We start from the raw sequence: 72,089 nt of genomic DNA, 5'->3' as shown, positions 1-72,089 counted from the left end.
GGCATTTCTCCCAATTAAGAACTAGATTTGATTGTTCGCATCTAATAAGCATTCGTTCAAGATTAACTAGACATGTTTCAAATGTATCACCGAAGACTGAAAAGTCATCCATGAAAACTTCCATGCATTCTTCTATCATGTCGTGAAAAATCGCCATCATGCACCTTTGAAAGGTTGCAGGGGCGTTGCAAAGTCCAAATGGCATGCGTTTGTAAGCAAAAGTACCATAAGGGCACGTGAAGGTGGTTTTCTCTTGGTCTTCGGGTGCTATTGGAATTTGAAAATATCCGGAAAAACCATCAAGAAAACAATAGTAACTATTTCCGGCTAATCTTTCCAACATTTGATCAATGAAAGGTAAGGGAAAGTGATCTTTTCTGGTGGCGTCATTTAATTTTCTATAATCAATACAAACACGCCATCCTGTTACAGTCCTAGTCGGAATAAGCTCATTTTTCTCATTTGTGATGACAGTCATGCCACCCTTCTTATGCACGCATTGAACTGGGCTTACCCATGGACTATCAGAGATTGGATAAATTAAACCTGCATTAAGCAGTTCAATAATTTCTTTTTTAATAACATCTTGCATATTAGGATTTAGTCTTCGTTGGCGTTGCACATACGTTTTATGACCTTCTTCCATAAGGATTTTATGTGTGCAATACGAAGGACTTATTCCTTTAATATCATGAATCTTCCATGCAATAGCTGGTTTATGAGCTTTTAGCGCAGAAATGAGTTGAGATTTTTCATTTTTAGTAAGAGAAGACGATATTATTACAGGTAATTCAGATTCACCATGTAAATAAGCGTATTCCAAATGGTTTGGAAGTCGCTTTAACTCTAATGTCGGTGGTTCTTCTATCGATGATTTATATCGATATCTGTCTTCTTCTTTTAGCATTTGAATTTCTTCTGTTGTTGGTTCGTATCCATTAGCCATAAGTGTAGCTAACATTTCAGTTTCATCAATTGGTTCAGTACCTTCTCCTAAAGAACATTCTCCTGTTCCTTGTAATTCTGGAAATTCTTCTAACAATTCTGCATGTGATTCTATAGTTTAAATATAATAACATGTATCATCTGCAGATTGCGGTTGTTGCATTGCTCTATCAACTGAAAAGGTAACACTCTCGTCCTCTATACTTAGGGTCAGTTTCTTACCAAACACGTCTATCATTGCTTTAGCCGTGTTTAAGAATGGTCTTCCTAATATGAGAGGAACTTGAGAATCTTCTTCCATGTCTAGAACAATAAAATCTACTGGAAATACTAAAGTACCAACTTTAACTAGCATGTTCTCCATTATTCCTCTAGGATATTTTACTGATCTATCGGCTAGTTGTATGCTTATTCTTGTTGGTTTCAATTCTCCAAGGTCTAGTTTAGCGTATAGTGAATACGGCATTAGATTTATACTAGCACCTAAGTCTGCCAATGCTTCTATTGAACTAAGACTACCCAGAAAACATGGAATTGTGAAACTTCCTGGATCTGATAATTTTTCTGGTATCTTATTCAATAACACTGCTGAACAATTAGCATTCATAGTAACAGCCGAGAGTTCTTCCATTTTCTTTCTATTCGAGATTAGATCTTTCAGAAATTTAGCATATCTAGGCATTCCTGAAATTACATCAATGAAAGGAAGATTTACATTTATCTGTTTAAACATATCCAAGAATTTGGATTGCTCGGCTTCAAGTCTCTCTTTTCTCATTTTACTCGGGTAAGGAAGTGGTGGTTGGTATGGTTTAACATAAGGTTTAGCCTTAACTGTGTTATCTTCATTAACCTTTTCAGCTACCGGTTCTTTTTCCTTATCTTATTCAGGTTGTGGTTCTTGTGGAGTAGGAATAGCTTCATCAGAAATTACAGGTATTTCAGGTGGTTTAAGTGTAATACCACTTCTTGTGGTAATGGCTTTAGCTGTTTCATTTCGGGGGTTAGCATTTGTATCACTAGGTAGACTTCCCGATTTTCTTTCACCTATTAACCTTGCTATGTTACTTACTTCTTGTTCCAGATTTTGAATAGAAGCTTGTTGATTTCTAAATGCTTGAGCATTTTGTTCATTGGTTTGTTTCTGAGATGTGAAAAACTGAGTTTGAGATTCAACTAGCTTCGTCATCATATCTTCTAAATTCGGCTTTTTATCATCGGTTTGTAGTGGTTTGTTTTGAAAATTAGGTCTTTGCTGATTGTAAGTATTATTGGATACTTGTTGATTGTTAGGACCTTGTTGGTTGTTGTATGGAACATTGCGGTTATAATTCTGGTTTTGATTATAGATTGGTCTTGGCGGTTGATAATTATTCTGATAATTATTTCCAGGCCTTTGGTTTAGATATGAAACATTCTCTCTTTGTTCCATTGTTAGTTCAATACTGAGACAATCTTTTGTCAAATGTGGTCCTCCACACTACTCACAACTAATTCGTATCGAGTGAATATCCTTAGTCATCTTTTCCATTCGTCTCTCGACAGCATCTATCTTTGCGGAAATGAAATCTAAGTCATGGCTAGAATCGGCTCTAGCTGCTTTAGATGATCTAACGATATCTTTTTCTTGGTGCCACTCATGTGAGTGGGAAGCAGTGTTATCAATAATTTTGTAAGCATCAGTTTCGGTTTTCTTCATAATAGAACCACCAGCTGCTATATCTATGTCTTTCCTTGTAGTGATGTCGCATCCTTGGTAGAATATTTGTACTATTTGACAAGTGTCTAAACCATGTTGTGGACATCCTCTCAATAACTTTCCAAATCTTGTCCATGCCTCATATAGAGTTTCATTTGGCTTCTGTGTGAACGTAACAATTTCTCCTTGAGGCTTTGGATGCCTGGAAGAATTGTTTAAGAAATTTTTCAACTAAAACGTCCCATGTATCAATCGCCCCTTCAGGTAATGATTCCAACCAATCTTTGGCTTCTCCCTTTAAAGTCCAGGGAAATAACATGAGATATATATGTTCATCTTCAACTTCTCTTATTTTAAATAGAGTGCAGATTCTATTAAATGTACGAAGATGTTCATTTGGATCTTCCTTCGACGCACCACTAAATTGGCATTGATTAGCCACATGTGTAGGATTTTGTCCTTTGATTTCATAATCTGGCGCATTAATGTCTGGATGAGTAATTGCGTGACCTTGGCCAGTGCGTTTAGCTCTCATTCGGTCTTCCATACTTAGAGGTTCCAGATTTTCCATAATTGAATTTGTTGAATCTGAATCACTAGAGGATTCTGATTTAATGGTTCGTTTCACAACAATCTCTGTTTGAATGATTGGTGGTTCCGGAGGAAAGATTAGTGGTTCAGGATCTATGAATTGTCCCTGAATATTCTCCGGATTCTCAATTGTGAGGTCGGGTTCAAAAAATGGATTATCGGAAATTTGAATTGGAGTACTTGGTCGACTGGATGTCGATTCTAAAGAAAAATCAACGGCGACAATATTTGCTAGATGTCTTGATCGAGTTACAGGTGGTGAGCGTACAAAAGGTGGTGAACGTTTTGCTCGGTGCATTCACTGAATATCCTATTAGTTTTTAAAAAGGAAGAAAAATTATATAAGTTATCCAATTAATAGACTTTTCTGATTTTGCCCACGTTTCGAATAGCCAAAAGATGCAGCAGAGGGGCAGGATTCGTTTGGTCTCAATATAATTGAGTACTGTTTGGCTCTAATAACCCGGTCCACGTACAAATCCAACTATTACTACGAACCAGAAAATTTTGATGTCTATCAATTTAACCGCTTAAAATAATTTTTCGTAATTTAAAGAAATTTAGATAAGAAATAGAGAAAATTCTAAGTCCTAAAAACTAGAATGGCGAGAAATAAGAAAGAAAAAGAGCGCGTTGGTATTAAAATTAAAATTGGAGAAATAAGAAAGAAAAAGAGTGACTTATAAAACTTTAAAACACTCGACTAACCCAACCTTATTATTATCACTAACATAAAATTAAAATTGCAAATTGAGATTACTAATTGGAGTGATAATTGATACATAGGTAAAAGGCGTCGAAAAATAAAAATAAGAAAGTAGCTCGTTGAAACTTAAAAAGGAACTAAAAACTAAGAATTAAAAGTTGCGTCTAAAAATATTAAAGCTTACAAGTAAAACTATATCCCAAATGGCAATAACTTAAAAAGGTACTAAAACTTAAAAAGGCGTCGCAAAATTTTAAAGCACCTAAATCTTAGTCTAAAGAAAAAGCACTTAAGGGATTTTATAGCAAAGCTTAAAAATCTAGAAGTAAAAATAACTATGGCAAAAACTATACTTAAAACTAAAAACGAGCGAAAAATACAAAAATTACGCTAAAATAATTAAAAAGAGACAAAATATAAAAATATACTAAAAGTTGTAAAAAGTACAATTTTTATAAAAATATTATTTTTATATTTTTTATTTTATAAAACTATTAATTTAAAACTAATTAAACTAAAATAAAACAAATTAAAAACTAAAATTAATTAATATTAAAAGTATAACCCTAATTAGGGTTAAAGTATAATAATAATAAATAATACCCCGTAATTAATGCAGTACGATGTCAACTGTGGCGTGTCAGCAGGGCTCATGCGATCGCATGAGTCCTAAGTTACCCGGCCATGCGATCGCATGGGCTAGGGTTTCGGGCCAGTGACTGGGCTGCTACAGTACTGGACTCGAATTTATTTATATTTTTTTTCTGTTTTGCTAAAAAATATATATATATATAATATATTTATATAAATTAAATAAAACTTATATTTTTACAAACTAAAAATAGAAATAAAGAAACTTTATAAAACTTAAATATTTAACAAACTCTTAAAAATATTTATATTTATATTTTTGTTTTTCTTTTTATATTTTAGAATATTTAAAACGTATTTTTACAAAAGCGAATTTTTTTTTTATAAAAGTAAACTAAAAATTAAATTTTTTTTTTTATATAGCGTTGCGCTTTCGGCGTTTGAGCAGAATTGTTCTCCGGCAGCGGCGCCAAAAATACTTGATGTTATGCGAGGCGTATATGAAATAGTGTATATTTTACTAGGAAAAACTATTAAATACGATACAATTTTACACAAGATATTTATTTATTTATAGAATGGATATACCTAAACCTTGCTACAACACTTATAGGCAGTGTACCTAATCGTACAGTAGTGTAGTTTTTAGTAAGTCTGATTCGTTCCACAGGGAAATCTTTAAACAAAGCTTAACGCTATATTAGTTTTAAATTTATAAAAATACAAATATATATAAGTAATATTATTATTATAAAAAGGGGGGTTTTATCGTTTAATGACCGGTTTGTCGATTTTTAAAACTTTAGTCGCAGTTAAAACCTAATGTAAAATATTAAATAAATAAAAGACTTAATTTAAAGCGTAAAGTAAATAACGATAATGAAATTGCAATAAATAAAAGTGCGATAAAATAAACTTGCGATAATTAAAGAGTACGATAAATAAAAGTGCAATTAAATACAATAACAATAAATAAAAATGCAATAATTAGAAGTGCAATTAAATATGAAAATAAAGAAATTATGCTTATTTAAACTTCCGTAATCATGATGTTTGACGTGTTGATTTTTAGTTTATTCCCATGGGTTAATTGTCCTTTGTCCTGGATTATTTAATATGTCCGTCTGGTTTTTGTCCATAACAGTCCATCAGTCATAAATATAAAGTGCGAGTGTCCTCGTTAAATTATCCTTATACCCGAAGTCAAATATTCCAACTAATTGGGGACTTAAACTGTAACAAGGTCTTAATACTTTGTTTAATAATTACACCAGGTTATCGACTGCGTGTAACCCAAGGTTTTAATACTTTGTTATCAATTATGCCAAGTGTCCATGTACATAATTTCACCCCTATTTTAATAATTCCATAGACTATTAATCCATTCTCGTGTCCGGTTAAATGAACGAATATTCGTACATATAAATATCCCGCCCATCGTGTCCGATTGAGTGTATATGTTTATTTATAGGGACGTCCAATTGTAAATCTTTATATTAAAATTAACAAACTATCATTTAGTTAAACAAGTATAAAGCCCATTAATAGCCCATAGTCTAATTTCCACAAGTGTCGTTCTTTTGTCCAAACCCCAATTATGGTACAAAGCCCAATTACCCAAATTTAATATTTAGTCAAACATCACGATTACTTCAGCATTAAATAAGCATAATAATAACTTAGCTACGAGACATTAAATTAAAAAGGTTGAACATAACTTACAATGATTAAAAATAGCGTAGCGTTACACGGACAGATTTTCGACTTACACCCTTACAATATTCTCTAACATACCCTTATTATTAGGATTTAAAATTAAAATTAAAATTAAAATATAAATATACATATATATTTTAAGTACGATGAATGAGAAAAAGATGTGTCTTTTTTGATGCACCAAACTGCGACTTTTATAGGCATGTGGGCTGGAAAAGGGCCTCATGCGATCGCATGGGCTTTGCCCTTCAAGGCCATGCGATCACATGGCCAGCTGGGGAGGCTCAAAAGTCTTTAAAAACGTGGGCTGCTTATTTATTTATTATATAATATAATATATATAATTAAATTTAATTATATATATATATATTATATTATATTCTTGTACTCCGTTGACTTGTAATTTTTAGTCCATTGCGTCGAGCGTTGTGAGTTGACTCTGGTCCCGGTTCCCGATTTTCGAACGTCCCTGCGTACAATTTAATATCTTGTACTTTACATTTTGAATCTTGTACTCTTGTAATTCTGAGACGTTTCTTATCAATAATTGGAACCTCTTTGATTGTACTTTGTACTTTTGAGCTTTTTGGTCGTTTGCGTCTTCAATTCATCGAATCTGTCTTTTGTCTTCACCTTTTATTATTTAAACGAATATCACTTGTAAATAGAACAATTGCAACTAAAAGCTTGTCTTTCTTGAGGGATAATGCTATGAAATATTTGTTTGTTTTTAGCATTATCAGTGTCAGACAAGGTTTAATGTGATGGGATATGAATTTGTCTGTACACCATCTATGCAATAATTGCAATAAGATGCATCGAGACAGAAAATGATAGGTAGATATTTTTCTACATGGAATGATATGCAAAACTTTTGACATGCAGACCAGGTTCAAGTCCAGACTCATTATTATAACCTAACAACTACTAGGTCGAAGTCTAGACTTCACTAATACATCCTAACAACTACCTGTTAGACACACTAATGCAGACTTGGTTCGCTAAGACCACCGCTCTGATACCACATGTCATACCCCGTCCAAAATCTTCCAAACGAATACAATAACATATGGTACCATCGCGATGAACGGACCTCTATATGCCTTGAACGACTCCATGTAATGTCTCTAAAATGAGTAAATGCACAGCGGAAGATTTCTTTCATACCTGAGAATAAACATGCTTTAAAGTGTCAACCAAAAGGTTGGTGAGTTCATAAGTTTATTTTAAAATAATAAAATTCATCATTTTGATAGACCACAATATTTAAATCCTGCATGGTACAAATGGGCCCGAATCCTATACCCACCTGTAATGTACATGCGATATCTTTTAAATACAGTACACCTTTCTCGTGTACGCAACCATTTTTCATAAATCTTAGTAACCGTACACATATCTCGTGTACAAAATATAATACACATAACCTGTGTATAAAAATCATTCTCTCGATATATAACATTCATATCAATTAGTGGCAATTATCATGTCCACATAATTCAATGGTGGCAATTATCATGTCCACATAATTCAATGGTGGCAATTATCATGTTCACATAATTCAATAATAATCCGCAGAACTTCTGTCTGCATAATAATTCATTCGAGGAATGTTTTGCTTGTGTCTATCTCGTCAAACATTTATAAAAGCATTTCATGTATTCGTAGTTCAAAATGTATTTCGAAAGCATTTAATAAAGCAGTTGTAAAAATAGCGCATGTATTCTTAGTTCCAAAAATGTAAAGAGTAAAAGGGAGCAAATGAAACTCACGCATATAAATATTGTAAAACAGTTATTAAAACAGTGCATGTATTCTCAGCCCAAAAATGTAAAGAGTAAAAGGGAGCAAATGAAACTCACAATACGATATTTTGTAGTAAAAATATGCATACGACGGAACTAAACAATGCAAGGTTGGCCTCGGATTCACGAACCTATATCAGTTATATATATTAAAACATATAATCACATAATTCCATTTATTAATCATATGATATTTATTTAAGCATTTTAATTATATAATAATCATACTCAATTCTATTTAAGATATATATATATATATATATATATATATATATATATATATATATATATATATATATATATATATATATATATATACTTTACTCATATATTATATCTTCAATTATGTGTTACATATATTTATTTTGTAAAATAATTAATATTTATACATATATTTATATTAATATATGTTTATAAGTAGTTAGTAGTTTATCAAAAATCAGTAATTTGTTATAGGTAATATTTATATAATTAATGTCAATATGTTCTTTTTAATATCTTATGTAATATTAATATAATCATATTATGTATCAAATATATTTTTATGTATCTAATGTTTATTTGATAAAAAAATAATAATAATAATAATAATAATATAATAATAATAATAATAATAATAATAATAATAATAATAATAATAATAATAATAATAATAATAATAATAATAATAATAATAATAATAATAATACTAATACTAATAATCTTAATGATTTAATCTGACGAGGAAAATAACTCAGAAGCTTTGCGGGAAAATCTTAATCTGCTTGAAGAACGCAGACTCTCTGCGGCGGTAAACGAAGCCAATAATAAGCAGAAAATTGCAAAGTACTACAATCAGCGTGTGCGTTCGCGCTCCTATAAGTGCGGGGACTTAGTTTGGTGTCAGAATGACGCAAGTCATGCGGAGGATACTGGTAAATTGGGTCCCCGTTGGGAAGGTCCATACAAGGTAGCAAAAGTAAGCAACACACGGCCATACCATCTCGAGACATTAGATGGAAAACCTGTGAAACGCACTTGGCACGCGACGTTGTTAAAAAAGTGTTATATGTAGCTGGATGGACCTGATCACTCCATTTTATTTTAGCACATTATTTTTTCTATGTATTTTCCGTCTGTTTGGATGTGTCGCGATTGTAATCATGATTAATGCCAATTAAAATATTTACTCGCGCATACTTTTGATGTGTATTTCTCTCTTTTTTGTATGCGTTGAAGCCTATTTGGTTACAAGGCTAGATATTAACGGCAGGTGATGAAAGGACCCGTTCATATACATTATAAACGATTCACAATAGTTGATTACATAGCGAGGTATTTGACCTCTATATGATACATTTTACAAACATTGCATTCGTTTTTAAAAGACAAACTTTCTTTACATCGAAAATTGACAGGCATGCATACCATTTCATAATATCCACTATCCAACTATAACTAACTTAATAATAATCTTTGATGAACTCAATGACTCGAATGCAACGTTCATCGAAATTATGCCATGAAAGACTCCAAGTAATATCTTTAAAATGAGCAAATGCACAGCGGAAGATTTCTTTAATACCTGAGAATAAACATGCTTTAAAGTGTCAACCAAAAGGTTGGTGAGTTCATTAGTTTATTATAGTCATTCATTTTTGTCATTTTAATAGACCACAAGAATTTCATTTCCAGTTCTCATAAATATACGTCCCATGCATAGAGACAAAAATCATTCATATGGATTGAACACCTGGTAACCGACATTAAAAAGATGCATATAAGAATATCCCCTATCATTCCGGGAAATCATTCGGACATGATAAAAATGAATTCGAAGTACTAAAGCATCCGGTACTTTGGATGGGGTTCGTTAGGCCCAATAGATCTATCTTTAGGATTCGCATCAATTAGTAGACTGGTTTACTAATTCTTAGGTTACCAAGTAAAAGGGGCATATTCGGCTTCGATCATTCAACCATATAATGTAGTTTCAATTACTTGTGTCTATTTCGTAAAACATTTATAAAAGCAGCGCATGTATTCTCAGTCCCAAAAATATATATTGCAAAAGCATTTAAAAAGGGAGCAAATGAAACTCACAATACTGTATTTTGTAGTAAAAATACATATGACGATATTAAACAAAGCAGGGTTGGCCTCGGATTCACGAACCTATAACATGTATATATATATATATATATATATATTAACACATATTATGGTAATCGAACAAATTTATGTATTATTAATGATATATTTGTTATTTTAATGTTTCATTAATAACTTAATTAGGTATATTTATTTTTATATACTTTAACGAGATAGTTAATATTTATTACTAAAATATTATTATAGTCATGATTTATGTCATAAATATATTTTTATATTGAAAAATCTTTATTTGATATATTAGTAATACTAATAATTATAATGATAAAAATAATACTAAAAAAAATCATGGTAAATCTAATAATAATAATACAATTAATATAAAGGATATAACAAGTTACATGTATTTAATTTTCATATATATATATATATATATATATATATATATATATACAAACAACTGTCCGTGAATCGTCGGGAATAGTCAAAGGTTAACCGAATCATAAAAATAATTCAAAAATTTTGTATCTCATTATTATAGACTTTGTTTATCGTGTCGAAATCATATAAAGATTAAGTTTAAATTTGGTCAGAAATTCTCGGGTCGTCACAGTACCTACCCGTTAAATAAATTTCGTCCAGAAATTTGAGTGAGGTCGTCATAGCTAATAATTAAAATGTTTTCATGACGAATATGAGTTGATAAATAGAGTTTTATTACCATGGAGTAATATGGATAGAACAATTCGATTACACACAAAGTATAAGTGAAGCTATCACAAAAGGGTGAAATGAGTAAATGAAGATTCATCTTGACATTTGATGTAGTCACTGTTGAATTCCGGAATTCAAGGAATTTAAAGAAAATCTTCGAATCTATAAAAGATCTAATTCTTTGGTAATTCAGGAAATTAGGATTCTCTTTAATTTAATGTGATCATCTGCCTCGATCGTTACGTCTGATATTTCTCTATAAATTCAACCTCTTTGTTTCCTTTATATTTTGGAGTTCCATCCTTTTTGTTTTCTCTTCCCGACTTTAAGTCAAGCGAAAAATGGTCCAGAATTCATAGGTATGAAGTTTGGAATGAACATAACTAATGTTCTGAGAGAGGGATTGCAATAGCACGATCTTAATTGGTCAAATTACCAGAATTCAAGAAAAAAGATTATACTATCAAGAAAATATGTTCTTGATATGTTTGGAGATTAGATAGAATATAAGAGTACTGTAACATGGTACATGATGACGTTATAGTTGAAATGTCCCGTTCTTATTGATTAAAAACGTTCCATATTAATTGATTTCGTTGCGAGGTTTTGACCTCTATATGAGACGTTTTTCAAAGACTGCATTCATTTTTAAATCAAACCATAACCTTTATTTCATAAATAAAGGTTTAAAAAGCTTTACGTAGATTATTAAATAATGATAATCTAAAATATCCTGTTTACACACGACCATTACATAATGGTTTACAATATAAATATGTTACATCGAAATCAGTTTCTTGAATGCAGTTTTTACACAATATCATACAAACATGGACTCCAAATCTTGTCCTTATTTTAGTATGCAACATCGGAAGCTCTTAGTATTCACCTGAGAATAAACATGCTTTAAACGTCAACAAAAATGTTGGTGAGTTATAGGTTTAACCTATATATATCAAATCGTAACAATAGACCACAAGATTTCATATTTCAATACACATCCCATACATAGAGATAAAAATCATTCATATGGTGAACACCTGGTAACCGACATTAACAAGATGCATATATAAGAATATCCCCATCATTCCGGGACACCCTTCGGATATGATATAAATTTCGAAGTACTAAAGCATCCGGTACTTTGGATGGGGTTTGTTAGGCCCAATAGATCTATCTTTAGGATTCGCTTCAATTAGGGTGTCTGTTCCCTAATTCTTAGATTACCAGACTTAATAAAAAAAAAGGGCATATTCGATTTCGATAATTCAACCATAGAATGTAGTTTCACGTACTTGTGTCTATTTTGTAAATCATGTATAAAACCTGCATGTATTCTCATCCCAAAAATATTAGATTTTAAAAGTGGGACTATAACTCACTTTCACAGATTTTTACTTCGTCGGGAAGTAAGACTTGGCCACTGGTTGATTCACGAACCTATAACAATATATACATATATATAAAAGTATGTTCAAAATATATTTATAACACTTTTAATATATTTTGATGTTTTAAGTTTATTAAGTCAGCTGTCCTCGTTAGTAACCTACAACTAGTTGTCCACAGTTAGATGTACAGAAATAAATCGATAAATATTATCTTGAATCAATCCACGACCCAGTGTATACGTATCTCAGTATTGATCACAACTCAAACTATATATATTTTGGAATCAACCTCAACCCTGTATAGCTAACTCCAACATTCACATATAGAGTGTCTATGGTTGTTCCGAAATATATATAGATGTGTCGACATGATAGGTCGAAACATTGTATACGTGTCTATGGTATCTCAAGATTATATAATATACAATACAAGTTGATTAAGTTATGGTTGGAATAGATTTGTTACCAATTTTCACGTAGCTAAAATGAGAAAAATTATCCAATCTTGTTTTACCCATAACTTCTTCATTTTAAATCCGTTTTGAGTGAATCAAATTGCTATGGTTTCATATTGAACTCTATTTTATGAATCTAAACAGAAAAAGTATAGGTTTATAGTCGGAAAAATAAGTTACAAGTCATTTTTTTAAAGGTAGTCATTTCAGTCGAAAGAACGACGTCTAGATGACCATTTTAGAAAACATACTTCCACTTTGAGTTTAACCATAATTTTTGGATATAGTTTCATGTTCATAATAAAAATCATTTTTCCAGAATAACAACTTTTAAATCAAAGTTTATCATAGTTTTTAATTAACTAACCCAAAACAGCCCGCGGTGTTACTACGACGGCGTAAATCCGGTTTTACGGTGTTTTTCGTGTTTCCAGGTTTTAAATCATTAAGTTAGCATATCATATAGATATAGAACATGTGTTTAGTTGATTTTAAAAGTCAAGTTAGAAGGATTAACTTTTATTTGCGAACAAGTTTAGAATTAACTAAACTATGTTCTAGTGATTACAAGTTTAAACCTTCGAATAAGATAGCTTTATATGTATGAATCGAATGATGTTATGAACATCATTACTACCTCAAGTTCCTTGGATAAACCTACTGGAAATGAGAAAAATGGATCTAGCTTCAAAGGATCCTTAGATGGCTTGAAAGTTCTTGAAGCAGAATCATGACACGAAAACAATTTCAAGTAAGATTTCCACTCGAAATAAGATTGTTATAGTTATAGAAATTGAATTAAAGTTTGAATATGATTATTACCTTGTATTAGAAAGATAACCTACTGTAAGTAACAAAGGTTTCTTGATCTTGGATGATTACTTGGAATGGATTTAGAAAACTTGGAAGTAAACTTGCAATCTTGGAAGTATTCTTGATTTTATGAAACTAGAACTTTTGGAATGTATGAAGAACACTTAGAACTTGAAGATATAACTTGAGAGAGATCAATTAGATGAAGAAAATTGAAGAATGAAAGTGTTTGTAGGTGTTTTTGGTCATTGGTGTATGGATTAGATATAAAGGATATGTAATTTTGTTTTCATGTAAATAAGTCATGAATGATTACTAATATTTTTGTAATTTTATGAGATATTTCATGCTAGTTGCCAAATGATGGTTCCCACATGTGTTAGGTGACTCACATGGGCTGCTAAGAGCTGATCATTGGAGTGTATATACCAATAGTACATACATCTAAAAGCTGTATATTGTACGAGTACGAATACGGGTGCATACGAGTAGAATTGTTGATGAAACTGAACGAGGATGTAATTGTAAGCATTTTTGTTAAGTAGAAGTATTTTGATAAGTGTCTTGAAGTCTTTCAAAAGTGTATGAATACATATTAAAACACTACATGTATATACATTTTAACTGAGTCGTTAAGTCATCGTTAGTCGTTACATGTAAATGTTGTTTTGAAACCTTTAGGTTAACGATCTTGTTGAATGTTGTTAACCCATTGTTTATTATAACAAATGAGATGTTAAATTGTTATATTATCATGATATTATGATATATAATATATCTTAGTATGATATATATACAGTTAAATGTCGTTACAACGATAATCGTTACATATATGTCTCGTTTCGAAATCATTAAGTTAGTATTCTTATTTTTACATATGTATTTCATTGTTAATACACTTAATAATATATTTACTTATCATTTAACATAATTAACCAAGTGTATCAATATCTTAATATGATTCATATGTACCTAGTAAGACGTTGTTATAACGATAATCGTTATATATATCGTTTTCGAGTTTCTTAAATTAATAGTCTCATTTTTATGTATATAACTCATTGTTAAAATACTTAATGAGATACATACTTATAATAAAATCATGTTAACTATATATATAACCATATATATGTCATCGTATAGTTTTTACAAGTTTTAACGTTCGTGAATCACCGGCCAACTTGGGTGGTCAATTGTCTATATGAAACCTATTTCAATTAATCAAGTCTTAACAAGTTTGATTGCTTAACATGTTGGAAACACTTAATCATGTAAATAGCAATTTCATTTAATATATATATATAAACATGGAAAAGTTCGGGTCACTACAGTACCTACCCGTTAAATAAATTTCGTCCCGAAATTTTAAGCAGTTGGAGGTGTTGACGTATCTTCTGGAAATAAATGCGGGTATTTCTTCTTCATCTGATCTTCACGCTCTCAGGTGAACTCGAGTCCTCTACGAGCATTCCATCGAACCTTAGCAATCGGTATCTTGTTTTTTTTAAGTCTCTTAACCTCACGATCCATTATTTCGACGGGTTCTTCAAGGAATTGAAGTTTTTCATTGATTTGGATTTCGTCCAACGGAATAGTGAGATCTTCTTTAGCAAAACATTTCTTCAAATTTGAGACGTGGAAAGTGTTATGTACAGCCGTGAGTTGTTGAGGTAGCTCCAGTTGGTAAGCTACTGGTCCGACACGATCTATAATCTTGAATGGTCCAATGTACCTTGGATTTAGTTTCCCCCGTCTACCAAATCGAACAACGCCTTTCCAAGGTGAAACCTTAAGCATGACCATTTCTCCAATTTCAAACTCTATATCTTTTCTTTTACTGTCCGCGTAGCTCTTTTGTCGACTCTGGGCGGTTTTCAATCTTTGTTGAATTTGGATGATTTTCTCCGTAGTTTCTTGTATTATCTCTGGACCCGTAATCTGTCTATCCCCCACTTCACTCCAACAAATTGGAGACCTGCACTTTCTACCATAAAGTGCTTCAAACGGCGCCATCTCAATGCTTGAATGGTAGCTGTTGTTGTAGGAAAATTCTGCTAACGGTAGATGTCGATCCCAACTGTTTCCGAAATCAATAACACAAGCTCGTAGCATGTCTTCAAGCGTTTGTATCGTCCTTTCGCTCTGCCCATCAGTTTGTGGATGATAGGCAGTACTCATATCTAGACGAGTTCCCAATGCTTGCTGTAATGTATGCCAGAATCTTGAAATAAATCTGCCATCCCTATCAGAGATAATAGAGATTGGTATTCCATGTCTGGAGACGACTTCCTTCAAATACAGTCGTGCTAACTTCTCCATCTTGTCATCTTCTCTTATTGGCAGGAAGTGTGCTGACTTGGTGAGACGATCAACTATTACCCAAATAGTATCATAACCACTTGCAGTCCTTGGCAATTTAGTAATGAAATCCATGGTAATGTTTTCCCATTTCCATTCTGGGATTTCAGGTTGTTGTAGTAGACCTGATGGTTTCTGATGTTCAGCTTTGACCTTAGAACACGTCAAACATTCTCCTACATATTTAGCAATATCGGCTTTCATACCTTGCCACCAAAAATGTTTCTTAAGATCCATGTACATCTTCTCTGTTCCAGGATGTATTGAGTATCTGGTTTTATGAGCTTCTCTAAGTACCATTTCTCTCATATCTCCAAATTTTGGTACCCAAATTCTTTCAGCCCTATACCGGGTTCCGTCTTCCCGAATATTAAGATGCTTCTCCGATCCTTTAGGTATTTCATCCTTTAAATTTCCCTCTTTTAAAACTCCTTGTTGCGCCTCCTTTATTTGAGTAGTAAGGTTAGTGTGAATCATTATATTCATAGATTTTACTCGAATGGGTTCTCTGTCCTTTCTGCTCAAGGCGTCGGCTACCACATTTGCCTTCCCCGGGTGGTAACGAATCTCAAAACAATTCAATCCACCTACGCTGCCTCATATTCAGTTGTTTCTGATTAAATATGTGTTGAAGACTTTTGTGGTCGGTATATATAATACTTTTGACCCCATATAAGTAGTGCCTCCAAGTCTTTAATGCAAAAACAACCGCGCCTAATTCCAAATCATGCATCGTATAATTTTGCTCGTGAATCTTCAATTGTCTAGACGCATAAGCAATCACCTTCGTCTGTTGCATTAATACACAACCGAGACCTTGCTTTGATGCGTCACAATAAATCACAAAATCATCATTCCCTTCAGGCAATGACACTATAGGTGCCGTAGTTAGCTTTTTCTTCAATAATTGAAACGCCTTCTCTTGTTCATCCTTCCATTCAAATTTCTTCCCTTTATGCATTAATGCAGTCAAGGGTTTTGCTATTTTGGAGAAATCTTGGATGAATCTTCTGTAGTAACCAGCCAATCCTAAAAATTGACGTATATGCTTCGGAGTTTTTGGGGTTTCCCACTTTTCAACGGTTTCGATCTTTGCCGGGTCCACCTGGATACCTTCTTTGTTCACTATGTGACCGAGGAATTGAACTTCTCCCAACCAAAATGCACACTTTGAAAACTTAGCGTACAGTTTTTCTTTCCTCAATACTTCTAGCAGTTTTCTCAAATGTTCTTCGTGCTCTTGATCATTCTTTGAGTAAATAAGTATGTCATCGATGAAAACAATGATAAACTTGTCAAGATATGGCCCACACACTCGGTTCATAAGGTCCATGAACACAGCTGGTGCGTTAGTCAATCCAAACGGCATAACCATAAACTCGTAATGACCATAACGCGTCCTAAAAGCAGTTTTTGGAATATCATCCTCCTTTACTCGCATTTGATGATATCCAGAACGTAAATCGATCTTCGAATAAACCGACGAGCCTTGAAGTTGATCAAATAAGTCGTCAATTCTCGGTAGTGGATAACGGTTTTTGATGGTAAGTTTGTTCAACTCTCTGTAGTCAATACACAACCTAAATGTACCATCCTTCTTCTTGACAAACAAAACAGGAGCTCCCCATGGTGATGTGCTTGGTCAAATGAAACCACGTTCTAATAGTTCTTGCAGTTGGCTTTGCAGTTCTTTCATCTCGCTGGGTGCGAGTCTATAAGGAGCACGAGCTATTGGTGCAGCTCCTGGTACAAGATCTATTTGAAATTCAACAGATCGATGTGTAGGTAGTCCCGGTAATTCTTTCGGAAATACATCGGGAAATTCTTTTGCGACGGGAACATCATTGATGCTCTTTTCTTCAGTTTGTACTTTCTCGACGTGTGCTAGAACAGCATAGCAACCTTTTCTTATTAGTTTTTGTGCCTTCAAATTACTAATAAGATGTAGCTTCATGTTGCCCTTTTCTCCGTACACCATTAAGGGTTCTCCTTCTTCTAGTACAATGAGAATTTCATTTTTATAACATACGATCTCTGCTTTCACCTTCTTCAGTCAGTCCATGCCAACTATTACATCAAAACTCCCTAACTCTACTGGTATCAAATCAATCTTAAATATTTCGCTACCCAGTTTAATTTCTTGATTCCGGCATATATTATCTGCTGAAATTAATTTACCGTTTGCTAATTCGAGTAAAAATTTACTATCCAACGGCGTCAATGGACAACTTAATTTAGCACAAATCTCTACTCATATAGCTTCTATCCGCACCCGAATCAAATAAAACGTAAGCAGATTTATTGTCAATAAGAAACGTACCCATAACAAGCTCCGGGTCTTCCTGTGCCTCTGCCGCATTAATATTGAAAACTCTTCCGCGGCCTTGTCCATTCGTGTTCTCCTGGTTCGGGTAATTTCTAATAATGTGGCCCGGTTTTCCACATTTATAACAAACTACATTGGCATAACTTGCTCCGACACTACTTGCTCCGCCATTACTCGTTCTGACACCATTTGTTCCTTTCGTTCTGTTAACTCCTGGTCCGTAGACCTCATACTTCGCCGTGCTATGACCATTTCTTTTACACTTGTTGCAAAATTTGGTGCAGAACCCCGAGTGATACTTTTCACACCTTTGGCATAGCTGCTTCTAATTGTTGTTGTTGTTGCGGTTGTTATTGTTGTTGGGATGATTGTTGTAGTTGCTGTTGTTGTTGTTGTTGTTGGGCCGTTTGTTGTAGTTGCGATTGATGTTGCGATTGTTGGGATAGTTGTTGCGATTATTGTTGTAATTGCTGTTGTTGTTGTATTGGTGATTCTTATCACCGTTTTCCTCCCACTTTCTTTTGACTTGCTTCACATTGGCCTCTTCAGCAGTCTGTTCTTTAATTCATTCTTCAATCTGGTTCACTAGTTTGTGAGCCATTCTACATGCCTGTTGTATGGAGGCGGGCTCGTGTGAACTTATATCTTCTTGGATTCTTTCCGGTAATCCTTTCACAAACGCGTCGATCTTCTCTTCCTCATCTTCGAACGCTCCCGGACACAATAGGCACAATTCTGTGAATCGTCTTTCGTACGTGGTAATATCAAATCCTTGGGTTCATAACCCTCTAAGTTCTGTTTTGAGCTTATTAACCTCGGTTCTGGGACGGTACTTCTCGTTCATCAAGTGCTTGAATGCGGACCACGGTAGTGCGTACGCATCATCTTGTCCCACTTGCTCTAGATAGGTATTCCACCATGTTAACACAGAACCTGTGAAGGTATGCATAGCGTACTTCACTTTGTCCTCTTCAGTACACTTACTTATGGCAAACACCGATTCGACCTTCTCGATCCACCGTTTCAATCCGATCGGTCCTTTGGTTCCATCAAATTCCAAAGGTTTGCAGGCAGTGAATTCTTTGTAGGTGCATCCTACATGATTTCCTGTACTGCTAGATCCAAGGTTATTGTTGGTATGTAGCGCAGCCTGTACTGCGGCTATGTTTGAAGCTAGAAAAGTACGGAATTCCTCTTCATTCATATTCACGGTGTGTCGAGTAGTCGGTGCCATTTCCTTCAAAATAGTCAAATGGAACAAGTTAATCATACAGAATATTAAGAGTAGTTAATAGTATTTCGTAGCATAATATGAACTCATTTATAAAAGCTTTTTCTTCATATTAGCATTTTATAAGTTTAAATTAGGGTAGTACCTACCCGTTAAGTTCATACTTAGTAGCTAATATACAATTCAACTACTACAATTCTATATAAAAAACTGATTATAATAATATTTTGCGTTCAAATTTTTATACAATATTTTACAAACTTACAATACCGCTTATTTTACATAAAGCATGAAATATAGCACACAATAACTTTGATACAAGATAGTTGTGAAGATAATTCTAGCTAGTACACAAGTCGTTCAGCAAAGGCAATAAAGACACGTAATTCATACGTCCAGAAACAAGTCATGCATTCTGGTTTTACTAGGACTACTTCCCATCCTTGGTCTTGTGGAACATAACCGTTATGGCCGTTGATAAGACAACGTGTTGTAACGTCGTCAAAGGGACGAGGGTTACGTAATGACCAACAGTCTCGTAATAACCTAAAAACCTCATTTCTTACCCCAATTACCGACTCCGTCACTTGTGGGAACGTTTTTTTTAATAGTTGTAGCCCGATGTTCTTTTTCTCACTTTGGTGAGAAGCGAACATTACTAACCCGTAAGCATAGCATGCTTCTTTATGTTGCATGTTAGCCGCTTTTTCTAAATCATGAAGTCCTATATTCGGATACATTGAGTCAAAATAATTTCTTAACCCGTTGCGTAAAATAGCATTTGGGTTCCCCGCAATATATGCGTCAAAGTAAACACATCGTAACTTATGGGTTTCTCAATGTGATATCCCCCATCTTTCAAACGAAAGTCTCTTATAAACCAAGGCATTCTAAGAACGTTCTTCGAATGTCTTACAAACTGATTTCGCCGTAAATAGTTGTGCCGAAGAATTCTGACCGACTCTAGACAAGATTTCATCAATCATGTCTCCGGGTAGGTCTCTTAAAATATTGGGTTGTCTATCCATTTTGTGTTTTTATACTGTAAAATAGACAAGAGTTAGATTCATAAAAAAAAATACTTATTAATACAAGCAATTTTTACATATATCATAAAGCATAAGCACACTATATTACATATATTACACCACACGAATACAACTATCTTATTCCGACTCGCTCGTTTCTTCTTCTTCAATTTTGGTTCGTTTTGCCAAGTTTCTAGGGATATATGATGTTCCCCTAATACGAGCTGTCGTTTTCCACAACGGTTTAGAAAAACCTGGTGGTTTAGAGGTTCCCGGGTCATTGTTACAACTTAAGGGCTTCGGGGGTTGACGATACATATAAAGTTCATCGGGGTTGGAATTAGATTTCTCTATTTTTATGCCCTTTCCCTTATTATTTTCTTTTGCCTTTTTAAATTCAGTTGGGGTAATTTCTATAACATCATTGGAATTCTCGTCGGAATCCGATTCATCGGAGAATTGGTAATCCTCCCAATATTTTGCTTCCTTGGCGGAAACACCATTGACCATAATTAACCTTGGTCGGTTGGTTGAGGATTTTCTTTTACTTAACTATTTTATTATTTCCCCCACCGGTTCTATTTCCTCCTCCGGTTCCTCCTCTTCCGGTTCTGATTCTTCTTCCGGTTCTGATTCTTCTTCCGGTTCTTCTTCGGGAACTATTGAATCAGTCCAATATATATTTGACTCTTCATTATTATTAGGTGAGTCAATGGGATTTGTGCTAGAGGTAGACATCTATCATACAATATCAAACATGTTAAGAGATTAATATATCACATAATATATACATGTTAATAATATATAGTTTCCAACAAAAATGTTAAGCAATCATTTTTAAAGAAAACACAGTCGAAGTCCAGACTCACTAATGCATCCTAACAAACTCGATAAGACACACTAATGCAAATTTTTGGTTCTCTAAGACCAACGCTCGGATACCAACTGAAATGTCCCGTTCTTATTGATTAAAAACGTTCCATATTTATTGATTTCGTTGCGAGGTTTTGACCTCTATATGAGACATTTTTCAAAGACTGCATTCATTTTTAAAACAAACCATAACCTTTATTTCATAAATAAAGATTTAAAAAGCTTTACGTAGATTATCAAATAATGATAATCTAAAATATCATGTTTACACACGACCATTACATAATGGTTTATAATACAAATATGTTACATCGAAATCAGTTTCTTGAATGCAGTTTTTACACAATATCATACAAACATGGACTCCAAATCTTGTCCTTATTTTAGTATGCAACATCGGAAGCTCTTAATATTCACCTGAAAATAAACATGCTTTAAACGTCAACAAAAATGTTGGTGAGTTATAGGTTTAACCTATATATATCAAATCGTAACAATAGACCACAAGATTTCATATTTCAATACACATCCCATACATAGAGATAAAAATTATTCATATGGTGAACACCTGGTAACCGACATTAACAAGATGCATATATAAGAATATCCCCATCATTCCGGGACACCCTTCGGATATGATATAAATTTCGAAGTACTAAAGCATTCGGTACTTTGGATGGGGTTTGTTAGGCCCAATAGATCTATCTTTAGGATTCGCGTCAATTAGGGTGTCTGTTCCCTAATTCTTAGATTACCAGACTTAATAAAAAGGGGCATATTTGATTTCGATAATTCAACCATAGAATGTAGTTTCACGTACTTGTGTCTATTTTGTAAATCATTTATAAAACTTGCATGTATTCTCATCCCAAAAATATTAGATTTTAAAAGTGGGACTATAACTCACTTTCACAGATTTTTACTTCGTTGGGAAGTTAGACTTGGCCACTGGTTGATTCACGAACCTATAACAATATATACATATATATCAAAGTATGTTCAAAATATATTTACAACACTTTTAATATATTTTGATGTTTTAAGTTTATTAAGTCAGCTGTCCTCGTTAGTAACCTACAACTAGTTGTCCACAGTTAGATGTACAGAAATAAATCGATAAATATTATCTTGAATCAATCCACGACCCAGTGTATACGTATCTCAGTATTGATCACAACTCAAACTATATATATTTTGGAATCAACCTCAACCCTGTATAGCTAACTCCAACATTCACATATAGAGTGTCTGTGGTTGTTCCGAAATATATATAGATGTGTCGACATGATAGGTCGAAACATTGTATACGTGTCTATGGTATCTCAAGATTACATAATATACAATACAAGTTAATTAAGTTATGGTTGGAATAGATTTGTTACCAATTTTCACGTAGCTAAAATGAGAAAAATTATCCAATCTTGTTTTACCCATAACTTCTTCATTTTAAATCCGTTTTGAGTGAATCAAATTGCTATGGTTTCATATTGAACTCTATTTTTTGAATCTAAACAGAAAAAGTATAGGTTTATAGTCGGGAAAATAAGTTACAAGTCATTTTTGTAAAGGTAGTCATTTCAGTCGAAAGAACGACGTCTAGATGACCATTTTAGAAAACATACTTTCATTTTGAGTTTAACCATAATTTTTGGATATAGTTTCATTTTCATAATAAAAATCATTTTCCCAGAATAACAACTTTTAAATCAAAGTTTATCATAGTTTTTAATTAACTAACCCAAAACAGCCCGCGGTGTTACTACGACGGCGTAAATCCGGTTTTACGGTGTTTTCGTGTTTCCAGGTTTTAAATCATTAAGTTAGCATATCATATAGATATAGAGCATGTGTTTAGTTGATTTTAAAAGTCAAGTTAGAAGGATTAACTTTTATTTGCGAACAAGTTTAGAATTAACTAAACTATGTTCTAGTGATTACAAGTTTAAACCTTCGAATAAGATAGCTTTATATGTATGAATCGAATGATGTTATGAACATCATTACTACCTCAAGTTCCTTGGATAAACCTACAGGAAATGAGAAAAATGGATCTAGCTTCAAAGGATCCTTGGATGGCTTGAAAGTTCTTGAAGCAAAATCATGACACGAAAACAATTTCAAGTAAGATTTCCACTCGAAATAAGATTGTTATAGTTATAGAAATTGAATTAAAGTTTGAATATGATTATTACCTTGTATTAGAAAGATAACCTACTGTAAGTAACAAAGATTTCTTGATCTTGGATGATTACTTGGAATGGATTTAGAAAACTTGGAAGTAAACTTGCAATCTTGGAAGTATTCTTGATTTTATGAAACTAGAACTTTTGGAATTTATGAAGAACACTTAGAACTTGAAGATAGAACTTGAGAGAGATCAATTAGATGAAGAAAATTGAAGAATGAAAGTATTTGTAGGTGTTTTTGGTCGTTGGTGTATGGATTAGATATAAAGGATATGTAATTTTGTTTTCATGTAAATAAGTCATGAATGATTACTCATATTTTTGTAATTTTATGAGATATTTCATGCTAGTTGCCAAATGATGGTTCCCACATGTGTTAGGTGACTCACATGGGCTTCTAAGAGCTGATCATTGGAGTGTATATACCAATAGTACATACATCTAAAAGCTGTGTATTATACGAGTACGAATACGGGTGCATACGAGTAGAATTGTTGATGAAACTGAACGAGGATGTAATTGTAAGCATTTTTGTTAAGTAGAAGTATTTTGATAAGTGTCTTGAAGTCTTTCAAAAGTGTATGAATACATATTAAAACACTACATGTATATACATTTTAACTGAGTCGTTAAGTCATCGTTAGTCGTTACATGTAAATGTTGTTTTGAAACCTTTAGGTTAACGATCTTGTTGAATGTTATTAACCCATTGTTTATTATAATAAATGAGATGTTAAATTGTTATATTATCATGATATTATGATATATAATATATCTTAGTATGATATATATACAGTTAAATGTCATTACAACGATAATCGTTACATATATGTCTCGTTTCGAAATCATTAAGTTAGTAGTCTTATTTTTACATATGTATTTCATTGTTAATACACTTAATAATATATTTACTTATCATTTAACATAATTAACCAAGTGTATCAATATCTTAATATGATTCATATGTACCTAGTAAGACGTTGTTATAACGATAATCGTTATATATATCGTTTTCGAGTTTCTTAAATTAATAGTCTCATTTTTATGTATATAACTCATTGTTAAAATACCTAATGAGATACATACTTATAATAAAATCATGTTAACTATATATATAACCATATATATGTCATCGTATAGTTTTTACAAGTTTTAACGTTCGTGAATCACCGGTCAACTTGGGTGGTCAATTGTCTATATGAAACCTATTTCAATTAATCAAGTCTTAAAAAGTTTGATTGCTTAACATGTTGGAAACACTTAATCATGAAAATAACAATTTCATTTAATATATATATAAACATGAAAAAGTTCGGGTCACTACAATAGTCTGTGAATCATCACGTTCCATTAAAAACTCAGCATGACTTACTGTAATATAATCACGTTGATCAAGTGTCATTATATTATACTAACTCATGCTTCAGTTCCCAACACTGCTTCAGTTCCCAACACTACTTCAAAAAACATTCATACTTTAAACTCGAAGGTTTACAGAATATAAAAACTAAAACAGTTTCCTTTTATGAAATAACACAAACAGTGCGGAGAGATAATTAATATCGGATGAGAATATTTATGAAGATATCTTCAGAAATATTGAGGATATTAATAATGAAAGATACGATAATATCTTAGAATTTTAGAATCAAATTGTGATGAAGAAATTCATTCACGATGATTTAGAGCGATTAAGGAGCAAGGTATTCGTTGAAGGTTTCATCGGATTCAGAATCATCAGGATTCTTTATGTACAAGTTTAGTCCTTGTAATTTGTTCAGAGTTTAAGGATGAGAGATCATAATTCCAAGGAATAAATGTTATATGTATATATAACTTTTGATGTAGAAACGCTGAGAGATTCAAAATACTTATTGCTGATTTCTCGATACTTGGTATGGCAATTCTCGTTACAAGGTGCGGATGAGTATATGATAGGGTTTTAATGAACAAATACAATGGGTTTTTTTCGGAGAGAGACTTAAGCCGATGAGCAATGAAGTTGTTGGTACATCTGTTGGTAATATGGTGGAATATAAAAGGTTTCCCCGGTAACGATGACGAAAGGCAACTTATATATCAAGGTTATAATAGAGTTTATTCGAATGAAAAGTCGAAATTGATTTGCTGAAGCTGTGACAAATTTGACTACTTTGGAAAGGGATTGCAAAGTTATTTTCGGTAATAACATCGCCAAAGGAGCTAGTACATATACGTGTTAAACGTTTACTCAGGTTCCGAGTGTTTTCAGGTGCATGTCTATATGCATCAATCTTTCCTTCCGTAGATGAAGTGCGGTTGGTTCATCCCATCGATTGAGGTGTTTTCAAGGATCACGAAAAGTTTGAACGCAGTTTGTAATCGTTAAGATACAAATGAGGTTTAAGATGAAATCAAGTGGCAAACTTGAAGAATTGTTTAGTTTCATATGTTATAATTAATATTTTAATTCATTTTAATTGTCCAATGTTGGCAGTCCACAGTAGATAGTCCACAGTTAGCAGTTCAATAATTCATATATATAATATTCAAATTAATTAATACGTATCGTGACCCGTGTACATGTCTCAGACTCGATCACAACTCAAAGTATATATATTATTGTAGAATCAACCTCAACCCTGTATAGAGAACTCGATCATTACAGCATATAGAGTGTATATGGTTATTCTAAATAATATATATAGATGCGTCGATATGATATATCAAAACCTTGAATACGTGTCCCGATATTTAAAGTGCGTAATATAAATAACAGAAATTTAAATCACGATAAATAAAGTGCGTAATGTAAATAACAGAAATTAAATGACGATAAATAAAATTGCGAAAATTAAAATTGCGATAATTAAAATGTAATAGGGAATTAACAGTTAGCTAGGAACAGTTAGCTAGGATTTTGTTAGCGTGGATTATTAACAAAATTTCTCATAGTTAATTTGTTTGTTTCTAACAAATTTTATTTTGTCCAATGTTTTCTTCATTATGCCACTTGTTGGATCCTGATAAGTCAAAATCCAAATATGAAATTGAATGAAAATGGTTATTTTATGGTGAACGGATTCGTATATCTTGTGGATGTAAGTAGGATAGTAAATGACTGTTGAATCAGCTTCGACGAATGTACAGTGTAACTTATTAAGGTGAAATCTAAATATTCCTCGAGTATTACCTACCCGTTAAAATATTTTCAGCATTAACAGTTTGTACAAAAGAATTTTTAATTACAATCTTTATGAAAATATATATACGTATATATTTTTTTCAGATGTAATCATGGATTTAATGAGTTAATATGATATTAAACTCATTTGGTTTACGTTTAGATTAGAGTACATAATCTCTAAAACATTAGAGGTTACATAACCATCATGTCGAACGAAGATAAATGATGTAGAACGTCATGTAGAACGATGATTATTCTAGAGGTACAGAATGAGATGTTGAGGCATATGATGTTGAAACTTGGGTTGTTGGTGGTACTGTTGGTGCTGGTGATGTTGCTGAAGCTGGTAAATTTTGCACCATATTCTCCAAATTTATTTCTCGAGCGCGAAGTTTGTTGACTTCTTCTATTATTCCGAGATGATTGTCGGTTGGAACGAGCGAATGAATAAGGTTTAGAATCTGAGATATTATATAATCATGATGAGATATTCGAGAAATGAGGGTGAAAATGATATTTTGGACTGGTTCGCCGGTAAGTGCTTAAGGTTCTTCCCAAGAGGTGAATTTGGTTGATGGAAAGGATCACCTTATTTTTGTCTCCAATGATTAAGTAGGCTACGAACCCATCAGATGAATTGGTTGATTCATTCCGGTGACACTGCTTTCGGAGCTTAGGTGAAACTCCATATCAGAATAGCTGTCGGAATCCGAGGAATTCGAACTGGTTGAGGGATTCATCTCGTACGATCAGATGAAGGATTTTTCGATAAGAAATAGATTATAGGATGTAGATTAGTACCCTGCAATACATAATTTACATATGCATATATAATACTAAAATCCCATAAGTTACGGGGAAATCTACGGATGCTGTCAGGCAAAGGTAACAATAACAGATATGCTAAGATATGAATTTATCTATACACAGTCTATGCAATAGAGGCAGTAAGACGTGTCTAGACTAAGAATGATAAGCAGATAATTTTCGACACAAAAAGATAAGCAAAACTTTTGACATGCAGACACGGTCGAAGTCCAGACTCACTAATGCATCTAAACAACTATCAGTTAGACACACTAATACAAGACCTGGTTCGCTAAGACCACCGCTCTGATACCAACTAACAGGACCCGTTCATATACATTATAAACGATTCACAATAGTTGATTACATAGCGAGGTATTTGACCTCTATATGATACATTTTACAAACATTGCATTCGTTTTTAAAAGACAAACTTTCTTTACATCGAAAATTGACAGGCATGCATACCATTTCATAATATCCACTATCCAACTATAACTAACTTAATAATAATCTTTGATGAACTCAATGACTCGAATGCAACGTTCATCAAAATTATGCCATGAAAGACTCCAAGTAATATCTTTAAAATGAGCAAATGCACAGCGGAAGATTTCTTTAATACCTGAGAATAAACATGCTTTAAAGTGTCAACCAAAAGGTTGGTGAGTTCATTAGTTTATTATAGTCATTCATTTTCGTCATTTTAATAGACCACAAGAATTTCATTTCCAGTTCTCATAAATATACGTCCCATGCATAGAGACAAAAATCATTCATATGGATTGAACACCTGGTAACCGACATTAACAAGATGCATATAAGAATATCCCCTATCATTTCGGGAAATCCTTCGGACATGATAAAAATGAATTCGAAGTACTAAAGCATCCGGTACTTTGGATGGGGTTCGTTAGGCCCAATAGATCTATCTTTAGGATTCGCGTCAATTAGTAGACTGGTTTACTAATTCTTAGGTTACCAAGTAAAAGGGGCATATTCGGCTTCGATCATTCAACCATATAATGTAGTTTCAATTACTTGTGTCTATTTCGTAAAACATTTATAAAAGCAGCGCATGTATTCTCAGTCCCAAAAATATATATTGCAAAAGCATTTAAAAAGGGAGCAAATGAAACTCACAATACTGTATTTTGTAGTAAAAATACATATGACGATATTAAACAAAGCAGGGTTGGCCTCGGATTCACGAACCTATAACATGTATATATATATATATTAACACATATTATGGTAATCAAACAAATTTATGTATTATTAATGATATAGTTGTTATTTTAATGTTTCATTAATAACTTAATTAGGTATATTTATTTTTATATACTTCAACGAGATAGTTAATATTTATTACTAAAATATTAATATAGTCATGATTTATGTCATAAATATATTTTTATATTGAAAAATCTTTATTTGATATATTAGTAATACTAATAATTATAATGATAAAAATAATACTAAAAAAAATCATGGTAAATCTAATAATAATAATACAATTAATATAAAGGATATAACAAGTTACATGTATTTAATTTTCATATATATATATATATATATATATATATATATATATATATATATATATATATATACAAACAATTGTCCGTGAATCGTCGGGAATAGTCAAAGGTTAACCGAATCATAAAAATAATTCAAAAATTTTGTATCTCAATATTATAGACTTTGCTTATCGTGTCGAAATCATATAAAGATTAAGTTTAAATTTGGTAGTAAATTCTCGGGTCGTCACAGGTGAAGGGAATTGGCTTTCCCCTAGCCAACCGCCACGCAGACTAGATGGCTGCCAAGTCGACTTAAAAATACAAGCATTACTATGCTTGTGCGTAATTACTCTCGCATTGGTTTGCTTGAGGAACTCTTAAGTATAAAAGCATTGGTTTGTTTTTAGTTGCGTTGCTTACCATACAGCTAAAGTGCACCTCTAGCACATGACAAAGCAATAACGCAGTAGCTTTTGAGTCTAAACTGTTAAAGGTAAAATTGCTAAAATGTTGGTTTATTTTACGCAGTGCCTGCGTATGCGCATGAGTTTTGGTTAACTATGCGCATAGGCATGCGGTTTATATTGTTTTGATTCGCGATATATAAACAATTAATAGAAAATGCATGCATAACACTAATATATAATATAAACTAAGTTATTACAACTAAATCGTTTCAAATGCCTGCCCAACACGGGACTTAGGGAGAAAATAATATATTTACAATTGCCTGCCTAAGCATAGGACTTACGGCGCAAACGGTTACAAAAAAAACCTAAAACTCCTCCTTAAGGAACCCATCAACCGACATATTCGGGTCCGCGGCAAAAGCATTGATTAGGGGAATTGGGATGGTTGCGATGGCGTCTTCCGCTTCAAGGAGCGCCACGGTAGTACCCTCCTTCAAGTTCTTCTGCACAATGTCGGGGTACGGTGGCGTCATACCGCATCCTTTGATAACCTCTACCATCACCTTGTTGATTTCATGGTCCTTCACCACATCAACATAGGCGTTAAATTTGTCGGTTACGAGCCCCGAGTCCATCACCTTCTGCGCAATGGTGGGAAGGGCGGTGCGAAACTTTGATAAGTCCGCCTCTGCCAGCTCACGGCCTGTCACCGCGTCATCCTTCTCCCTCTTCACCCTTTTCAGTCCCAGCCGCAGGCTCTCCGTTTCACGTTTCGCCTGATCAACCGCCCCAACCAACTCGCGGTTTTTCTTCCTTTCCTCAATCAGGGTGGTCTTTGTTTCCGCCACAGTCACCTCCACTGCCTTGCGCGCTTTTTCCGCGGCATCCCTGTCTTTTTTGACCTGGTCAACGCCCGCTTGCAGCAGTCCCAACTCTGTTTCTTTTTGCACGGCCACTTGATACAAATTGGTGGAGCGGCGGGCCTGGTCCGCAAACATACCAAAGAACACAAGGCCGTTCTGGATAAAGGCATTGAGCGCTTGGTGAAAGGGCAGTGCGGCTAGCTGATTGCGAAACTCAGTCGGAAAGATTTGTTGCAGAAAGGCAGACTGCTCTGCGGCGTTTTCGGCGGAGGACTGGGTGAGCTACGCCAGGTTTGCCAATCGGAAGCTACCGGGCGGTGGGACTGGGGTAGAATCAGAGTCAAGGTGTATCGCCCTGTCCCTGGACGTGGCGGTAGCCTCCAGTTCCAGATTTGCCTGCGGTGACGTCTGCTGCGTCTCCTCAATATGCTATGCAAATCAGTAACTTGTTAGCACATGAAGTTAATCATACGATGTTTACGAAAGAAAAGAAATTCTTACCGGTGATAGGAGGAGGAAGATCTGCGGATGCTGGATCGACGGGGACAAAGTTGTCATTCCGCATGTCCTCCTTTTGTTTAGGAGTTAGCTACTTCTTCTTCTGCTTGGTTTGAGTGGCTTCGGCAGCCTTGCGCTTGTTGCCCGAGGTGGCAGGTGCTTGCACCTCATTCTCGCCAGTCTTCTCCTGCTCAAGCGGCTCATTAACGTTCTGCTTGCGGAATGAGATGGCCGCAATCTCCCTGCGGTAAGCACTTTCTTCATCTTCATCTCTTCAAACATATGCACAATATTAAAACATGTATGTATACGCCAGTGGTTAAATATTCATATGCATTTATACTATTCCTACCCTTGCCATTCGGCGCGATTATGGCTGGACGCATGTTCTCCCATGGCCAGTGCGCGGATATGTTTCCTAACCGCAGCATCACATTTCCATACGAACGGTTCACGAGTTGTGCGTTAGCACACTCCGCTAACAGCTTTGTTTCCTCATCATCAAGGGCGGGGGTTTTGTTCACGTCCTTTGCCACGTTTTCGCACCAGATAAGCGTTTGCGAAAAATTGGCCCCAACAACAGTTTGGTCAATGAAAAAGAAGGTTTCTTTCCATTAACCCGCGTTTGATTTGGGGGTATTGGTAAAGTTTTGGCGAGCGAAGAAAGTGAACCACGACTTGTGATGATTCGCTAAGCGGTATAGGTGACAGAATACCTTCACTAAGGGAACCTTGTTGAGTGCAGCGCACCACATCTCAAACAGCACAATCTTTCCTATCGTGTAAGGGTGTAATTTCCCTAATCCTACGCTGAAATGATCTAAAACGCCTAGAAAAAAGTCGGAAGGAGGCACCCTAAAATTGCCATGCTTAAACGCATGCTCGTATATGGCTACCTTCTTCTCCGGCGGTTTGTGAGCACGCTGATTAGACGCGGGTGGCACCAGATTGTACTGTGCTAGGGGTGGATATTGTTTAACTAAAGAATCAATATGCTTCTGCTCTATAATAGACACTACACTATCTACATATGTCTCATTAGCCTTAGTCATTTTCTATAAAGTGATCGGAGAATAACTAACCTTTAGAAGTTGGCTGGAGTATTCAAGATTTGTTCAGAATTGAAATTGGCAGCGTATCAGGGAAGCTTGGTGCAGAAAAGTGGAAATGTGTGTGAATGACGTCTATTTATAGTATGGATTGGAAGTCATGGGGTGAAACGGTCTCATCGTGGCTGTACACGTGTTATGCAATCAACGGGTAGCATTTTATGCACGCGAGTGGATGTCAGGATGGTATGGTTCAATAGGAGCGCGTGGCTTAACACGCGCCTGCCAACTGCCACTTTACGTCTTGTCAGCCGAATGGGTTTCTGCGACAGTGACAGGCATTTAATGACATCGAAACGCACGCGGAAAATTAAATGCTAGCCGTTTTCTTGTTTTTTCTTTTTCGCTTAATAGTTGATATCATATGTCTTGCGCCATATAACATCAAACTGGGGGGACATAATGATACCGCAACCCGCATGCGCAATGAGTATGTATGCGGGCACTCGCTAGCATGCGTATGCGTGCACTTGTATGCGGCATGCGGTATGCGGATTCGTATCAAATGCCTTTGTTCCCGGTACAGCGGTTACTTGGTCATCAAGTAAATATCTTTGCCATAATTATATCCGTGATTCAAGGTAGTTTGTTATGGACAGGATTATCACGATCTTAGACGGTTCTAGAATGAGGGTTTGCCTATATATACTAACCTTAATTATCATTCTACACATGATCACATTACGTAATCATCGTTTACCACACGTTTTACGTTATCAGCATCATCTCTCGTTTTCTTAAGGTTAACAGGTTAGTTCTTTATTAAACTAGCACCTACAACCTTATTTGGGGCCTTCTGATCAGCGACTGCTATCGAAGGTGGACTTAATCACTTGGCCACCCCACCGATATCATCATATCGGCCAGGGTTATTCACTGTAGCCGGACCGGAGAGCCTTGTTCTAAGATCCTTAAACCCCCCTTTACGTATTGAACAGGCATATTAACCCTATGGTAAAAATATGCATGATCAGTCTCTGATTTAAGAAAACATTGAAACTAATTATAAAGTTATTTAGTCTTTAGTAATCAATTTATGTTTCAAGAATAAATAAAATGAGTTTTATAAACCATCATAATCAGATTACATAAACCACAATAATCGTCAAACATGAAATACAAATAATCAGATTATGCATGAACTTAATTTGGAACCAAATAAAATACGGAGTACGATCAAACAAAATAAAATTTTAAACCGAGTTTGTGTCTGACACAATTCCGAAAAGATGTAGAGAAAACGAATACGTTTTTGTATAATTCTTGACGAGAATACGTGTCCGTAGATATGCACCCAATGCACGCGAGCTCATAGGCGGTGGCACTAGGGTAAAACTCACATACAAAATCTTAACATTTCTTGAAGACTACCACTTATATACCCCTTTTAATATTAAGTCGACGTCGAAAATTATCAAAATACAAAATAACTTATATTATTCGCTACAGAAAAGAGGTTTTTTTTTCGCCTCGCTCTAGGGACAAAAATTTTCCGGACGAGCCCTGTGAAAATGTTATATAGTATATTTGTTTTATTTATTTATGGGTTAAGTATGTTCAGTGGGCTTGGAGTCATTTTTGGATAGTTAAAGTTTGGTTGCCAAAATGTAAAAGATGAAACTTTGGTGTTTAGCCTACTTTACAGTCTTGAAGGACCTGAATGCAATTATAAGTTATTATTTAAGTTATTTTCTTTTATTTTCTTTTATTCATTCTTTTTGATCTATTCGTTTTTATTCATACGAGTTTTGATCATCTTTTCAATCGTTTGATCACTGTTTTGAGTGATTAACAAGTTCATATTTCATTGAACTTGTTTGTAAGATTTGTTTATTATGTAAACCTGTGCATCTTATTCATAATCGTTTTGATTGTGGATTTATACTTAGTGTTTTTGAACTCCTGTGATTGGAGAGTTTGCTTTCTGTGATTAAAGGATTATTTCATGTGTTTGTTCAATTACTCTTCATAATATCGAGTCTTTGGACTCTAGGTGTGGACCTTGTTTTCCATTTAGTTGGAGCTTACCTAGCGTCAAATTTCCATTTGCTTGTGACACTTCATTTTCACTTTATTTATTTATTTTTTTATCCAACTTCAATCATATTTTAAATGTTACTCAAAATCTTTTCACCTAAATTTAAATGTTACTCAAAATCTTTTCACCTAAACACTTCATTTTTCGTGGTTGGCTGCCGCTGGTTTCTATTGTGGTGGCTGGTGTTCGCTGGTGGCTGCTGGTTTTACTGGCGGACATCGGCGAATGCCGGTTGTTTGTTTTGATTGTCGGAATCTGCGGGTTTGTAATTGTCCCCAGAAAATTCGACGATGATAACTGGGTCTCTATTGGTTTGACGTCGTTATTTGTACTATTCGGTTGTCGTTCCGCTGTAGTGTTCATGCCTCTCCCGTAGTCGAGTCTATTCGGGTGGATTCGATGTCGTTGCCGACGTGTGTTTACTTGTTGACCATGGTAAATTGATGCTTTTTGAAGTTGTTCTCTCGGGATCCTTTTTTCCGCTCGAACGGGGTTTTGATCTTACTTGACGAGCTTGTGGTTCTCTGGTTAGGAGTGTTATGTGGTTCTTCGGGTGCGAGAGGTTACTTTGATTTGCAGGCCTCGGGTTAGGTGCTGCTGGAGTGCCCGGCGTTCATTTTAGTGTGCGGCTTTTAAGTAGTGGATTTTTGGCGTTAGATACGTTCCCGGTTTTATGTAATGTTTAGATTTAGGTTTGGTGATTATACGTTTGTAGTGTCTTTACATTTTCAATGTGCTCGCTCTCTTTCAATCAATGTTTTTCGTCCAATGCTTGTAGGACGATCAGAGCGAGCCTTTACAATTTCAATCTTTGTCGTTTGTATGTATCACCGGATCTTTACGATCTTCATATTTATATATTAATGTTTTTCGCAGTAAAAAAAAAAAAAAAAAAAAATTTAATGTCCAAATTCAATACCCTCCGTAACACAATATAAATTTTTGAAAATTCACATTCGTTTATTCTTCAAAAAGTACCAAATTGCTTCCACGTCACGAGCAAAGTATAACAAGTACTCATAGTTAACCTCCAAATCCTCACGTAGCCATTTCATCATAAGCCTAGCTTCAAACAAGACAAACTATATAGTACACTTCATGCATACTTAAAAATCCTACTTCCACTTGGATCATTTTACATTTAAAAAGTCGTATACTTGTTTGACTACAACTACAAATGTCACCAACTATTACATCCGTCTCTCCACGTATGCAAATTAATTAAACCATGCAAACTGACCATTTATATAAATACCCATTTAACAAATTTCCCAAGCAATTCCTCTAAACACTTTTCTTAATCATCTTAATTAAGTATTGTGTTCTCATTTGATCGGCTTCGATGGTAGACTCTCGTGTAATACTCTTGTTTTCTGTATTGCTGACGGTTGTGAAACTACCATCCGGAGCTTCTGGTCACCGGTGGGACCCGTTGATCCGGTCACCCGTGGATATCCATCTTGAAGAAGAGGCCGTGGATGACCAACTGGCGAACGGCACAAGATGGGCCGTACTTGTGGCCAACTCCAAAGGCTACGTAAATTATCGGCATCAGGTAAGTAAGTTACATTAATTAAGTTTCAAGAGGCTGTGTTTTTCATTAATTCTCATTCTATATATATATATATATATATATATATATATATATATATATATATATCTATAACTTATAATAATACGTATACATATGCCACGTGTCTGCCTAATACCTATTCCCTACCCCTATTCCACTGAGTGCTCACAGCATGACATCTGTCCAAATATCATTCGTCCTTTTTCAAACCAATACACAAAAACCGTCTCTTTCTATTTCTCTCAAACCCTAATTTTCCCCTTTCAATTTACTCAATCGGCACATGTTCTTCAATTAGGGTTACCAAATTAAACCACAAATACACAATCGTTTATTTATCATTAGCAGTAATTAGGTTCCCAATTTCTTCTATAATTATCAAAATCAAAGACAAAGCAGTCGTGTTGTTTTGCGATATCTGCAAAACGATTCACAATCGAAAGGCGTATTCGTTCAATTATCAACCCTCGGTGTCTGGTTGTAAGTCGACTACTAACACCATCGACTATCGGTATTCTTTTATCTGGGCGTAATATCACGATTGAAGGTTTGTGACCGTAGTACGAGGGATTGTCACAAATTTCGTGCTTACTATACGATAATACAAGATATTTTTGCAATTCTATTTTTTTTTTTTTTTATATTGGCACTCATACTCTCAATTTAGGGTTTAAGTCTGATCTGTTGCATATTAATTCTATATAGCGTTTTGGTGTTTTGTATCAATTTTCGTGTTTGAGTTCATTATGTAGTCGATTTATATGGAGTAAACGATCCCGGTGAAATTTTTTATTATGGTACTCTTCTAATTCAAATAATGTGATCCACAGATGGTTAATTTAAAACCGTTTATAGTGGATTTACTTATATTCAATTTCAGTTGTTATTTCAAATGCCGTGAGATTAGGAGGCAGTAATCATAAATTGCACGTGATCTTAGTATGCTCGCAAATTACTGTTATATTTGAGATGTTATTGTTTTCATGGTGAAGGAGGGCTTGAGTGAGTGTATAAAAGCTGACTTCATAGTTCCAATCAGGTTAGTTCACTTTTCTTACACTCAATTTATTCAATGGAGGAATTGACAAGTCAGGGCTTCCGTACGATGACAAGTTGTTATCTACATAAAGTTTACTCTATACTGTCCAATACAAAATATAACAACTTTTAAGCATCAAATATAATAAGTGCAATCATCTTAACTCAAGAAACAAGATATTAAGTACCATGATAGTATCAAGTACAAATGAATTGTTTGAAAGTTATGTATATGTTTTTTGGTTTTTGAAGCCCGTTCTTATCGTTAGTCTCAACATGATTGATAAATAAACATGTGTAGTTGAGGTAACATTCTGTAGGGGTTTGTAAACAATTGTTTTATTTCTGGATCAATTCACTTATTGCATCTGGCTAAATGGGCAGGTTTAGCCCGGATGGTTTGCCTCGAAATGGGTGCGTTATCAACTCCAGATGAATACAGAGGGTGTGGGGTGGGAACTGTTAAAATGATTTAGATTACTAGGGTGTACTGAAAGTAACTATATTGTGGTGTTACCTGAATGTAGCATATGAGTTCTATATTGCTAATTTTTTTGTTTTGTATCAATTTTGTGTTTTTTTTTTTAATTCTATATCGCTATTTTTTTTTTGGTTTTGTGTCAATTTTGTGTTTTTTTAATTCTGTAGATACGTAGTTTATACATGTTCCTTTAGAGAAGCATATCTTATGATTTAGCCAATTGTAGTAGTTGAACACCGAACGTGGTAGCCGATTCACCAACAACACTTGAAGAAATGTCATTGGTATGTATCTTAATTTGTACGAAGTTGGTAGCAATGAAACATCGTTACATCTTTATGTTGAAAATGTTGTTGCAAATCCAATTGCAAGGTTTTTAATCGTTCTGGATTCAATCAAGCAAAAAGTTTATATATATGCTTTGTTTTTTATTTTACAATCCACTTCTTGTGGGTCTCTCTCATATTTCAGGACCTACTGCTAATGACAATCATCCATCGGCATTGAATCTAAATACGTATTTTGATTTGGGAGCCAATAAGGTTATGATTCAGGCGAACATGACCGGTAAGTAACTTTGCATATTTTCATATTTTTTTCACGTTTAGGTGCAAAAGACTTCAAGTTTTTTTTTTTATCACTTCAGAAGAATCTGATTTCGTTTAGTTTTAGATGCCGATATATTGATGTATATTTTTTTTATCAGAGTGACAATATTTGCCAGATTTTATACAATAATGATATCGTAACGATGTTGCAGAATGATATGGTTGTAACTGCAATTGGAAAATCAAATTACTATTAAGTTGATAGTGATAGTGATTCCTCCATACTTTGACAATCTGTTACTATACATGTACTGTCATATAAGGTACTTGTGGTTATGGATCTACCAAGGCTATTAATCATCAATGGGTATAATAGTAGCCTTAAAGGGAATGGGTAAATGCTTACAAACATGCCTTAACCATAATTATCTTAACTATTATAGAGCACTAAAATACATGCAGGTGTCAATAAATCTACCGTAGCTGTTTTGAAGACATTTTGATACATGATAGTTACTTATCACCTATCTTAGTTTTCAGAAGCAAGTCGAGAAATATAAGTTCGCATCTAACGAATGGAAAGTCAGATTTTTTCGCTCTACTAAGGTCCGAATTTATGCCGCAGTCGAGATTGCAAGTTATGGAGTTAACCGGTATATTATGACGATCTATTTGAATGGATGTTTTCCCAAACAGAACCATTTTGGTGAGTCACATGTGATACTATTTCCCCAAGTAATAGATAATTAAGTTTGTTACTCGATTATATATAAAATTATATATAAATTTGGTTATGCAGATGTTCGTAGAATGCTCATTTCAGTTTGGAACTTAAGAGTAAAGGCGGATAATGGGTATGATACCCGTTCTATTGAATTCGTGTTGCAAGATCTGAGGTAAAACGTCCAATAAATTTCATTTTGGTTATCTATTCTTTGAAGATTCAAATCATAATACATTCTGTGTAGAATAAGACATGAATTCTTAACGTTTCGGTTTTGATTTTGACGTTTGTCATTTGAAAATTGTTTATTATTTATGTAGAAGTCATCGATTAAATGGAATAAAATCATGCAAAAAGCTAATTTTGTTCAGTTGCACTGAGAACTTCTTGATATAAAGCTATTTATTCCCTAATCATTATTAACGAATTACTATACAAACTTTTTAGCCACCGTGCAACGCACGGGCTATTAAAGTTAGTATATATATATAGTGGTAGGATCAAGAGGGAAGTAACCATTCGGGGGGAAGCGGGGGGAAGCAAAAACTTTTTTTTTCTTTGTTTTTTGAAAAAACTTTGTTCACGAACATTATAGATTAGATGAAAATATGAACATTTAGTAGAGACACTTTGTGATAAATATTTTTATTTTGGCGGGAAAACGCCCGAAGAAGTAATATATAACAATTATCGTGTATTTCGAGCGTATTTTGAGGTTTTAGCTATTGGTGTTTAGATATTAGGGTTTAGATATTAGGGTTTAGATATTAGGGTTTATAGGGTTTAGATATTAGGGTTTAGAAATTTAGGGTTTAGGGTTTAGATTTAGGGTTTAGATTTAGGATTTAGATTGAGTTTTTAACACGAACGGTTTAGAGTTTAGGGTTTAGGGTTTAGGGTTTGGTATTTTGGGTTTATTCCATAAACCCAAAACCCCAAACCCTAAACCCTAAACTCTAAATCGGGCTAAATTTTACTTCACAAAACATGAAGAAAAAAAAACGTTCATATTCTTCACGAACAATATTATCTTGAATGTTATTTTTGTCGATCGTTTTCCTGCCTAAATAATAACATTCATCACGAAGTGTCTCTTCTAAATGTTCATATTTTTGTGTGATCTTGATGCCGGAAAAAAAAAAATTCAAAAAAAACGAAAAAAAAAAATTTTGCTTCCCCCCAATTGATTACTTCCCCATTAATCCTGCCCCTATATATATATATATATATATATATATATATATATATATATATATATATATATATATATATATATATATATATATATATGAGTATTCAAATGAGAACATTCTCATTTATAATTTTAGTGAGAACAGATCTGGACCTTCTATAACTTTGATCAGCGGTTAGAAATGTTTTGAGCATTTAATTAATTAATTATGTATAAAAAGGGCATACATGTAAATCAACAAATGAAATTCTCCGAATGAATCGCCCACGTTTAGCTTTCATGCGATCATTTTGTTTCTCTTTCATATTCATATTCATATTCAAAATCAACAATTAATTATTTCAACATTTTTTACGTACTCTTATGTATTTTTACTCTCACCCACTAACAGTATGCGTTTTGCACAAATTTGTTCATTGCTCATGAAATTCCATTTAACATCGTTGCTTACAAACATTAATTTAATTAAATTAAATTTTATATTACAATGGATTTTTTTTTAGAGATATTGTTAGTTTATGCTCATCAAAATGAGTTTTGTAGTATGCCCTTAGTGATGCACACAGTCATCCATCCATCCATTTATGCTTATCAAAATGGGATTTGGTCTTCGGTCTGTTTTCGATTCGTTATGTTTGGCTACAACAGGATATCCTATTTCGTGCATCCATAGGCTTTGATATTGAATAAAATATCTGACGCATCATTAACCTGTAGGCACATTTCCTTGATGTAGTAAAGTATTTTGTTCAATATTTAATTATGTATGCATGGCTTTGTTATTTTTGGGTTTCTGTACCTATGAATGGATGCTTATTATTTGTATCGCACCGCATTCATCTTCCATCTAAAGTTAATAAGTAAAACGATTTCCAACCAAATAAATTGTATGCAAGTTTGGATGCATTATGTACATGTTCTGTGATCTACTCCGTATAAATAAATTAGAGTATTAATTAAAGAAAGGTAGGAGTATTTATATTGTTTTTGAAAATACCATAGAGTGAACATGAAATCAGGAGAAACTTAAAACTACATATATGTAAACTTCCTTATCTACCGTTGTTCAAAATGGGATTTGTTATCATTTATGCCTTTTATTCAGATGGGATGCTACACATATAAAAATATTACTATTATGCATCGTCGTATGAACTGGGATATTCGTTAATTTTACAGTATATCGGATATATGATGAGATTAGAATATGGATGGATGCAAAACATTAAATATGCCTGCATGTATTTTTGGTCCCCAGCAAATTACAATTACCTATATGGATGCAAAGCATCTGCGTTTCTTGAGCCAAATACAATTACCTGTTGATATGAGTAGATACATGACCGAAATATAGGAATCCGAGAGTACTAATGCATCCTTTTATGTTAGTTCAATAACTAAATATAGTTACAGATTACTTTCGTATAGTATTTGAAGGATAAATAAAACGTGAATAAAGGTTTGGAGAGAAACTATAATTTAGATCTTAAAATAGTGGAAATTTACAAATTTCCTTTATTACCCATGTTCTCATTTTATTAAATAGGTGAGAATGTTCTCATGGGATTACAACCCTATATATATATATATATATATATATATATATATATATATATATATATAAAATAAAAGTACGTGCCAATAATCCTATGTGTTATATCGTGGTTAAATTCTGCTATGTGTGTTGCAACATGTCACCCTCTCTATAAATCCAATTTTTTTAGAACGGTAAGATAAATCATTTAGATTTAGAAAATATTTTGAATTTGAAATGTCAAAGGAATATTACGTATAATATTATCATTAATTATTTATTATAGGAATGTGGATTAAAATTGGTAAGTATTAATAATAAATAAGTTTTTTCATTATAATTGTATTATACATTTGATAAGGATTAATACTAACGTTATCGAATACTAATTTATACATTTGTCGTGCAATGTGCGAGCTCATAAAATTAGTGTGTGTGTGTGTGTGTATATATATATATATATATATATATATATATATATATATATATATATATATATATATATATATATATATAGTAGAGGGATCAAATATGAACTTTTTAGCAATGAAAACCCTGAGAACTTCATATTCGAATAAAAAAAGGCCGCGGGCGAACAAAAAAAAAAATAGGTCGAACAAAAAATTGTGCTCATACAATTTCCAGATCCCTAATTTTTTCAATTAGGTTACCTTCAGCTTCATCTCATATCCTCAATTCTCTCTACTCCCTCAATTCTCATCTCCCCCAACCAAAACACATTAATAATTCACTTACGAATTTCTTCTTTACGAGAAGCAAAGTACTCCGTAATTGATTTAGACAAAATTGATGTTCTAAAGTGACGAATGAGTTATCAACATGAGTTTGTGCAGCAAAGTGCATTATTGTATCTATAGATTCAGTGATGGTATCTATAGATTCAGTGATGAGAATGTTCTTTGGTGTTATTCTTTTATAAGTTTTTGGTTTTTGAATTAATTTTACAAGTTTGTATGTACGCACTTGTACGGACCTGGAATTGGTCTGCATCTAATTGTGATATGTTGCATCAAATTTTTTGGGGATGAACTAACAGGGGAGTTATCTAATTAAGGTTAGTAAGCATCTAATTAAGCTTTCAACTTTCAAATTTTACACCTTTGCACTTTCGCTCTACATCTTATATTCTACAAATAGATGCAAATTGATGCACATATAAAATATGTAGAACATAATACGTAGAACAAAATATGTAAAACAAGTGAAATTTGAACAAAAATGGTGAAATTTGAACAAATTTGGAGAAATTAAAACTTATTTACGTTCTACAAAATCATAATTAGAACAAAATCAGGTTTAATTTGAAGAAATTCTGAAAATTAGTACAAGTTCTACATTTTTCTGTTCTATAATTTTCGTTCTACATTTTCAGCAGCTCACTTTTTTGCTCGAATTTCACCATTTTTGCTCGAATATCACCATTTTTGCTCGACCGCCATTTTTTTGCTCGAATTTCTTGTTTTTTGTTCACCAGCCGATTTTTTTTTTGCTCGAATTTCACAAAAATTGCTCGAATTTCAACAAAATTGCTCGAATTTCCTTGAATTTTGCTCTCCCGCCACTATTTTTGTTCTAATTGGAGTTCTCAGGTTCTCTCAGACTTAGAGTTCTCAGGGGATCCTCTCCCTATATATATATATATATATATATATATATATATATATATATATATATATATATATATTATAAGGATCTGAGAGAACTAAGAGTGTAGAGAACTCATAGAACTTACATATTGAGCTCAATCTGCACACATATCAAGTCAATATGCACATAGATTGAGTTTAGTCTGTGAATTCTCTGAGTTTTTTCCTACTCTTGGATCTCTCTCTCACTCACTCTATATATATATATATATATATATATATATATATATATATATATACATAACTCACTCCTCGTCTCTGAAGTTTACGTCAAAAAACACTCTTCGTCCTTTTCCCGATTTTTATACATTCCTCGTCCCTATTATGTTACACTTCTACGTCCCTCGTCCTTCTGTCCAACTGCCATTAATTTCAGCCGTTAAATTAAATCATGTAGAGAACATGCGAGGGTATTTTAATCTTTTAGTCATTTCTTCCCTTTACTCCCTCAACCTCATCTCAACTATTCCCTCATTCATTCCAAAACATAAACCCTAATATTTTATATTCAATATTTAATCAAATTCAATATCAAACAAACAAACCCTAACACATCAAAATCAAAAGCAAAATTAATTCATTACAAACACGTCTACAAATACATCAATAACAGAAACCCTCATATGTACTTCGTAATAAATCAACAAACAGATATACAAAATCAAAAACCCATTTTTGATTGAATAATATCTTTGATTTGTATTTGTATTTGTATGAATAATGATTTGTATGTATGTATGTACTAGAAAAAGACAAAATTACCCCCATGCTCTGCATGTGATTAAAGGTAACGGCTCAAATTGACAGAAAATAGACGAATAGATGAATAATGTAGAAGAGTCAAATATTAGGGACGAGGAATGCAAAAAAATAGAAAAGGGACGAGGAGTCAAAGTTGATGTGAACCACAGGAACGATGAGTGAAATTATGTCTTTATATATTAGTGTGTGTGTATATATATGTATATATATATATATATATATATATATATATATATATATATATATATATATATATATATATATCTATAACTTATAATAATACGTATACATATGCCACGTGTCTGCCTAATACCTATTCCCTACCCCTATTCCACTGAGTGCTCACAGCATGACATCTGTCCAAATATCATTCGTCCTTTTTCAAACCAATACACAAAAACCGTCTCTTTCTATTTCTCTCAAACCCTAATTTTCCCCTTTCAATTTACTCAATCGGCACATGTTCTTCAATTAGGGTTACCAAATTAAACCACAAATACACAATCGTTTATTTATCATTAGCAGTAATTAGGTTCCCAATTTCTTCTATAATTATCAAAATCAAAGACAAAGCAGTCGTGTTGTTTTGCGATATCTGCAAAACGATTCACAATCGAAAGGCGTATTCGTTCAATTATCAACCCTCGGTGTCTGGTTGTAAGTCGACTACTAACACCATCGACTATCGGTATTCTTTTATCTGGGCGTAATATCACGATTGAAGGTTTGTGACCGTAGTACGAGGGATTGTCACAAATTTCGTGCTTACTATACGATAATACAAGATATTTTTGCAATTCTATTTTTTTTTTTTTTTATATTGGCACTCATACTCTCAATTTAGGGTTTAAGTCTGATCTGTTGCATATTAATTCTATATAGCGTTTTGGTGTTTTGTATCAATTTTCGTGTTTGAGTTCATTATGTAGTCGATTTATATGGAGTAAACGATCCCGGTGAAATTTTTTATTATGGTACTCTTCTAATTCAAATAATGTGATCCACAGATGGTTAATTTAAAACCGTTTATAGTGGATTTACTTATATTCAATTTCAGTTGTTATTTCAAATGCCGTGAGATTAGGAGGCAGTAATCATAAATTGCACGTGATCTTAGTATGCTCGCAAATTACTGTTATATTTGAGATGTTATTGTTTTCATGGTGAAGGAGGGCTTGAGTGAGTGTATAAAAGCTGACTTCATAGTTCCAATCAGGTTAGTTCACTTTTCTTACACTCAATTTATTCAATGGAGGAATTGACAAGTCAGGGCTTCCGTACGATGACAAGTTGTTATCTACATAAAGTTTACTCTATACTGTCCAATACAAAATATAACAACTTTTAAGCATCAAATATAATAAGTGCAATCATCTTAACTCAAGAAACAAGATATTAAGTACCATGATAGTATCAAGTACAAATGAATTGTTTGAAAGTTATGTATATGTTTTTTGGTTTTTGAAGCCCGTTCTTATCGTTAGTCTCAACATGATTGATAAATAAACATGTGTAGTTGAGGTAACATTCTGTAGGGGTTTGTAAACAATTGTTTTATTTCTGGATCAATTCACTTATTGCATCTGGCTAAATGGGCAGGTTTAGCCCGGATGGTTTGCCTCGAAATGGGTGCGTTATCAACTCCAGATGAATACAGAGGGTGTGGGGTGGGAACTGTTAAAATGATTTAGATTACTAGGGTGTACTGAAAGTAACTATATTGTGGTGTTACCTGAATGTAGCATATGAGTTCTATATTGCTAATTTTTTTGTTTTGTATCAATTTTGTGTTTTTTTTTTTAATTCTATATCGCTATTTTTTTTTTGGTTTTGTGTCAATTTTGTGTTTTTTTAATTCTGTAGATACGTAGTTTATACATGTTCCTTTAGAGAAGCATATCTTATGATTTAGCCAATTGTAGTAGTTGAACACCGAACGTGGTAGCCGATTCACCAACAACACTTGAAGAAATGTCATTGGTATGTATCTTAATTTGTACGAAGTTGGTAGCAATGAAACATCGTTACATCTTTATGTTGAAAATGTTGTTGCAAATCCAATTGCAAGGTTTTTAATCGTTCTGGATTCAATCAAGCAAAAAGTTTATATATATGCTTTGTTTTTTATTTTACAATCCACTTCTTGTGGGTCTCTCTCATATTTCAGGACCTACTGCTAATGACAATCATCCATCGGCATTGAATCTAAATACGTATTTTGATTTGGGAGCCAATAAGGTTATGATTCAGGCGAACATGACCGGTAAGTAACTTTGCATATTTTCATATTTTTTTCACGTTTAGGTGCAAAAGACTTCAAGTTTTTTTTTTTATCACTTCAGAAGAATCTGATTTCGTTTAGTTTTAGATGCCGATATATTGATGTATATTTTTTTTATCAGAGTGACAATATTTGCCAGATTTTATACAATAATGATATCGTAACGATGTTGCAGAATGATATGGTTGTAACTGCAATTGGAAAATCAAATTACTATTAAGTTGATAGTGATAGTGATTCCTCCATACTTTGACAATCTGTTACTATACATGTACTGTCATATAAGGTACTTGTGGTTATGGATCTACCAAGGCTATTAATCATCAATGGGTATAATAGTAGCCTTAAAGGGAATGGGTAAATGCTTACAAACATGCCTTAACCATAATTATCTTAACTATTATAGAGCACTAAAATACATGCAGGTGTCAATAAATCTACCGTAGCTGTTTTGAAGACATTTTGATACATGATAGTTACTTATCACCTATCTTAGTTTTCAGAAGCAAGTCGAGAAATATAAGTTCGCATCTAACGAATGGAAAGTCAGATTTTTTCGCTCTACTAAGGTCCGAATTTATGCCGCAGTCGAGATTGCAAGTTATGGAGTTAACCGGTATATTATGACGATCTATTTGAATGGATGTTTTCCCAAACAGAACCATTTTGGTGAGTCACATGTGATACTATTTCCCCAAGTAATAGATAATTAAGTTTGTTACTCGATTATATATAAAATTATATATAAATTTGGTTATGCAGATGTTCGTAGAATGCTCATTTCAGTTTGGAACTTAAGAGTAAAGGCGGATAATGGGTATGATACCCGTTCTATTGAATTCGTGTTGCAAGATCTGAGGTAAAACGTCCAATAAATTTCATTTTGGTTATCTATTCTTTGAAGATTCAAATCATAATACATTCTGTGTAGAATAAGACATGAATTCTTAACGTTTCGGTTTTGATTTTGACGTTAGTCATTTGAAAATTGTTTATTATTTATGTAGAAGTCATCGATTAAATGGAATAAAATCATGCAAAAAGCTAATTTTGTTCAGTTGCACTGAGAACTTCTTGATATAAAGCTATTTATTCCCTAATCATTATTAACGAATTACTATACAAACTTTTTAGCCACCGTGCAACGCACGGGTTATTAAAGCTAGTATATATATATAGTGGTAGGATCAAGAGGGAAGTAACCATTCGGGGGGAAGCGGGGGGAAGCAAAAACTTTTTTTTTCTTCGTTTTTTGAAAAAACTTTGTTCACGAACATTATAGATTAGATGAAAATATGAACATTTAGTAGAGACACTTTGTGATAAATATTTTTATTTTGGCGGGAAAACGCCCGAAGAAGTAATATATAACAATTATCGTGTTTTTCGAGCGTATTTTGAGGTTTTAGCTATTGGTGTTTAGATATTAGGGTTTAGATATTAGGGTTTATAGGGTTTAGATATTAGGGTTTAGAAATTTAGGGTTTAGGGTTTAGATTTAGGGTTTAGATTTAGGATTTAGATTGAGTTTTTAACACGAACGGTTTAGAGTTTAGGGTTTAGGGTTTAGGGTTTGGGGTTTTGGGTTTATGGAATAAACCCAAAACCCCAAACCCTAAACCCTAAACTCTAAATCGGGCTAAATTTTACTTCACAAAACATGGAAAAAAAAACGTTCATATTCTTCACGAACAATATTATCTTGAATGTTATTTTTGTCGATCGTTTTCCTGCCTAAATAATAACATTCATCACGAAGTGTCCCTTCTAAATGTTCATATTTTTGTGTGATCTTGATGCCGGAAAAAAAAAATTCAAAAAAAATCAAAAAAAAAAAATTTTTTGCTTCCCCCCGCTTCCCCCGATTGGTTACTTCCCCATTAATCCTGCCCCTATATATATATATATATATATATATATATATATATATATATATATATATATATATATATATATATATAATAAAAGTACGTGCCAATAATTCTATGTGTTATATCGTGGTTAAATTCTGCTATGTGTGTTGCAACATGTCACCCTCTCTATAAATCCAATTTTTTTAGAACGGTAAGATAAATCATTTAGATTTAGAAAATATTTTGAATTTGAAATGTCAAAGGAATATTACGTATAATATTATCATTAATTATTTATTATAGGAATGTGGATTAAAATTGGTAAGTATTAATAATAAATAAGTTTTTTCATTATAATTGTATTATACATTTGATAAGGATTAATACTAACGTTATCGAATACTAATTTATACATTTGTCGTGCAATGTGCGAGCTCATAAAACTAGTGTGTGTGTGTGTGTATATATATATATATATATATTATATATATAGTAGAGGGATTAAATATGAACTTTTTAGCAATGAAAACCCTGAGAACTTCATATTCGAATAAAAAAAGGACGCGGGCGAACAAAAAAAAATAGGTCGAACAAAAAATTGTGCTCATACAATTTCCAGATCCCTAATTTTTTCAATTAGGTTACCTTCAGCTTCATCTCATATCCTCAATTCTCTCTACTCCCTCAATTCTCATCTCCCCCAACCAAAACACATTAATAATTCACTTACGAATTTCTTCTTTACGAGAAGCAAAGTACTCCGTAATTGATTTAGACAAAATTGATGTTCTAAAGTGACGAATGAGTTATCAACATGAGTTTGTGCAGCAAAGTGCATTATTGTATCTATAGATTCAGTGATGGTATCTATAGATTCAGTGATGAGAATGTTCTTTGGTGTTATTCTTTTATAAGTTTTTGGTTTTTAAATTAATTTTACAAGTTTGTATGTACGCACTTGTACGGACCTGGAATTGGTCTGCATCTAATTGTGATATGTTGCATCAAATTTTTTGGGGATGAACTAACAGGGGAGTTATCTAATTAAGGTTAGTAAGCATCTAATTAAGCTTTCAACTTTCAAATTTTACACCTTTGCACTTTCGCTCTACATCTTATATTCTACAAATAGATGCAAATTGATGCACATCTATAACTTATAATAATACGTATTGATTTGCCACGTGTCTACCTAATACCTATTCCCTACCCCCTATTTCACTAATGCCTCACAGTCTGACATCTGTCCACAATTCATTGGTCATACATTTTAACAATTAAAAAAAAAAATGGTTCGAACGTCACTTGCTTCTTCCCCATTCATTCATTCCTTCCATACTCTCCATCCCTAAAAATCAATTAGGGTTTTCATGTAATAACACTAAATCGTCCACCAAAATAACATCTGCCACCAAATAATCCCGGATTTACTAAGTGGTTGCAGGATTAGGTTTTCTCGCATACGACCTCAATCAAATACCTATTTCAATACGTCCGAAATCGAAAATCAAATGACTAACGGATTGAAGATCTGTTCAAGATGTGTCATCCTACGCAATTGAAACTAGGTATTTCAAACTGTATCTTTCTAATTCGAATGATGCAACATGTGCAATTGTAATTTGTTAATTATATTCAATAATTTATGTATGGTTATGGTCCCGCTTGAATTATAATATACTGCATCATAAATCGTCTATGAGACTTTTGAACTATTTGAACTAATTGATGCTCATGTGCCATTGTAGGAACCTGTGAAGGTAAATGATTAATTGTAGCAACTTCCTTTAGTATTCGATTATGATAACGTGCTATATGATTTTTAGATTAAGCGGATTATATATAATACCATAAAAACATGGGGCACATAAAAAGATGTTTATGTAAATGTATATGTACATGTTTATGTAGGGTCTAAAGGTGTATATGGAGCTATGCTCGATCACAAAAATGATATGGTATCGTCACTAGACTTTGATGATTTTCCGGATTTCAGTAACTTCACGTCAACCCACGATTCGAATTCTTCCGATTTAATCTGTCTTAAGAGCCATCTAAAGGCAAAGTAGGCTCACGTTCATCTAAAGGAAAATAATTTGTTTAGCTCAAAGGTATATACATTACTTATTCTTCTTTGTACGTCGTCGCATACTTTGAAATTGTACACATTTAAGTTATATGATTTTGATAATTGAATTGATATTTTGTATTTTGGAAGATTTGAAGAACATTTTAACTTGTATAAGTCAAACTGATGGTTGTTTCTGTCAGAAATGGAATTCTCTGTTTTTTGTTGGTATTGATATGTTAGAAGATCTTGGTTATCACTTTGGAGAAGATGTTTGAAGAGTCTTATAATAGTTTTGCTGTTTTTTGATGTTTTGAAGGTCACTTTGACTTTTATAAGTCAACGATGGAACCTGTTGGTGAACTTCATTGCATGGAATCAAGACTGGAATAACAATCATCCAATTTAACTCAGACAATATCAGCTTGGCGGTTGAATTGTGCTTGGAAAGTTTGTGAGTAATTTTTTCCCTTATTTGTTAACTGATGATACTGTTTGGATAAAAGTTGTGTTTTATCTCCAAGGGGACATATAGGTAATTATCTATAATAGATTTTGGCTAAAAAATTGTCGGTCAAACTCATTCCTAATCATTATAAACATATCTGTTGCATCAATTATTTAATACTGCTATTAGTCATTTATTTAATACTGTATCAATAATATGGGTCAAGTTCATTCCAAATCATTACCAACATATATAATACTACTATCAGTTGTGAATGTCTAAGAATCTAAACAAAATTCGTCCGAAGTTTTTATTATAGTTATAGTTTTACAAGAATCTAAACAAAATTCGTCCCAAGTTTTATTACTCATTCCACCTCAGTCACCCATTTTTGGTCAACATCCGAGTACTCCCGTAGATGCCGAGTACTCCCCAAAAAGTGCTAACCAAGTACTCTCTGAGTCACGAGTTCTACAACCTTTAATTAACTTTATTATCTGCATCTTATCAATAATTTTACACTATTATGTGATTTTAGGTTCCACAAGTTATAGATACATTATGGAAACTTTAGACAAGGGACATGCTGCCTGAAGTTTGGTTTAGATTTAGCAGAAAAGGCTGTGGCGTGGAAGTTAAATATCTCGAAGACTGCAAGTTATTAGGAAAGTGTGAGATGAGTGAAGTTGATCTGGCCTTAAAACGATTTCGAATCAAGTATCCCGACGCTGTTCGGGAATCAGCTGTAAAGAGGATACTTCGAGGGGTTGCAGCTCATCATACTGTTTGTTTACCTCTTTGGAAATCGTTTATCGAAGAGTTATTTTCAAGAGGGCTGGTTAAAGTTGTTTTTGCTACTGAAACACTTGCTGCAGGTATCAACATGCCTGCACGAATGGCCGTTATTTCGCCACTTAGTAAAGGGAGTGAAAGTGGATGGGTTAACTTGAGCCCGAATGAGTTGCTTCAAATGGCGGGTCGGGCTGGACGTAGAGGTATATATAGATAGTAAGGGTATGTCAAATCTTCTACAAACAAAGCTGGTAAACATACATGTGCTGTACACTGACTGATCATGTTAGTTTATCATCTACCTTTTTAATTATCAACAGTTGGTAAACAACACATTTTAAGGTATTTCCATTAATGCCACTAAGTCACTAACAATATGCATTATATCCAATTAAAGAAACAATAAAATACCATAGTAATATTTACTACTGTACATGATCATTTTGTTTATATGGAATTAAATTTTTCAACGAACGTCCCTGTTCTATGGTAGATTATGCTTTTTTTGGTAGTTTTATTAATTTGTGTTTCTACTGTATGTCATTTATGATGAATTGGGTGTCTATTTTGTTTTTTATGGGACCAGACTTCGTAAGCAATTAATCTCCTAAAAATTATTTTAATCAGGTATGTGTATTACATTCGTTTAATAGTGGCAAAATGGGCAGGTTGGATGTTTTGGTTAACGAGTCAAAATAAGTACTTTCTCTACAAGGTGTTTGGTTTGAGTCGACTCATAACACATTTGTGGTGTTCGTAAAAATTATCAGTTGCATAAAATTGTTGAGCGTATAGAAGTGCATCAGTTTGCCCAGTTCGACTTATTTACTAAAATGGATCAAGTTTTGGTCATATTCATCTCTAAATGAGTTACGTCACTCTATTCCACCCGTTTTGCCATGTTTACCAGTCACATTTATCTTCTCATTCAGCATTTGGAACAATAAAATCAGAAAAGTGTTGTATCAAAACTTGTGATATATAATGGTATTATTGGTATTTTGATACAACATTTTACGTTCGATTTAGTTTAATTATAAGTCCCACGTGCAACACACGGGCTCTTAGTCTTTTAATCTTTGAACCTCATGAAGATAGAAACCACTTGGTTGTAGTGGTAACCTTAAGTTACGAGCCTAACGAATGAGACAAAATTTGTGGACAATTGAGATTCATCAATTCCAGATCATTTTAAATTGCAATTTATGGTATATCCATATGTTACACATGTGATAAAAGACGTTCGATTGCGTACTTTATGTATAACGCATACAATCTGTAACGACATTAACGTATTAGTATACTAATTTATTAAGTCACCGTGCAACGCACGGGATCTTAAAGCTATACATATATATGTTGTTAATGTATATCATTAACAATGTAGATGTTAAATGCATTAGTAAAGATAATTTTATTTCGTAATTCCGAGTTTTAAAGCAACCGTGCAACGCACGGGCTATTAAAGCTAGTATATATATTTATATATATATATATATATATATATATATATATATATATATATATATATATATATATATATATATATATATAATCATTCATCACTCGTTTTGATGAAGGGTAAATTCTATTATTCATCACGATTATTATTATTATTAATCACCGATTTTTGAACTATTTGATTATAAATTTTTTGTAATTATTGCGTTTTCTTCTATTTGTATATTAAGAGACGCTAAAAAAGATAACTTTTTTTTAAAAAAAAAAAAAATTTTGTTTATCCCGTTTGTACCCTTTTTAAGCTTATCTATAGATCTCGCCCCTATATATGGGCGAGTAAATTCAAATATCACTCGTAGGCGGCTCATTAATATTATTTATTCAATATGAGTAAAATCTGATCCATTAATCAGTAATACTCGTTTGAGAATCTCGCTAGTGGCGAGTTTAAAGAGAAGTCTGTGGGGTCACGGGACACCACTAGTTTAAAAATTTTTAGTAGAAAAAATTCATTAAATTGTATAGAACACCACTAAATTTAACTGCAGGACCCCATATATTTTTCAAATTTATAGTTTTTCTTTTAAATTATATAGGACACTACTAAATTTTACAATTCGGACCCAATATTTTCGAATTTGTAGTTATTTGAAAGAAAACTACAACTAAAATAATATTTAAATATAATTAGTAATGAAAAAAAATCGGGACTCTATTGAATTATAATCCTGAAATCGCCACTGAATCTTGCATGCATACTTGTCAAAATAACTGTTACCTTCTTACCTACGTTTGTTTTTACTTATAATTTCAATTATAAACAACCGTAGCAACGTGAACGCTACTTCGGTGGTTGACAATCACGGGAGGATGTTTAATTTTTTGACGCATACTTGATACATATACGGTATACATATGAAATGGTTAAATATGAAATGGTTAAATGAATGGACTATTTAAAGAAAACTGTTGTAATCATTAGTTGCAACAAGTCATGAGATATCCAACGCGGCGCTGCAGAAAATGGTTTTGGTTTATATCTTAAATTATTCTTATAATTACAATATATACATTGACGATTGGTTCGAACCTTTTATTAATTGCAAAGTTAGGAAAAAATATATATTACAACAAACTTCATTTATATGGAAGCAAAGAGAAAGTAAAAAGATGTGACAAAATATTCTTATATATAAAAAGGGAAAGTCATAATTATGTCATATTTTGTGACAAGATCAAATATTGGTCTTTAGATTAAATATTGATCTTTAAAGTCTCATCGCATCAACAATTTACATACATTTCAAAGATTGATTTGTAACAAACTCAATACAAGATTTTCTATGATCTTGATCTAGATCCGCGCATCCAAGTCTTTTAAGCATATCTTGAGTCTTGCAATCTGACAAGGTAGCTCTGTCGTTCCTCAACTTCTTGTCAGAGAGCCTTATACGCCTCTGACTCATTGTCTCATACTCAACACGCTTATTTTACGTTTACAGATTTAGACAAATTTCAATCTAACATCTCATACTCAACACATTTACTTTATTTTTAAAGATTTAGACTAGTTTTACTCATAAGATTCATAAACATGGTTAGATTGATATGTTTCTCAACAATATTGTTATTGAAGATGTAGCATTTATATATGACAGGCAGATGTTTGTCATGCTTATCAAGTACTTAAAAAAGGAGGGCTGAAAGATGAAAATATAGTTGTGTTCATGTATGACGATATTGCAACACATAATATGAATCCTAGACCTGGGGTAATTATCAATCATCCAGAAGGTGAGGATGTTTATGCTGGGGTTCCTAAGGTACATTTTCGTCACTATGAATAAAAAATTGGGATCTTTGTGATGTAAAATTAATTACTAAAAGTGATCAGACTTTGATTAAATGTTATTACAGGACTACACCGGCGAGAATGTTAACGTAGATAATCTATTTGCCGTTCTTTAGGGTAACAAAAGCGCGGTGATAGGTGGAAGTGGAAAGGTTGTGGATAGCAAACCAGATGACCGAATCTTTCTTTTCTATGCAGGTCATGGAGGTCCTGGCGTTCTTGGTAAGTGCTCAAAATTGTATTCTCGGCCTCTGTTCTAAAAAAGGTGTCCACCTTATTATTTTTATTTATCCTAAAATATTCTCCTTACTCTAAAAAAACAATAAAAAGTCACTAAAGTTCTAATAATGTCATTTTTATTATTGAAAATGGAATATTCAATATGACAACTAATTTATTAATAATTGTTTATAATAACTTCCTTTAATTAAAATAACCCATTAAACAAGGGATAAATTAGTCAATTCATTAATATATTTTAAATTCAACAAAAAAAGTTACAGAAGCCAGTTTTTATAGGAAGAAGTAGTGTATATGAATACTACCATGAAGTCAATACATCTTAACCTTAATTGATATGTTACATTGCAGGGATGCCAAATCTGCCTTATCTAGTAGCTATAGACTTGATTGATGTCTTGAAGAAGAAGCATGACGCGGGTACATTTAATGAGATGGTAATTCGTTCGTAAATATTGCTTGATATATCTACACATAAGTTTGAAAAACATTTCAATGAAAAGCTTTTGAATAACATTTCTTATAAAGCCTTTAAGACCACCACCAACCTTGGCGTGCTTTTTTAAAAAGACTGAGTGCCACATTAGTGCACCTCAATACTCTTTATAAGACCATTCACAACGGTATCCGCCCTCAAGCTTCCTCAAGCTTCCTCAAGAGGGTGCCGTTGGCATTCACTCCTTCCTCAAGCTACCTCAAGCTTCCTCAAGAGGTCCGCCCTCACTCATTTCTTCCCCATGCAGTTTTGAGGACTGCTCCATCATTCTCTCTCCTACTTTTTGTGCTTTATTTACTTGTACCAATACCATTAACAACTTGTACATTAATTAATTAATTAATTATGTGGGTATGTGATGGGGAGGAAGTATGTAGTGGTGTGTGATGGGGAGGAAGTGAAAAATAAATGGAGAGAGAAAGCTGATGTGGCGGTGTGTCCTGGGAAGGAAGTGCGTCATGGTTGGAAGTGGTCTAAAGACTGAAAAAGACTGTTTACTATCATCCATAACATACTTTTTTAAAAAATTGGGACCCACTCATCATTTATTTATTACAATTATTTAACTTTATAATCCAATTGTTGGATAGTTATGAGAAATTGAATCAGGTTCTAAATTAATATTATGGGTCCCCTAAACCCACATGGCAATGTCTTCCTCCGTTTGTAAAAAAACTAATTGGACTTATGTCTACAAAAAGACGTAGAAAGTGTTAGAATGTTATAATTTACCCATTATTCTTATTGATCAAAGAGGCCAAATATATAGTACATGATTTGATCTCATATTCCTTGATTTTAGGGATCCTATATTTAATATGAGATATGGATAGATATGCCTACATTTAATGCTAGATATTACATAAGATATTGACTACGTCTAATATCCGTTAACATCCCCCCGCAGTTTGAGCGGGAGAGGAATGAACGGTCAAACTGGATTAAAACGCTAAAAACTAAATAACATTCTTCTTTCCGAGCAGACTGATATTCGTTGATGTGGTTGCGTATTGCTTGACTGCGTTTCCTTTTCCGTAACTTTTTTTTTTTTTACGTCGTGGCTTGCTTTGCCTAAGGATTGAGCAGGACTTGGGCATTGAACTTTGTCGGCGATAACCAGTCTTTATCGGAAGAGATTATTATTCTTATTATTAATATTATTATTTTTATTTATTCGAGGTTTGGAACCTAGTCTAGCTAGGCGGCTCATCCTCACGCCGATTATGAAAAAAAAAAAAATTCACCTAATCAACATTAGGGGTGTTCAAACCCGGATATCCGAAAATTCGGATAGTGGATTTGGCCATCCGAAATCCGAATCCGAAATTTCGGATATCCGATTTTCGGATATCCGAAATTTCGGATTCGGATATCGGATTATCCGAAATTTATTTTAAAAAGTTAATCAAATAATACATTTTTTAGCCAAAATATGAATTGTATTATAAAGATAATGATACACAGTATGTTAAAAAGACACAGACTGGCACACATTCAGCAACAGCAGGGAGCATATACATGTTATAATTCACGAATGACCCAGAAAGAAAATTACAAATGTAACATCAGGAGGATTATATGGTTAAGAAACATGCCAAGGTAGTCACCATTCTTAAGAATGTTCCTGCTCACAAACTGATGCAAATTACAACTTGTAAATTAATCAAACTAATCAACTTCAGTTGTAAATTACAACTTGTAATACCAAACTAATCAACTTCGGTTGTAAATTACAACTTGTAATCGGTTAACCATGTGTTCATAACTTCAATAAATAAATTGCATCGTAAGTTAGAATAAAGATGAGATGAAGATTAGTTTGAAACAAGATGAAGATTAGATGAGGTTGACTAGTGAGAGAGTGAAACAACGGTTTTCAATTTAGATCTAGGGTTTCTTTTGTGTGTGTTTGGTATCTATCTGCTAACCAATCTTTTATTCTTTTTACTCGAATTAAAAACTATACGGCCTTAAGGCCCAATACCCACTGGGCCACTAATAAATATGAATAAGCTTTATTATAAATATATATTAATAATAAATGTATTATATTTTCGGATATCGGATTATCCGAATATCCGAAAATTATGAAAAATCGATCCGATATCCGAATCCGAAAATCCGGATATCCGATTTTCGGATATCCGAAAATCCGGATATCCGAATTTTCGGATATTTTCGGATCGGGTTTTCGGATAATTCGTATTACGGATTCGGATTCGGATATTATGAACACCCCTAATCAACATGAATGCTTTATTGAAGTAGACATTTGTTTGTATCTGCTATCAAAGCTCCGGTAAAGGACAATTATGACAATTATCATCATGTTGCTTTATCTAAAGTGAAATAGTAAGTTGGTTTATTTAATGGGAGAACTGTGACCAAATTGAAGTAGTAGACTTTTGTCTTCGTCACCCCTCACGATCTTTATTTTTTTAGACGGCCAATAAAATCCAAATCACAAATCAAATTAGAAGAGGCAGATTCCAAAAACAAAAAAAAGACAAATAGAAGACCGAAGTAGAGCTTCGGTAGATAGATTTAAGAAAAAAAAAGAGGATAGAAGACCGAAGTAGAGGTTCGGTATTGATGGGGTTAGGAAGAAGATTTGATGGGTGGTAGAGCAGAAGCGGCACACAGGCGGCCGACTAGGTTTGGATCAAACCCTCTGATACCATGTTAGAATGTTATAATTTACCCATGATTCTTATTGATCAAAGAGGCCAAATATATAGTACATGATCTGATCTCATATCCCTTGATTTTAGGGATCCTACATTTAATATGAGATATGGATAGATATGCCTACATTTAATACTAGATATTACATAAGATATTGTCTACGTCTAATATCCGTTAACAGAAAGACTTTATTGAGGATGATGATGGTCTATGTACTTGATTCATATGGTAGGTTATTTTTTTTTTTTTTGAATAGGTTATATACTTAGATTCATGTCAAAGTGGAAGCGTATTTGAAGGCATACTACCAGAGGATCTTAACATATACGCAAGTACATCAGCGGATACTAAAGATAATAGTTATGCAACGTATTGTCCTTTTATGACTCCTTCTACCCCACCCGAGTATATAACTTGCTTGGGAGATCTATATTGCGTTTCTTGGACGGAAGACAGGTAGTATCTTTGTTTCAAGTCATTAATGATAAATGGACATCCAATTCATATACTCATTTAGTCATTTATATTAATTAATGGTCTTAATTCTTAAGATGTCCACAACTTGGTTCCGTTTTATGGTATTTGAATTTCTATGGATCCTAATTGGACATTTTGTGGTTGGCACCAGTGAGGCACATAACCTGAAGAAAGAATCACTTGCACAACAATTCAATAAGGTTTGGCTAAGTTAATATATATGTATAGTTTTTTTTTTTTCTATCAAACCAATGTGTGATCGTAATGATATTCAAAATTGGCTCAATTTTATATGTAGGTAAAACAGAGGACATCTAATTTTGATACTTACAATTTCGGTTCACATGTGATGGACTATGGTGCCAAAAACATCAAACCCGAGAAGGTCTATTTGTATCAAGGGTTCGATCCAGAAACAGTGAACCTCCCTGCCAACCAAATTCCCTTTGAAAAGAACACGTATGGTGTAAATCAACGAGATGTCGATCTTGCATTCCTTTGGCCCAGTGTAAGTAGCCATGATCATTCTGTTGCTTTCTAGATACATACGTATAAGGTCAGGTTTTGGTATATTAACTACTGGTACTAGTATGTACTGGTTAACTATTTTTCAAACTTAATTTTTCAGTACAACAAGTCATCAGAAACAGAAAGAGCTGAAGTTTTCAAGGAGATAACAGAGACGTTGAATCATAGGGGACATTTGGACAGTAGCATTGACATGATTGGGGTTCTTCTTTTTGGACCACAAAATGGTCGTTCAATCCTAAATGCCGTAAGAGGTCGTGGCCTACCTCTAGTTGATGACTGGGAGTGTCTCAAATCGACGGTATGTTCCACTACTTTTAGTGTGCGTTATATTATAGATGCATATTGCTAATGATATATTGGTTCTGTTGAAGGCTCGATTGTTTGAGAAGCATTGTGGATTGCTGACTCACTATGGCATGAAACACATGCGAGCTTTTGCTAACATTTGCAATGAAATGGTTGAGAGAGATGCTCTTGAGGAAGTGTTCATTGCTACATGTAGCGGGAAGAACTTGGGACAATATGTTAGCTTTGGGGCTTATAGTGTTTGATTTTATCATGTGATGTTTATTTACAAAATATCATCCTGCTCGACTATGTCAAATTCTTGTATGCCTTTACATGTCTTTAAAAAATGAACTTCCTATGTGAATATACCTCATCAGTTGTAGCATAAAATGTTGTGGGTCAAGGTTGTTAGCTACGTATGAAATTAGTTAGTTACTCGTATAATATATTAAACTTATACGGATATCCAGGAAGGTGAGTTTTCTGACTCCATACTCTAATGTACGTAGTTCAACCGGATACTCCGTGGCCCTATTCAACCCATCATTGGCTATCACAAAATTCGAACATAAGACATATTGCAATGATATCATGATTCCAAAATGAAGCTCATGATAAGTCGCACAAAACAAATTTGACTTGATGTACACAGTTGCAGCGTCAAAATATGCAGCTCTATTTATAGAACATGAGAAAATGAATCAACTTTTGTGTACTAGTTCAGACGATAATACACTTTCATGTTAATAGAAAAAATAGAAGTTTGTGCCAACAAACTGCTATAAATACCTCTGCCTTAGATCAACAGAGACATCATTCAAATCAAATTCTATCTACAAATGGCAACTAAAGAAACAATATTTGCAATACTCCTTGTTAGCATAGTTGTATCTGTGAAGGCTTCAACACAAGTAAACTGTACCGAAATCATTAAGCAACAACCGATTGAATATTGCCACATGTTCTTGTCAAGGTTTGAGAGCGCAATACAACTAGCAGAGAAAAAGCAACAAAATTCACTTGATTCGCTTCTACAACACTGTTGTCAACAGCTTGGAAAGCTAGACAAAAGATGTCGATGCGTGGATATTCGTGAATTTGTGCATGTACAACAAGGAGGAGGATGGGACGCTCCACGCATGAAACGACTACTTCAAGAAGCCCCAATTTTGCAAAAAACATGCAGCTTAGGATCTGAGATCTGCCACATTTAATCAGCGATGTTAGTACTAAACTATGTTGTTTGTAGGATTTGTTTCTCAACCAATCAAAGAATAATGTAATAAGCCTGGGCAAGGCATGTACTATAATACACTAATAAGACCAATATTTTATGTATTGTGTTCCATAAATCAATATATCGATTTCTGAGGGTTACTTATTTGATGGAATTAGACTCGATATACGTTTCAGATGTAAACCGCCACAAGATGGTAAGGGTTTGACATCTTGATGTTCTTAGAGCTTTTACTCTTACTACTAGTATTGTAGTACTGTAAGATCGCATAGCTCAAACACAATGTCCTGCAATATAAGCCCAAGAGTCCATCCTTTTTTAAAACCAATTGGTATTAGAGGGACTTCCCCTTAGACTTATATACATACATTTGTTTTTGTCTCCCTCCTATGTGGGATACGTTTGCACCCCAACAATCCTCCCCTCAAACCGAAGACCACATCACCGAGCCTCCCTTCAACGATACTCCCGCCATCTTATATCACCGGTCTCTTTTCTTTCACTTTTCTTTCACTACCGGGACACGCCTCTTATCCCTCCGATCTCTTTCTTTCACTTTTTCTTTCACCATCGGGACACGCCGCACTTCCACGCCTTGGGAAGGAAGACATTCGATATAAGGCACCATGGCTCCATTATCGTTGGCAAACTGAGGGGTGTGCCATGTCGCACCGTGCGCTTAGGGGTGCGCCACCACTGCATCGTTCACCACATCGGGCTATAGCCTAGCTCTGATACCATTTGTAAGATCGCATAGCCCAAACACAATGTCCTGCAATATAAGTGAAATGTCCCGTTCATATTGATTATAAACGTTCCATATTAATTGATTTCGTCGCGAGGTTTTGACCTCTATATGAGACGTTTTTCAAAGACTGCATTCATTTTTAAAACAACCATAACCTTTATTTTATCGATAAAGGTTTAAAAAGCATTACGTAGATTATCAAATAATGATAATCTAAAATATACCGTTTACACACGACCATTACATAATGGTTTACAATAAGAATATATTACATCAAAATAAGTTTCTTGAATGCAGTTTTTACACAATATCATACAAGCATGGACTCCAAATGTTGTCCCTATTTTAGTATGCAATAGCGGAAGCTCTTAACAATCACATGAGAATAAACATGCTTAAAACGTCAACAAAAATGTTGGCGAGTTATAGGTTTAACCTATATATTATCAAATCATAATAATAGACCACAAGATTTCATTTTTATAGCACATCTCATATCAGGCATTTCGCAAACTGCATAGAGATAAAAATCATTCATATGTTGAACACCTGGTAACCGACGTTAACATAATGCATAGAATATTCCCAAAACAGAACCTCTTGTCAGTATAATAATCTCGAAGTACTAAACCATCCATAACCTGAATGGTGGTTGTTAAGCCCAATAAATCTATCTTTAGGATTCGCGTCAATTAGGGGTCATTTCCCTAATTCTTAGGTTACCAGACTTGAAGGGCGATATTCGGTTTAATAATCCAACCATAGAATGTAGTTTTGCGTACTTGTGTCTTTTTTGTAAAACATTTATAAAGCTGCATGTATTCTCATCCCAAAAAAAAAATATTAGATTTTAAAAGTGGGACTATAACTCACTTTCACAGATTTTTCCTTCGTTGGAAATAAGACTTGGCCACTGGTCGATTCACGAACCTATAACAAATATGTACATATATATCAAAGTATGATATATATTCACAACATTTTTTATTACGTTTTTATGATTTAAGTTTGTTAAGTTAGCAGTCCTCGTTAGTAACCTACAACTAGTTGTCCACAGTTAGATGTACTGAAATAAATCAATATATATTATCTCGAATCAATCCACGACCCAGTGTATACAAGTCTCAGGCTAGATCACAACTCAAAGTATATATATTATTTTGGAATCAACCTCAACCCTGTATAGCTAACTCAAATATTACTGCATATAGAGTGTCTATGGTTGTTTCAAATATATATATATATATATATATATATATATATATATATATATATATATATATATATATATATATATATATATATATATGGGTCGATATGATATGTCAAAACATTGTATACGTGTCTATGGTATCCCAAGATTACATAATATGTATAATACAATATAAATTAGTTAGGATATGTTTAGTCTAGATTTGTTACAAAATTTTTCGTAGCTAAAACTAGCAAATTTATCCAATTTTATTTTACCCGTCATTTCTTCGTTTCAAATCCGTTTTGAGTGATTCAAGTTGCTATGGTTTCATAATGAACTGAAATTTATGAAACTAAACAGAAAAAGTATAAGTTTATAGTCGGAAATACAGGTTACAAGTCATTTTTTAAAGAGGTAGTCATTTCCGTCGAAAGAACGACATCTTGATGACCGTTTTGAATAACATACTTTCACTTTGAGTTTAACCATGATTTTTGGATATAGTTTCACGTTCATAAGAAAAATCATTTTCCCAAAAGAACAACTTTTAAATCAAAGTTTATCATAGTCTTTAATTATCAAACCCAAAACAGCCCGCGGTGTTACTACAACGGCGTCTGTCCGGTTTTACGGTATTTTTCGTGTTTCCAGGTTTTAAATCATTAAGTTAGCATATCATACAGATATATAACATGTGTTTAGTTGATTTTAAAAGTCAAGTTAGAAGTATTAACTTTATTTGCGAACAAGTTTAAAATTAACTAAACTATGTTCTAGTGATTACATGTTCAAATCTTCGAATAAGATAGTTTTATATATATGAATCGAATGATGTTATGAACATCATTACTACCTCAAGTTTAGTAGGTAAACCTACTGGAAGTGACAAAAATTGATCTAGCTTCAAAGGATTCTTGGATGGCTTGAAAGTTCTTGAAGTAGAATCATGACACGAAAACAAGTTCAAGTAAGATTATCACTCGAAATAAGATTGTTATAGTTATAGAAATTGAACCAAAGTTTAAATATGAGTATTACCTTGAATTAGAAAGATATCTTACTGTAAATAAGAAAGATTTCTTGAGATTGGATGATCACTTGAAATGGAGTAGAAAGCTTGGAAGTAGACTTGTAAACTTGAGAGTATTCTTGATTTTATGAAACTAGAACTTATAGAATTTATTAAGAACACTTAGAACTTGAAAATAGAATTTGAGAGAGATCAATTAGATGAAGAAAATTAAAGAATGAAAGTGTTTGTATGTGTTTTTGGTCGTTGGTATATGGATTAGATATAAAGGATGTGTAAGTTTGTTTTCATGTAAATAATTCATGAATGATTTATAATATTTTTTTGTAATTTTGTGAGGTATTTCATGCTAGTTGCCAAATGATGGTTCTCACATGTTTAATGACTCACATGGGCTACTAAGGAGCTGATCATTGAAGTGTATATATCAATAGTATATACATCTAGAAGCTGTGTATTGTACGAGTACGAATACGGGTGCATACGAGTAGAATTGTTGATTAAAATGAATGAGGATGTAATTGTAAGCATTTTTGTTAAGTAGAAGTACTTTGATATATGTCTTGAAGTCTTTAAAAAGTGTACAAATACATATTAATACACTACATGTATATACATTTTAACTGAGTCGCTAAGTCACCGTTAGTCGTTACATGTAAGTGTTGTTTTGAAACCTTTAAGTTAACGATCTTGTTAAATGTAATTAATCCATTGTTATAATACTTAAATAAGATGTTAAATTTTTATGTTATCATAATAACAGGGTGTATAAATATATCTTAACATCGTATACATATGTTAAAATACTATTACAACGATAATCGTTACATATATGTCTCGTTTCGAAATCCTTAAGTTAGTAGTCTTGCTTTTACATATGTAGTTCATTGTTAACACACTTAATGATTTACTTAATTATCATTTTATCATGTTAAATATAGTGTAACAATATCTTAATATGATACATATGTATTTAGTAAGACGTTGTTATAACGATAATCGTTATATATATATCATTTTCGAGTTTCTTAAATCAATAATCTCATTTGTTTGTATATAACTCATTGTTAACATAATTATGGAGATACTTACTTATCATAATCTCATGTTAACCATATATATATATATATATATATATATATATATATATATATATATATATATATATATATATACATATATAACATCATGTAGTTTTTACAAGTTTTTAACGTTCGTGAATCGCCGGTCAACTTGGGTGGTCAATTGTCTATATGAAACTCATTTCAAATAATCAAGTCTTAACAAGTTTGATTGCTTATCATGTTGGAAATATTTAATCATGTAAATATCAATTTCATTTAATATATATAAACATGGAAAAGTTCGGGTCACAACAGTACCTACCCGTTAAATAAATTTCGTCCCGAAATTTTAAGCTGTAGAAGGTGTTGACGAATCTTCTGGAAATAGGTGCGGGTATTTCTTCTTCATCTGATCTTCATACTCTCAGGTGAACTCGGGTCCTCTACGAGCATTCCATTGAACCTTAACAATTGATATCTTATTTTGCTTAAGTCTTTTAACCTCACAATCCATTATTTCTACGGGTTCTTCAATAAATTGAAGTTTTTCGTTGATTTGGATTTCGTCTAATAGAATAGTGAGATCTTCTTTAGCAAAACATTTCTTCAAATTCGAGACGTGGAAAGTGTTATGTACAGCCGCGAGTTGTTGAGGTAACTCAAGTTGGTAAGCTACTGGTCTGACACGATCTATAATCTTGAATGGTCCAATGTACCTTGGATTTAGTTTCCCCCGTTTACCAAATCGAACAATGCCTTTTCAAGGTGAAACCTTAAGCATGACCATCTCTCCAATCTCAAATTCTATATCTTTTCTTCTGCTGTCCGCGTAGCTCTTTTGTCGACTCTGGGCGGTTTTCAATCGTTGTTGAATTTGGATGATTTTATCGATAGTTTCTTGTATTATCTCCGGACCTGTAATCTGTCTATCCCCCACTTCACTCCAACAAATCGGAGACCTGCACTTTCTACCATAAAGTGCTTCAAACGGCGCCATCTCAATACTTGAATGGTAACTGTTGTTGTAGGAAAATTCTGCTAACGGTAGGTATCGATCCCAACTGTTTCCGAAATCGATAACACATGCTCGTAGCATGTATTCAAGGGTTTGTATCATTCTTTCACTTTGCCCATCAGTTTGTGGATGATAAGCAGTACTCATGTCTAGACGAGTCCCCATTGCTTGTTGCAGTGTCTGCCAAAACCTTGAAACAAATCTGCCATCCCTATCAGAGATAATAGAGATTGGTATTCCATGTCTGGAGACAACTTCCTTTAAATATAATCGCGCAAACTTCTCCATTTTGTCATCTTCTCTCATTGGCAGAAAGTGTGCTGATTTGGTAAGACGATCGACTATTACCCAAATAGTATCATAACCACTTGCAGTCCTTGGCAATTTAGTAATGAAATCCATGGTAATGTTTTCCCATTTCCATTTTGGGATTTCAGGTTGCTGAAGTAGACCTGATGGTTTCTGATGTTTAGCTTTGACCTTAGAACACGTCAAACATTCTCCTACGTATTTAGCAATATCGGCTTTCATACCCGGCCACCAAAAGTGTTTCTTGAGATCTTTGTACATCTTCCCCGCTCCTGGATGTATTGAATATCTGGTTTGATGTGCTTCCTTAAGTACCATTTCTTTCACATCTCCAAACTTTAGCACCCAAATTCTTTTAGCTCTATATCGGGTTCCGTCTTCCCGAATATTAAGGTGTTTCTCCGATCCTTTGGGTATTTCATTCTTCAAATTCCCTTCTCTTACAACTCCCTGCTGCGCCTCCTTTATTTGAGTAGTAAGGTTAGTACGAATAATTATATTCATAGCTTTTACCCGCATAGGTTCTCTGTCCTTTCTACTCAAAGTGTCGGCTACCACATTCGCCTTCCCCGGATAGTAACGAATCTCGAAATCGTAATCATTCAATAACTCAACCCACCTACGCTGCCTCATGTTTAGTTGTTTCTGATTAAATACGTGTTGGAGACTTTTGTGATCGGTAACATGACCAAGCTTCAACCTCTTTCACCATCTTCACCGGCTACCACAACCCTCGACTACAACCACCATCGAGCCACATTCGAACACCACTCTCAAACCGCCACTACATCACCATCTCCTAACCCACTGTTTTCGTTTATGTTGGACCAACAACAAACAATCACTCATCACCTTAAAAACCTATAACCACCACCGGACCACTATCACTTCATCACCTTCGTTGGAAACCCACATGCACGTTTATTATATTTTTTTTATCGCGAATACCCAATACCGTAACAATTAAAAACTGCTGCTGCCTACTTTGAGCGAATACCTCTGCAGCCGTTAGGTTATGTTTCTGTTACTATAAATACAACGATAATGGTGACGATGGTATGATTCTGTGAAGAGGTACGATGGGTACGTGACTATGTAGAATGAGGAATATAAACAACTGATGATGGGAACGTACGAGATTGAGAATCATTACAGATGATAAAGAATGATGTTGTGATGGTTACGAATGATCATGGTGATATAACGATTCGAAAATAATACAAGATGAAGAGGATGATGAATAGTATTGGGTTAGATGATGATGTCGAGCTAAATGATTATATTGTTATGATGATGATCATTGATACGATATATATTCGATCATGAAAATAGAGAAGGTAATAAAATTGATGATGATGAATTAATTCTGGGTTTTGTTTCAATAATGAAGAAATAAAACAGCAAGATTTACGAGTTAAATATATATTGAATTCGTATATATACAGAAAAATAGAAATGGAGGAAGGGTTTAGAGTGTTAGCAGGTGAACGAGAGGTCCTAAGTTCGAACCTAGGCCACGACACTAATTTTTTTTTTAGAAATAAAAATCGCTGTTGGGCCAGAAATGAGGAGTTGGGCCGTGTATTTAAACTGTTGGGCCGAGACCCAACTAAGTTTACGGATGGGCTGATAAGGGTTAAATACATTCAAGGTATAGAAGGGACCAGATAAGCAGCAGGCAGAGCTGTGGTTTAGGCGAGGGTTTGGGGAAAAAGAGGTCGCGGGTTCGAGTCTTAGCGATGACTTTTTTTTATTAAGCATTTCCTTTTGAAGGTAGTTACTATTATAAATTTTATTATTATTATTATTATTATTATTATTATTATTATTATTATTATTATTATTATTATTATTATTATTATTATTATTATTATCAAAAGTACTAGTATTATTATTAGTAGTATTATTATCATTATAGATATTAAAATAAATATTAGTATTATTATTATTATTATTATTATTTGTAAAATCATTATTTTTATAGTTATTATTATTAGTAGTATTGTTATTATAATCAAACACAACTTTTATTACTACTATTGATATTATGTTACCAAATAAACATTTCGTATATAAAATATACTTTTAGTAATATTACATATAAGTAGGTATTAATCACATTAACATTTTTAGGTAAATATTCATATATAACAAATTAGGTATTTTTGATATAATATTAATCACATATAGATATTAATATAACTATATAAATATTAATCATTTAAATATATACACAAATTAAATATATAAAATATATAAATTAAGATAGAATATATCAATTTGTTCTATTACGATTATATGTGTTAATAAATATATAAATGATATAGGTTCGTGAATCCAAGGCCAACCCTACACTTGTTCAATATTGTCATATATATTTTTACTACAAAATACATTAGGTGAGTTTCATTTGCCTTTTTACCCTTTATATTTTTGGGCTGAGAATACATGCGAAATTTTTATAACTGTTTTACGAAATAAACACAAGTAATCGAAACTACATTATATGGGTGAATGATCGAAGCCGAATATGCCCCTTTTGCTTGGTAACCTAAGAATTAGTAAACCGATCTACTAATTGACGCGAATCCTAAAGATAGATCTATTGGGCTTAACGAACCCCATCCAAAGTACCGGATGCTTTAGTACTTCGATGTTGTTTTTATCATGTCCGAAGAATTTTCCGAAATGATAGGGGATATTCTTATATGCATCTTGTTAATGTCGGTTACCAGGTGTTCACCATATGAATGATTATTTTTGTCTCTATGCATGGGACGTATATTTATGAGAAATGGAAAAAAATGAAATCTTGTGGTCTATTATAATGATGAAAATGAATGATTATGATAAACTAATGAACTCACCAACCTTTTGGTTGACACTTTAAAGCATGTTTATTCTCAGGTATGAAAGAAATCTTCCGCTATGCATTTGCTCGTATTAGAGATATTACTTGGAGTCATTCATGACATATTTCAAAAGACGTTGCATTCGAGCCGTGGAGTTCATCAAGATTATTACTAAGTCAATTATAGTTGGATATATTATGAAATGGTATGCATGCCATCAATTTTCAATGTAAAGCAAGTTTGTCTTTTAAAAATGAATGCAATGTTTGTAAAATGTATCATATAGAGGTCAAGTACCTCGTGATGTAATCAACTATTGTGAATCGTTTGTAATCGATATGGACTTCGTCCAGATGGATTAGGACGGGTCTTTAGAGTTGGTATCAGAGTGATGGTCTTAGCGAACCAGGTCTTGCATTAGTGTGTCTAACTGATAGTTGTTTAGATGCATTAATGAGTCTGGACTTCGACCGTGTCTGCATGTCAAAAGTTTTGCTTATCATTTCTTGTCGAAAATTACCTGCTTATCATTCTTAAGGAATTATTTGCTTATCATCCTTAAAGTCTAGACACGTCTTACTGCCTCTATTGCATAGATAGTGTATAGATAAATTCATATCTTAGCGTATTTATTATTGTTACCTTTGCCTGACAGATTCCGTAGATTCCTCCGTAACTTATGGGATTTAGTATTATATATGCATATGTAAATTATGTATTGCAGGATACTAATCTACATCCTATAATCCATTTCTTATCATAAATCCTTCATCTGATCGTACGAGATGAATCCCTCAACCAGTTCGAATTCCTCGAATTCCGATAGCTATTCCGATATGGAGTTTCACCTAAGCTCCGAAAGTAGTGTCACCAGAATGAATCAACCGATCATCCATCCCCAATTCATCTGATGAGTTCGTAGTCTACTTAGTCATTAGAGACAAGAAGAAGGCGATCCCTTCCACCAATCGAATTCACCTCTTGACAATGAACCTGAAGCGTTTACCGGCGAACCTGTTCGTAATACTATTTTCTCTCTCATATCCAGAGTATCTTGTCATGATTATATTCTATCTACAATTCTAAACCTTATTCATCCGCTAGTTCCGACAGACAATTATCCCGAAATAATGGAAGAAGTCAACGAAATTTGCGCTCGAGTAATCAATTTGGAGAATATGGTGCAAAACATACCAGCTTCAGCAACATCAACAGTACCATCACCACCACCAACAGCAACATTCGCATCCCACACCTCAACATCACAATCTGTATCTCGAACATCAACGTCATACGCACCATAGATACCAAGGAGTACCAACAACAATGAACGATGAAGTATTGATCCATAACATCATTGAAGAAATATTCTGCAAAGAATATGTGGTTCCTAATAGTTTTAGAGATTACTTATTCTAGCTCAAATTGAAAATCATATGAGTTTAATATCATATTAACTCATTAAATCCATGATTGCATCTGAAGAAAATATATATGCAAGTATATTTTCATAAAGATTGTAATTAAAAAAAAATTCTTTCGTACAAACTGTTAATGGTGAAAATATTTAACGGGTAGGTAATACTCGAGGAATATTTAGATTTCACATTAATAAGTTACACTGTACATTATTCGAATCTGATTCAACAATCATTTACTATCCTACTTACATCCACAGAGATACGAATCCATTCACCACAGAATACCCATTTTCATTCAATTTCATATTTGGATTTTGACCTATCAGAATCCAATAAGTGGCATAATGAAGAAAACATTGGACAAAATAAAATTTGTTAGAAACAAAAAATTTAACTATGAGAAAATTTGTTAAGAATCCACGCTAACTGTTCCTATCTAACTGTTAATTCCGTATTACCTTTTATTTATCGCATTTTATTTATCGCAATTTTAATTCTCGCAATTTTATTTATCGTCATTTAATTTCTGTTATTTATTTTACGTACTTTAAATATCGGGACACGTATACAAGGTTTTGACATATCATATCGACGCATCTATATATATTATTTGAAATAACCATAGACACTCTATATGCAGTAATGCTGGAGTTAGCTATACAGGGTTGAGGTTGATTCTACAATAATATATGTAGTTTGAGTTGTGATCGAGTCTGAGACATGTACACGGATCACGATACGTATTAATTAATTCGAATATTATATATTAAATTATATATGAATTATTGGACTGTTAACTGTCGACTATCGACTGTGGACTAATGACATTAGACAATTAAAATGAATTAAAATATTGATTATAACATATGAAACTAAACATTTCTTCAAGTTTGCCACTTGATTTCATCTTAAACCTCATTTGTATCTCGACGATTACAATCTGCGTTTAAACCTTTCATGATTCTTGAAAACACCTCAATCGAGAGGATGACCTAACCACACTTCATCTACAGAAAGAAAAGATTGATGCGTATAGTTATGCACCTGAAAACTCTCGAAAACTGAATAAACGTTTAACACGTAGCTGTGCTAATTCCTTTAGCGTTATTATTACCGAAAATAACTTTGCAATCTCTTTCCAAATTAGCCAATTTTGTCACAGCTCCAACAAGTCAATGATAATGCTAAAAGCGAACATATATTTCATAGCATTATCCCTCAAGAAAGACAAGCTTTTAGTTGCAATTGTTCTACGTACAAGTAATATTCGTTTAAATAATAAAAGGTGAAGACAAAAGACAGATTCGACGAATTGAAGACGCAAACGACCAAAAAGCTCAAAAGTACAAAGTACAATCAAAGTGGTTCCAATTATTGATGAGAAACATCTCAAAATTACAAGAGTACAAGACGCGAAACGCAAAATACAAGATATTAAATTGTACGCAAGGACGTTCGAAAATCCGGAACCGGGACCAGAGTCAACTCTCAACGCTCGACGCAACGGACTAAAAATTACAAATCAGCTATGCACATAAATATAATATAATATTTAAATAATTCTTATAATTATTTATATATTATATTTATTTATTAGTTAATAGACTTATTAAAACAGGGGTGAATTATGTACAAGGACACTTGGCGTAATTGTTAACAAAGTATTAAAACCTTGGGTTACACGCAGTCGATATCCTGGTGTAATTATTAAACAAAGTATTAAGACCTTGTTACAGTTTAAGTCCCCAATTAGTTGGAATATTTGACTTCGGATATAAGGATAATTTGACGAGGACACTCGCACTTTATATTTATGACTGATGGACTGTTATGGACAAAAACAAGACGGACATATTGAATAATTCAGGACAAAGGACAATTAACCCATGGAAATAAACTAAAATCAACACGTCAAACATCATGATTACGGAAGTTTAAATAAGCATAATTCCTTTTATTTCATATTTAATTGTACTTCTAATTATCGCACTTTTATTTATTGTCATTGTATTTAATTGCACTTTTAATTATCGTACTTTTTAATTATCGCAATTTTATTTATCGCAATTTCATATTCGTTATTTACTTTACGCTTTAAATTAAGTTATATTTATTTTTAAAATTTTACATTAGGTTTTAACTGCGACTAAAGTTTTAAAATCGACAAACCGGTCATTAAACGGTAAAACCCCCCTTTTATAATAATACTACTTATATATATTTTTGTATTTTTACAAATATAAGTTAAAAATATAGCGTTAAGCTTGTTTAAAAAATCCCTGTGGAACGAACCA

At 33.2% G+C, this 72,089-nt stretch overlaps 1 protein-coding gene, 1 non-coding gene and 1 pseudogene across 2 annotated transcripts; all 3 read left to right on the top strand.

Moving 5' to 3' along the window:
• Window positions 1-2,732: 2,732 nt before the first annotated feature.
• Window positions 2,733-2,838, top strand: LOC139856342 (small nucleolar RNA R71). Its single transcript, XR_011761829.1, has one exon. It is a non-coding gene; the product is annotated as a small nucleolar RNA R71 (small nucleolar RNA).
• Window positions 2,839-35,275: 32,437 nt separating this feature from the next.
• On the top strand, window positions 35,276-59,187 carry LOC139852983 (vacuolar-processing enzyme-like; annotated as a pseudogene).
• Window positions 59,188-59,763: 576 nt separating this feature from the next.
• On the top strand, window positions 59,764-60,138 carry LOC139853481 (2S sulfur-rich seed storage protein 2-like). The gene has a single exon (XM_071842873.1). It carries the CDS (start codon window positions 59,764-59,766, stop codon window positions 60,136-60,138), a length of 375 nt encoding a protein of 124 aa, XP_071698974.1.
• Window positions 60,139-72,089: the final 11,951 nt, after the last annotated feature.

Source organism: Rutidosis leptorrhynchoides, chromosome 6, assembly GCF_046630445.1.
Source record: "Rutidosis leptorrhynchoides isolate AG116_Rl617_1_P2 chromosome 6, CSIRO_AGI_Rlap_v1, whole genome shotgun sequence".
In the NCBI taxonomy this organism is placed as follows: domain Eukaryota; kingdom Viridiplantae; phylum Streptophyta; class Magnoliopsida; order Asterales; family Asteraceae; genus Rutidosis; species Rutidosis leptorrhynchoides.
Note: the sequence above shows the minus strand (reverse complement) of the source record. Positions and strands in the feature narration are given on the sequence as shown.

Bases quoted from the DNA above. Each gene is read 5' to 3' on its own strand.
- LOC139853481 (XM_071842873.1), top strand. From the start codon at position 59,764: ATGGCAACTAAAGAAACAATATTTGCAATACTCCTTGTTAGCATAGTT.